Source organism: Euphorbia lathyris, chromosome 5, assembly GCF_963576675.1.
Source record: "Euphorbia lathyris chromosome 5, ddEupLath1.1, whole genome shotgun sequence".
NCBI classification, from domain to species: domain Eukaryota; kingdom Viridiplantae; phylum Streptophyta; class Magnoliopsida; order Malpighiales; family Euphorbiaceae; genus Euphorbia; species Euphorbia lathyris.
Window position 1 is genome coordinate 25388777 of NC_088914.1, and position 54893 is coordinate 25443669.

At 38.5% G+C, this 54893-nt stretch overlaps 3 protein-coding genes, 1 long non-coding RNA gene and 2 other non-coding genes across 6 annotated transcripts; 2 read left to right on the forward strand and 4 right to left on the reverse strand.

Annotated features, from left to right (window-relative positions):
• The first annotated feature begins 21318 nt into the window (after nt 1–21318).
• On the forward strand, nt 21319–23901 carry LOC136228742 (putative receptor protein kinase ZmPK1). The gene has a single exon (XM_066017206.1). The coding sequence runs from the start codon at nt 21360–21362 to the stop codon at nt 23811–23813; it is 2454 nt and encodes an 817-aa protein (XP_065873278.1). The 5' UTR covers nt 21319–21359; the 3' UTR covers nt 23814–23901.
• A 357-nt stretch (nt 23902–24258) lies between these two features.
• LOC136230402 (uncharacterized) lies at nt 24259–25137 on the reverse strand. Its single transcript, XR_010689371.1, has 2 exons — nt 24897–25137; nt 24259–24639 (listed from the first exon to the last, which is right to left on the reverse strand). It is a non-coding gene; the product is annotated as an uncharacterized lncRNA (long non-coding RNA).
• Nucleotides 24789–24905, reverse strand: LOC136231747 (U5 spliceosomal RNA). The gene has a single exon (XR_010690112.1). It is a non-coding gene; the product is annotated as a U5 spliceosomal RNA (small nuclear RNA).
• Nucleotides 25138–29122: 3985 nt separating the features above from the next.
• Nucleotides 29123–29746, forward strand: LOC136230058 (mitochondrial import receptor subunit TOM9-2). Its single transcript, XM_066018993.1, has one exon. It carries the CDS (start codon nt 29180–29182, stop codon nt 29498–29500), a length of 321 nt encoding a protein of 106 aa, XP_065875065.1. The 5' UTR covers nt 29123–29179; the 3' UTR covers nt 29501–29746.
• A 4445-nt stretch (nt 29747–34191) lies between these two features.
• LOC136231325 (plasmodesmata-located protein 1) lies at nt 34192–36879 on the reverse strand. The gene is made up of 2 exons (XM_066020669.1): nt 35647–36879; nt 34192–34560 (listed from the first exon to the last, which is right to left on the reverse strand). The coding sequence occupies exons 1-2, from the start codon at nt 36374–36376 to the stop codon at nt 34415–34417; spliced, it is 876 nt and encodes a 291-aa protein (XP_065876741.1). The 5' UTR covers nt 36377–36879; the 3' UTR covers nt 34192–34414.
• Nucleotides 36880–46152: 9273 nt separating this feature from the next.
• Nucleotides 46153–46259, reverse strand: LOC136231659 (small nucleolar RNA R71). The gene has a single exon (XR_010690029.1). It is a non-coding gene; the product is annotated as a small nucleolar RNA R71 (small nucleolar RNA).
• Between the last annotated feature and the right edge of the window lie 8634 nt (nt 46260–54893).

Consider the following 54893-nt stretch of genomic DNA (forward strand, 5'->3'; position numbering starts at 1 on the left):
AGGTAGTGGTGGTGGTACCAGAGGGCTTAATTACCGAAGAGCGTCCCCTGGCCTCGATTTACGAGGAAATGCGCCAGAGGGTATGGACTCGTGCCGCGGGGGTCACTAATATTGATGGTCGGCGATTTGAGGGAGTGGAGCGGCCAAAAAGGCCGGAATCTTTTTCGGTCGAGGATGCGCATAGTATTATTGTTGCCGGGGATTTGGCCGCTATTTCTATGGTGTATCGATTGGGGAAGCCCTACGAGTTAGTCGCGCTGGGGGAAGATATCCGTGCTCATCATGCGGGTGGCGCGAACGAGCTTATCGTTTATGAGGAGCAGCTTGAATCAGGGATGCGTTTGCCCCTACTTCCCTTTTTCGTGGAGGTTCTAAAGGAATATGACTTGTGCCCTGGTCAGATCCATCCGAACGGGTGGAGGATGATGATGGCCTTCTACTCGCTATGTCGGTCGGCTGGATATCGGGCAACTGGGTTGGTATTCCGCGAGTTCTTTCGGCTGAATAAGGGGCCCCGATCTCAACACGTTACCTTCTCGCACCAAAAGTTCAAGGTGATTGGCGGGTTGAAGGATAAAGTTCACGAGTATAGGCACCGTTTCTTTTTGGTGCGAAAGTTGGACGACGATTTTCCTTTTCGAGTAGTGTGGAACGAGGAGCCCATGGATCCCAGCCGTTGGCTAAAGACTCGAGAAAAGTTGACTTTTGAGGAGCAGCTTATGTCATACTTAAAGGGGCTTCCGACAGATAAAGATCGTAAGCAAGACGTCGACGAGCTTGTGCGTCACTTTCTAGCCGCCGGGTACTATATTTGGAACCAATGGCGAATGGCTCAGATATCCGGATGGACAGCAACGAATTTTGAGAAGTGGAAACGTGGGTACAATTTCAAAGCCGGAGATTTGGCAGAACTAGAAGCGATTTCCGTGAACATCGCTGTTGTAGGTGAGGGGTCGGGTTTGTAGGTTTTGTTCGTTTCTTTCAGTGTGTTGTTACTATGTGATCTATGTGGTCTAAATGTTCCGTTCTTTCTTGTCGTGCAGGTCCAGGAGATCCCCGTGTCAACATGGACTTTGATCCAAACGAATTTGGTGTTGGCCTCGACACTGCGGAGGAAGCTTTTGCTGTTGCTTCCGGATCCCTGGCGTCGTTTTCTTCGCTCGAAGATGCGAACCAGGTGGTTCAGAGCATGGGGGGCGTGCTCTCGATGCATGAGGACCTCGAGGTTTCTGGAGACATTTCGCAAGGGATGCCCGTGGAGGAGCAGGAGGCCGAGCAAACTGCTGAGGTGATGGTTGTGGAAGAGGAGCAGGTTGAGAAACAACTTCAAAGGCCCCTTACCCGGAAACGTAAGAAAGACAAGGGTAAGGTCGTTGCTGGGATGGAGAGCGACCAAGTTCGTGCTGGAGATGATATTGGTGGAGAAACCGATAGCTCTAAGCGAGCGTGCACCGAGGGTGGTTCCGATCTCGGAACAGGGATGATGGATCGCGTAGGCGATCATCCGGAAATGATGAAGAGAATGGATGTCAAGATTTCCAAGTTCCGCGAGTACGTTATGGGCTTGTCGGTCCATTCGAATATGGCGACATCTGAACTAGCTCGGGCGATGGCTCGCGTAGCTAAGGTCCTCGGGGAAGTTGTCCAAATGGACGGTGTGTCCAAAATGAACCTTGGCGTGGAGACCCTATCAGCGCTTGGAGTGGTAAGCTCTCTTAATTTGCTCGCCTAAATTTGTTTCTAAACACTGTGCACTGAGTTATGCTATTTTAATGCAGGCTATTCAAAATGCTAACACTGTCTTTGACATGTGTGTTAATGATGAGAACCTGTTTCGGGACATGGAGCAAAGCCTGCAGAACGCGGTGAAGGATCTAGAAACGGCGAATGGGAAAGTGGCCATCGCCGGGGAGCTGTTGGAGCGTCGAGAGGGCGAGATTGCCGTGCTGACCGAGAAGCTAAAGGTTGAGACAGGAGGCAGGGTGGAGCTGGCGAAAAAATTGAAACTTGATGTGGAGAAAAGTCGTTCTTATAAATTTATGCTCAAGTTCGCCACCCTATGGACTCGCCGAATGAAGGAGAAAAGTGACGAGAGAGCTAAGCAAGCCACCGCGCTGGCCGAGGAGAACAAGAATCTGAGGCGAGAGCTTGAAGCTGCTCGGAAGGAGGCTAGCGAGCTACGTGCTCTTGCGGGTCAGCGCAAGGAGAAGCTGATCAAAATGGATAGGATGATGCTGATCGGGGCTGCTCATTCCGCCGGGTATGATGTGCCTCCGGAGGTTATATTTTCTCTGAATGTGTACGATAAGGCGGCCCAGGCGAAAGCCGTAGAGTTCTGCAGTCGATTCAAGAAGAAGTGATTGAGACTATTATCCAATGTTTTTGTTTTTCAAAAGTGTAATAATTTCTGTACGGTTGGTATCTTTGTGGATCTTTTTGCAGTTTAACGTGATCATCATTCTGCATTCTGATTTGATTTGAGCTTGCATGATGTGTTTTTCAAGTCTTGTCCTGTTTTGCTATAAATAGGAGTCGATTTTTGCTTGTGGCTTTCGTGCATGTGGTGCTCCTACTTCAAGCACTCAAATTTCTAGTTGCCCCCCCCCTTTTTTTTTACTTCTAGCTTCGTTGTGATGTCACTCCGGGATGTCGTAGATTCTGCTAAGGTGCTCAAAGTTCAGAAGGCTATATCGGCGATGCCTCATCCGTATGTGTATTGTCCCCCGAGGGATGATCATGAGCTGGACAAGAAAGTGCAATATGCCTCTCATGTATGGATAAACCGGAGTCTTTCGCGGAGAAGTCGAAACGGGGAGAGTGAGAGTTCCGCACCCTATACCGGATCCGCGACAGACTCATGCGAAGTTGTTATCAGCGCCTTTTCTTCAACTGAGAAGAAAGTTTAGTCGCAGGATGGGATCAGGTTCCTGAACCCCGATGAATCAGTGGTGCCTATGACAAATCCACATCCTGCCTGGGTTAGGCGGCTGTTGGCCGATGAACTAGACAGGGTTATGAACCTTCCTCTTGTGCTGGAGAACCATCATCCTGGGCATCATGCTTCGCCGAGCCGTCCCCATGGGGCGACGTTCGTCGATCCGTTGAAACCTTGCATCGTAGTTTTTCTTGAATTCTCGAGACAGGGATTTCTGGGGCTTATACCGGCCGATCCGAAATACCGAGTGACTCATGTGGGGAAAGCGTGCTTATACCATAGGCAGAACGAGCACAACACCGACGAATGCATTGATTGGCGAGCAGTGCATCAAGCCCTTATGGATGCGGAGGCTATCCCGAACCCTGACAGTGTCCGTGCTATTCTCGAGTGATTGTGATGTATTTGATCTGTAGTTTTCTGTGTTTTGGCTGTGGTTGGGGCCTTTCTTCTGTTATGAACTTGTGGAATGCTTCGCTTGTTATAAAATATAAGTCTATGCAGTTTTGCTTGTTGGTGTATACCCTGAAATTTCTTCTTTAGTGAACGTTTAAAAAGTTTCTGGTGCTGCTTAACGGAGCACGAATCGAAGTACTTATTCATGATAATGTGATTATAATACGACATTGTTTTGGTGGCCGAGAGACCACCAGAGGTGCTCGACTATCCTTGCGGATAGCATTTTGATGTACTTATAGCGGGGAACGCAATGCGGTGTCGGCTTTTGAGCCATCGATAATAATATGGGATTGTTGGTCGATTACAAAGGCGATCGAGATGCTCGATAAGCCCATTGGATAGCATATAGATGCTCCTGTAGCGGAAAGCGCAATGTTATGCTCGCTTTTGAGCAATCGAAAACAATATGGGATTGTTGGTTGATTACGAAGGCGATCGAGAGGCTCGATAAGTCCTCGGGTAGCATTTTGATGCTCCTGTAGCGGAAAGCGCAACGTTGTGCCCGCTTTTGAGCAATCGAAAACAATATGGGATTGTTGGTCGATTACGAAGGCGATCAAGATGCTCGATAAGTCCTTCGGATAGCATATAGATGCTCTTTGTAGCGGAAAACGCATTGTTGTGCCCGCTTTTGAGCAATCGAAAACAATATGAGATTGTTGGTTGATTACGAAGGCGATCGAGAGGCTCGATAAGTCCTTCGGGTAGCATTTTGATGCTCCTGTAGTGGAAAGCGCAACGTTGTGCCCGCTTTTGAGCAATAAAAAACAATATGGGATTGTTGGTCGATTATGAAGGCGATCGAGATGCTCGATAAGTCCTTCGGATAGCATATAGATGCTCTTTGTAGCGGAAAATGCATTGTTGTGCCCGCTTTTGAGCAATCGAAAACAATATGGGATTGTTGGGCGATTGCAAAGGCGATCGAGATGTTCGATAAGCCTTCAGATAGCAAATTGATGCTTTAGTGCTGCGAGGGCCGAAACAGGGAGTTCGCTTTCGATTCTCGTCCAGGTGAGGTTTTTTCAACAAAACACAAAGAAAAGAACGAGAAACTTTTATTGATGATTTTCCTTACAAACTATTGATAAAACTTCTTCAATGTCTGGATATTCCAGCTATTGTCGTACACCAAACCGTCTAAAGAGGCGATCTTGTAAGCTCCATTGTGGAGAACGGTGTCGATCTTGTATGGTCCTTCCCATGATTGGTCGAGCTTGCCCTGAGCCAATGGGGACTGTGCAACTGCGGCGTCTCTGAGCAAAAGGTCCCCGACTTGAAAAGTGCGGGGATGAACTCTCCTATCGTGATAACGCGCTATGTTCTGTTTATGGGCCGTGATGTGCAATAGAGCATTAAGGCGCTCCTCCTCTAGTCGGTCACTAGCTTCCGCGAGCTCCGCGCTATTGTCGGCCTCTTCGAAACTAGTGCCATTGCTTCTGCTCCGTAAGCGAGGAAAAAAGGAGTGCGTCCTGTTCCCGAGTGAGGGGTAGTGTGGTATGACAATAATATTGCCGCAATATGGTCGGGCCATGCCCTGCCTTGGTCGAAGAGGCGCGTTTTGATTCCTCGTAGGAGCGTCCGGTTGCTTACCTCAGTGAGGCTGTTGCTCTGAGGGTGCGTGACCAAGGTGTATCGCCCTTTGATGCCCCATTCCGCGCAGAAATCGCGGAACTGATCGCAGTCGAACTGCCTCCCATTATCCGTGATGAAGGAGTGAGGGACCCCGAATCGGTATATGATTGCTCGTTTGAGGAAACCGATCACGTTATCTGTTGTTATCCTGGCAATTGCTTCAGCCTCGATCCACTTGGTAAAATGATCGACTGCCACTACAACGAAGCACTTTTGAGCCAAAGCCATCGGGAAAGGGCCGAGCAGGTCAACGCCCCACATCGCGAATGGCCAGGGTGTGATAATGCCCTTGAATGGAGCCGCCAGGGCGTGATGAGTGTTGGCGTGTAGCTGACACGCCTGACAACTGCGAACTAGACGTGTCGCATCGGAATCCATGGTCTGCCAGTAGAGCCCCTAGAGCCGGGCCTTCTTCGCAATTGTTCGGACGCCCTGATGTGAGCTACAAATGCCCTGGTGAATTTCTTTTAGATAGTGATCGCCCTCCTCCTCGGATATACAACGCAACCAGGGATGCGTGGCGGATTTCCGTTAAAGTAAGTCATCATGCAATGCATAATGCCAAGAACGTCGGACAACGAGGGATGCCTACGTCCGATCTGCGGGGAGTGTTCCATCCCGAAGATATTTGATAATTGGACTTCTCCATCCCCTTACCGCGGCGTCAGTCGGATCGATCTGTAGCGAGCTTTTTACGCGAATGGTCGGGGCCCCGGCGACCTCGATGAGGGTGCTCGGGTCATTAGTCTGTTCGCCCGCCGTAAGAGCGGCGATAACGTCCGCTTCCTCATTCTCCTCTCGCGGTACCAGTATGAGGTCGAGGCTTATTCCTTTCGTTTTGAGGTCGTTGATCAAGGATGTGGCGAGGGCTAAGTATTGGCACATCATCGGGTCTTTCGCCTTGTAGGTGCCGCTCACGTGGCTAACGACGAGCTTTGAGTCCGAGTATATCGTCAGCTGTCCATTCACTATGGTTTTCGACAATCTAAGAGCTACGATCAATGCCTCATACTCTGCCTGATTATTTGTGGTTAGGAAATTGAGCCGGACGGCGTACCACATGTGGAGATTGTTGGGTCCTTGAATGGCTATGCCAGCGCCTGCCCGTCTTGGAGCGTAGGACCCATCTATGCTCATAGTCCAGACGTCGCTGGTGCGAGCCGTTGTTGTCTTGGGGTTGGTGGTAGATGAGCCGGTGAATTCAATGATGAAGTCGGATAGTACCTGAGCCTTGATCGTCGTGCGGGGCTCAAACCGTACGTCGAACTGGGATAGCCGAATGGACCAGTTGGTGATTCGTCCGGAGACCTCTGGTTTTTGGACGGCCTTCTTCAGCGGATAATTGGTTCTGACCACAACCGTATGTGCTTGGAAGTACGGTCTCAGACGCTCTGACGCTTGAGTTATAGCGAACAGAGCCTTTTCGACTTTGGAGTATCGGACCTCGGCTCCCTTCAACACTTTGCTCAGAAAGTAGATTGGGTAAAGCTCCGTCCCCTCTTCCTGAGTTAAAACGACTCCTACTGTTTCATCGGTGATGGTAAAGTATAGGTGAATATCCCGCTCTGGTACTGGCACCGACAGCAGTGGGGGTGTGGTAAGGAAACTTTTGATGGCATTGAACGCAGCCTGGCAGTCCGCAGACCACTTAAAGGGATGCTCCTTTTTTATTGCCTTATAAAAGGGCAAACACCGCTGTGCCGAGCAAGAGATGAAACGCCCTAAAGCGATGATCCTTCCATTGAGTCTTTGAACCCCCTGCAGGTCACGCGGTGGCTCCATTGCCAAGACTGCCTCGATCTTCGCGGGGTTAGGCTCGATGCCCTTCTCTGACACCACGCAACCCAGGAACTTGCCACTGCGAATTCCGAAGAAACATTTATCCGGGTTTAGCTTAAGGTTATAGGCTTTGAAGATCTTAAACACCTCCGCCAAATCTCGCGGATGGTCGCCTTCTTCGGTGCCGAGGACCACCATGTCATCGATGTACACTTGTACTGTCTTGCCAATGAGATGAGCGAACATATTATCTACCAACTGCTGGTACGTGGCCCCCGCATTCTTTAACCCAAAAGGCATGACATTGTAGCAATATGTGCCTTCATGCGTTATGAAGGAGGTTTTCTCGGCGTCGGCTGGGTCCAGAGGGATCTGCTGGAAACCAGCGATAGCATCGAACTGAGACAAAATCTTGCGACCAGCAGTTTGATCAAGCAGCTGATCTATATTAGGCAGCGGGTAAGAATCCTTGGGGCAAGCTTTATTAACATTCGTAAAATCTACACACATGTGGTACTTCCCGTTGGCTTTCTTTACAAGTACAACGTTAGAAAGCCAGTCCGGATAGTGAACCTCGCGAATAAACTTTACAGCTAGGAGTTTGTCAATCTCTGCCTTTACTGCGACCTGCTTGTCCTTTGCCTGTACTCGCATCTTCTGCTTCAAGGGTTCGACGGAGGGGTCGATGCTCAGTCTGTGCACCGCTTGATCAGGTGAGACCCCCGTAATGTCCTCGGTGCACCAAGCGAACACATCCGAATGTTCCGACAGGACAGCTTTGATTTCGTTGGCCAAAGGGGATGCGAGCCTGGTCCCGATCTTCACAGTCTGGTTATCCCCAAGGACACAGTCATCGACCGGCTCGATGGGCACGGGATTGTAATCTCTCACGTCCATCAGACCTTCCTCCAGGTAGAGCGCTGTCCGGGGCTGAGTTGCCTCCCACTGCAATCTTTTAGCCAAAATGCGATCTCCCTGGATGGTGATCCTTCCGTGCTGAATCGGCAAGGTCAAGCACAATCCGGAGATATCAATCGTGGCTCTCAGGGTAGCCAGCAGGGGCCTTTCGATGATGGTGTTGTAGACCAGTGGGATATCGACCACCACCCATTCTGCAGTCTCCTCGGTTTCCTCGACTCCTTCGGCGAAAATAGTAGGCAATGTGATAATTCCCTTGACCGGGACTTCGATCTCCGACAGGCCGACCAGGGGGAAAGTTTCAGCTCTGAGGGCAGTGTGAGTATTCTTCATCGCGCGGAGTGCCGTCCAGGTGAGCAGGTTCACTGAACTTCCCATGTCCACCAGCACCCGGTGCGTTTTAAATCCGGCGATGTTGATAGTGACAACAAGAGCTTCCGTATGGCTGGTCCGGAGGGGTGGTTGTACCGTCAGGGTCTGCCCGACTGCCTTCCTCTTACGGGAGCTCTCCGGTGGTGCGGAGAGCGCTGGTACCCCCTCCCTTATAACATGTATCTCCCCATGGTACCTCGGCCGTTTTGGCTCCTCTGCTCGACCTGCTTCCCGCTGCTTCGGGCTCTGCTCCCTTTGCCTGATCACCTTAGGTGGCATGCCTTGCTCTGTGATCCGCTCAGTCTCCCTTTGCAGCTGATAGCAGTTCTCCGTGGAATGTCCGGAGGATTTGTGATACTTGCAGTACTCTTTTTCTGCACGGGTCTTGTTCTTGTCTACGGCCGGAATTTTCTGTGTGAATCGACGAGGTTGGCTCTGAGTAGCGTAATGTACCTCCTTGCCCCGGGATCGATCTCCCCTACGCTCCAAGTTTGCCCGCTCGGTCCGAGCCGAAAAAGGCATTGGGGCCTCCTTGCGGGCTCGAGCCTCCTCACGTGCCTCCGGGATCGACCGGCCTTTCTCCTGCTTGTGCGTGTCTCCTCTGGCCTTATCCCTTTCTAACTCCTCGTAACCGGCGGGCTGGTCACAGTCATCGTATCTGACGAATGTCTGTGCCATGGTCATGAGTTCTTCGAAGGATCTTAGCATCTTTCGAAAACATTTCTGCTTTAGAGGCTCGCAAGAGGTCCCTTTTGCCAAGGCGTCATGAGCCACCTCCAGGTTAAGGCCCTTAACTTGTGAGGCCATATGGTGGAACCTTGAGAGGAAGTTGCGCAAAGGCTCAGTCGCTCGCTGCTTGAGCCCGTTGAGGTCCGAACTGATCTTCATAACCTTCGCTGCCGCAGCAAACCGGGAGAGGAAAAGATCTTTTAGGAGATCAAAAGAGTCAATCGATTCCGGGGCAAGTCCTCGATACCACTCTTGCGCGCTCGACGAGAGGGTGGTCGGGAAGACCTTGCACATGATGTCCTCGTCCTTCGAGTATAAATTTATGGTGCTCATGAATGACGCCACATGGTCGTTGGGGTCCTCGGTCCCTGAATATTGGGACAGTCGAGGAGCTTTCCAGTCCCGTGGGAACCTTATCTCGATGATCCTCTGCACCAGTGGTGTTTTGCTGGAGGTGATGCTTCCTCCCATGACGCCCCCGAGGGCCCTCTTGTCAAGAAAACGCTGGATTTTCAGCTCCAACAAATCTTCGCTATTCGCGGCTGCCGTCTCCTCACGCCGCGCTCCGCCCTCTCCGGTCACTATGGCCCCGGCCCCTCTTCCTGCAGTGCCCAACGGCCGTGTGGGCTCCCCTGGAAGCGTCCCTTCTCTTTGCATCTCTGCTGTCTCTTTAAGGTATTGCCAGATTTTGGCATTCTCCTCCTGCAAGCTCCTTTGTTGGTCTATGATCTTCATCTGAGCTGCCGTATGAACCGCCTGAGTTGCCCGAAAACCTTGTATTGCACTAAGGAGTTGGGTAGTGTTATAGGTTTCTTCCTCTTCAGGGCTCACCTCCTCCATCAGTGGCCCTAGGTTTCTGGGGGAAATCGGAACGTTCGGAGTGGAATAATCGGCGTGCGTCATGGAGCTAGTCGCTCCCATCTCGGGAACTGTAGCCGGGGCAGATTCAGTAGGGGTCTGCATTCTGTTTGAAGCTCCGAAGTCACTTGTCTTCCACCTTCACCGTACCAAATAATCTGGGAATACGGAACAGTGATCCGAGGCTCCGTCGGGGAGGTCCTGCTTTCTCGTGGATCGGCCCTGCGCGGGGATCGGACCCTGCGGACACTCCAAAGATTAAGATAGTTAGTTATTCTTAGAGAGTTTTTTAATCTAGTGTGAACGAAGTAGAGAGGTTATGAGTTATCCGATCCGTGCTTCTTCCTTTAATGGCCTATTTATATCGGACAGACTTGGGCCTGGGGGCCCTCTGCCGCCCTGGGCCATCTGCTTCTCGGACGTTGATGGGCCTCTTGGGCCTTAAGGTGATAATCCGAATCAACTTGTAAAAATTGGGATGCTAAGCTCCTATGTCTTTCTATTTTTTAATGGTAAATTACACCCACGGCCACTGAACTTCAATTTTTAACAGTGTGGCAACTGAACTTTACATTTTTTAATATCGGTGGCCACTCAAATCCTCAAAACGACCGTTGATAGCCTCAAACATTGACAGTTAAGAGAAATTTTATCCCTAACGTTGATAAGTTGGATCAGTTTCAGATTTTATTATAAAATATAGATGTTTTGCTATTTATTCTACACCAATTATATATCGGTTACTTCTAAAAAAAGTTTTAACATTTTTTTTTGTGATTTAGTAATGAAATTGGAGATTAATAGTTTTAAATTCGATGAAATATTTAAATTTTTCTGCATTATTTGTACAAAACATAATATAATTTTTTATTTTATTTTTTTCATATCTATTCATGTGTTTGTAATCTGTTATTAATGAGTAATAAAATGACGCAAATGTAAAGTGTATGTCATAAAATTTGTGGCTGATAAGATAGTTTGATGAATTATTTCTTAAATTGACCCAATTTGTCAATGTTAAAGGTAAAAGTATATTTTCTATGATTTAATAATAGAATTTGGGATTAACATTTATAAATTCCGTAAAATATTTTGAATTTTTTTTATCCAACTTGTACAAAAACACTATATTTTTTAAATTGTTTTTACGTCTAATTATATATATTTATGATACGTGACTAATAAGTGATAAAATGGGTCACATGCAAAGTATAAACGACAAGTTTCATGACCAAGAATCTTGTTTGATAAATTATGTCTCAAATTGATCCAACTTGACAACGTTAGGGGTAAAATTATACTTGACTGCCAACATTATGGTTAAAATTGCACCATTTTAGACGTTAAGTTAAACTGAATCTTAATAAAAATATAGGGATAAAGTGCAATAATATCCATAATTTTTACCTTCAGGAGCAATTTTACCCCTAAAGTTGGCATCCAAGTGCAATTTTACCCCTAGCATTGGCAAGCTACTTCGGTTTTAAATATTATTATAAAACACCTATATTTTGTTCTTTATTTTGCACTAATTTCATATTAATTGTTTAAAAAAAATTATATTTTATGTGATTTAACTATGGAATTCGAGATTAATATTTATAAATTCAGTGATTTTTTTTTGAAATTCTTTTGTCAAATTCGTACAATAGACAATATATTTTTTAATTAGATTTTTAAAAAAATTCACGTCTAATCGTATGTTTCGGATCTGTTACTAATTAGTGATAAAAATTACTCACTTGTAAACTATAGATGACAAGATTCATGACCGAGAAAACAGTTTGATGAATTACTTCTCAAATTGACTGAACTTGGTAACATTAGGGGTAAAATTGTTCTTGACGGTCAATGTTAGGGGTAAAATTGCTATTGGGACCAATGTTAGGGGTAAAATTGCTCCTGATTTTAACGTTAAGAGTATTTTTGCACCTTATCCGATAAAAATAGAAACGAAATAAAGATATAGAGCCTCTAATTTTATTATTTCTACTATTTATTTTATTTTTATTTAAAATAGAACCCAACAAATTCCAATCGGATCACTAAAGATATATAAACTCATATAGAAAATCTAGTTGATTCCCGGTTCAAATTGTCGGATCCGACAACATTGCAATTCATTATGCAACTAATTTAGGATAAATTGGGATCAGCTAATTAAATTGCAATAAATGTTTGCACACTACGCTCAACTATCTATCTATCTATCCCTCAACTTGTTCACTTATAATCGAAGTGAACAGAAAAGCTTCTGATCTTTTAACTATTGATGATTTTGTTCTAACTTAGAACACGAAATGAAGTTCTATTTTCTATCAGCTATTACACGAATTACAACAATGAATGTGTATGAGTTGTTGTTTTTTGCTTTTGCACTTGAAGAATCATTCTCTTGATTTCAGCGTTGATGATCAAGTGTCAACAGTAGCTTTTGTTGGGGCTTTTATAGTGAAGCCTGAAGCAGAACTTTTCGAAATTCGAAAAGACCGTTAGAGGGAAAGCGTCCTTCTGTCGCTTTCAACTTTTGTCTTCTGGTATAAAAGCTTTACCATTGTAGACGTTTTTGCTTCTGTCTCTTGGGACAGCGCACGCTTCTGATTTCTACATAGGCAGACTGGATGTTTGTTTATTTATGGCAAACAGTCCAAATTGTTCATGGGAACAAGCTAATTGTAGCTTGTACTTCTTTTCTTATTTAGTAGCGCAATTTCAGACATAGAAGTCAACTTTGTGAATCTTGTCTTCCAGTTGATTTGCTTCTAGGCTCGGATCAACTTCTGGATCCTTCTTACTTCTGGACCGAAATAAGGCTTTAGGCATTTGTTATTCCTTAAGGTCATTTTTTGAATTTCTTTTCTCTTTTCTTTTTAATCAAAACACTTAACATAATCATTAGTTCAAATAGATCAATATTTATTTTTATACTTAAACTATTTTAGAGAATTTAATATCCTATTAAATATTTTTTTTCATAATCAAAAGTCATTATGGAAATCGTATTTCAACAATCCCCCTAGTCATTATCGAAGTAACAATAAATATGTTGAATCTCGGTTAATGCATGCGAGATGTAAGCCATGATCAGATGTGCCATAAATGTAACGAAGGACCTGTTTGACACACTTCTAGTGCTCATCAGTAGGAGGGTGAAGGAATTGGCAGTGTCCAAATCGAGATGTTGATCCGACGTCGTGTTAAGCTTACAAAATAGTATGCAGGTCAGACGGGACCAAAGTCCGGCAAACCCGATCTGATGCCTAAGTTATTTCGTGATTTAGGACCGAATGGAAGGTATGGATTTGTTTAGAGATAGTAGTTAATGTACCGAACCTTGTGTCTATACCTGTATATTTATAGTGTTCGATTAGGTTAACGATTGTCACCTTCTTGGAGAATCCTGACGGAGCTAAAATTCTTGATCCCTTAAGGAGAATAAATCCTAAGAGAAATCCTTTGTCTCGTAAGATTCTAGAAGCTCCTTAGAAACTCTGAGGTTAAAACCTCATAAGCGGGGATGGGTCGTCGCTCATTAAGCTTGGGCCATAGTGATCGTCTTTGATTTGTTGAAACGGGTCTGGAGCCCCCTTGAATGTGTTTGGGCCTTATTATGATTGGGCTTAAACAATAATGAGAATAGTGATGACGTCACGTATGTGACATCATTTAGTCTGATATCAGCATATAATGAACCAACTAACACACATTTAAGCATTTGCTTAGAATTACGGAACAATATCATATTCTTATCCAACATGAACTCCAAATCTGGGCATGGCCATTTCAAATACGCATATGATACAAAATAGAAAAAATTACTAGGCAATCCCTTGAGGTAAATAATTTATTAATCCTTGAGTTTATGTATATTATACTTGACGGTCCCTCTATTTTAAAATTAACTAATTGGTCTCTCTATCTATAAATTTTATATAAATAATAAATTTATCTTCATTTTTTTTATAGAAATTGGGACGAGACAGAACTTGGACGGGGTGAGCACCCATGGCTCAAGAACTGACAAACCCGCAATATATAAATAAAAGAAAAAAGTGAGTGTTTGAACAAGAGAAGATGAAGGAGAACAAACAAAAGAAGGTGGGAGGAGAAAAGATAGGAAAAGTCAAGAAAAACGCAATTGTGAAATAGTACAAATGTCATCATTGATAAACATGTGGCAAAAAGTAGGAGCTGAATGCACCAATTGATTACGGAGGAAAAGACTCCAAACTTTGCCAATACATCAACAATTTTATTTCCTTCCCTAAAGATAAGAGAAAAGACAGTGTTCATTTTAGAGCTAATAAATTTATCTTCATATCATATGAATTAATAGATTTTCTTTAATTAAGTTTTATATAATCTATATATAATATAAAACAGTAACGATGGAGCTGATGTGTCACTTCCTCCTTTTTTATTGATAAATAATATAATATAATATATTAATTTTAATTATATTATTATATTTATCTTTAAAAATATTATTTTATCCGTACTATTTTTATATCATTAATTGTAATTATTAAATTATATTTTTGTTAATATTTATATGTTAAGATGAATCCGTGCATCGCACGGGCCAAAAACTAGTTCTTTATTATATACGTATCTTACCAAAATGGGAAATCAATTTTCGTCCTAGAAAGCTTGTTGCTTGATAATGGCTTGGCAAAAACACTAAGCTTAAATTTCTTTTTAGGTTTTGGAGAAGAAGGTATCTCCAGCCTATAGATGTTTAAAGTGACAACTCTATTATTGTGTTAATTAATATTTTCACTACTTGTAAATGTTATGCAGCAGCCTTTAGACATGGGAGTTAACATGATTATGGGTTTAGATAAACACAAAATTCTATTTAGCAAGACTCATAAAGAAAATCTAAATAAAATGGTATAGATAAGAATCGAATTCAAATTCAAATTAAAGCAAAAATTCAAAAATAGTAACTTACCTAAATGAAATACAATGTGATAATGTTCTTATGAAACAGAGAGCTCCAAATGCGATAATGAAGAAGAGAGAGCTCCAAAATTCCACTCATTCCATTATGACATTGGTTCTGGTTCCATCGATTAGGGCACTGGTTCAAAGTTAAGATGACAGAAAGAAAGAGTTGAGGGGTGTTGTAGCTTTTGAGAGAGAAATGAGATTAAGCGCACAATGTTGAGGGAGAAAGAGGGATTAGTAGGTCGGTCAGTATTTTTCACATGGACCCTGATGACCATGTGAATTTGGTCATTCACCGTTAGATGTAAGCCGATTAAATCTAAGCCTTTGGATGCTTTGAATCTCCATCAAGGAGGGATTTTTCCTTTTCCCGCTCATCCAAAATTATTATTATTATTTTTTAGACGGTGATCATTCCGCTGGTGAATTGCAGCAGATTCAATTCCGCCGGAGAATTTCGCCGGTAATTCAAGATTTTCTATGTGGTATTGTCCTTTTATCTTTGTGATCACACTAGCATTCTTTTAGAGATGTGCCATGTGGACCCATGCCTACAGCTATCAATACCGATTACATTCGAATCACAGACTCCCGGCTGCTAGAGAATTCATGACGGTGTCATATTGAATTATCTAAGACATCCGACCAGGTCTTTCCTAAACTGATCCATATGTTTGTTGAATGTATAGTTTGATATATGGGAAGATTATGGAGATAGAGAGATAAGTAATAACACAATAAATGGTTTGAATCACCTTAGTGATTATGACTCAGAGGCCTTGTATTTATAGTAAGCCAATAGTAGTTTGTATAGGAATACAATACACAAGTATAATCGTATTGAAACTCTACCTAGCTAGGGTTATAGACAAATTGAAACTCTAACTAGATAAGAATCTATTTACAGAGATAATAGGAACATTATCTCTAACACCCCCCCCTCAAGCCGATGGCGGGCACGAACAAAGAGGCGAGAGCATAGCATCGTGAAGCGAGCCGAAGCTAGCGGCTTGGTGAGTATGTCTGCAACCTGATCATCGATTGGAATAAATCTGACACTGAGAAATCCTCTGTGAACTTGTTCACGAACAAAATGATAATCTAGCTCAATGTGCTTCGTACGGGCATGAAAAACTGGATTTGAAGTGAGATAAATTGCTCCAACATTATCACACCATAACTGAACCGGGGTGGGTAAGGGAAATCCCAGATCCGAGAGAAGTGATTTGAACCATAGGAGTTCTGCCGTGGCATTTGCCACTGCCTTGTATTCACTTTCTGTGGAGGATCTGGCTATTGTGGGTTGCTTGCGGGTCTGCCACGATACAATGCTGGATCCAAGATAGACACAGAAGGCACCCGTGGATCGTCGATCATCAGGACACCCTCCTCAATCACTATCTGAGTAACAATGGATGTGCTCTATCGGTTTCATGGACATGACTATCCCAAAGTCTGATGTGCCCTGAATGTAGCGTAAGACCCTCTTAACTCCTTTCCAGTGCTCATCAGTCGGACAGTGCAGAAACTGACATAATTTGTTAACTGCAAATGCAATGTCAGGACGAGTGAATGTTAAGTATTGAAGTGCTCCCACAATGCTTCGATATTCATCTCTAGAGGTTAAGCTGATGCCTAGCTCCTTTGAAAGTGTTGGCGTGGTGTCCATGGGGGTTAGTGTGGGCTTGGAGTCAATCATCTTCACTCTATCTAGGATGTCAGCCACATACTTGGCCTGACACATGTGAATGCCATCCTTCTCATATCTGATCTCAATTCCGAGAAAGTATTCTGCCTTGACAAGATTGCGAATGGGAAACTCATGTTCAATGGTTGCAATAGTGTTGGTGATGTGTGCAGGGTGGTTACCTGTTATGAGTATATCATCAACATAGCACAGAATGTAAGTCTTTTCAGTGTCGGTGCGTCTGATAAACAGAGAATTGTCAGCCTGTGACATCTTGTGCCCAAGGGAGAGGAGGAATGTTCGAAGGCGTGTGAAACATTCTTGCGGTGCTTGCTTTAATCCATAAAGACTCTTTTTGAGAAGACAGACATGATCTGGTCGGTCACTATCCCGAAAACCCTGCGGTTGTTCTATATAGATTGTCTATGATAAGTTTCCATGAAGAAATGCATTAGAGACATCCAGCTGATTGATGAACCAGTTGTTTGCTGCTGCAATGGCAAAGACAGACCTAATGATTGTAGCTTTGATTACTGGACTGAATGTTTCTTTGTAGTCAATCCCAGCTTTCTAAGTGAATCCCCGTGCTACCAAACGGGCTTTGTGTCGATCAATGGTTCCATCAGACTTCTTCTTTGTACGAAAGAGCCACCTAGAGGTGATGACATGCTGATCATGTGGTCTCGGTACAAGTTGTCAAGTGCCATTGTCCAGAAGAGCTTGAATCTCTTCAGACATTGTCGTGCGCCATTCGGGTTGTTTGTTGGCTTTGCTGAAGCATGTGGGATCCACTGTGCCATTTGGATGTGTAGCTAGAAGCCCCCTCAAACCGTCCTCTTGAGTGAAGAGACGACTGTCGAAGCTGCATATAATGTTGACGTGGACCCACCAGCGGTGCATTGCGAGGTATGGGCCTTGCAGTTGGAACAGGAGCAGGTGGTGCAGTTTCAGGAGGAGGAGACTCTGTTTGTGGCATGTCATTCTCTTCATGAGGTACTGCATTCTGTATTTCCGGTGTGCTGATGTTCACAGAGTCAACTGGTGTGATGAGATCATTCTGAGAAACAGGTGTTGATGCAGTTGTGACTACTGGTGACAAACATTGACGTGGAACTGGTGGAGCAGTGTTTGTGGCTTCAGAGTCAGGGGGAATAATTGGGGTACCAGGATGAGGTCCATAGTGGACAGGTGTGATTGGTTGGGAACATGGAACTAAGTTAGAAGGAGATAATATAGGAGTGGGATTAGAAAAATTACCTGGATACGGGCCGAGTAAAGACGGTAGTTGACACGATGTGCTTACCCCCAAGTTGCTAGATGAAGGTGATGATACAGTGACTGCTGATGCAGGAAATACTTCTTCATTGTGCTGCACAAATTTGCAGATGTATATGCGTCCGGTGGCATACTCAAGACAAATATCCCCAGAATGATTTTCTGATGAACCAATGTAGACACATAACTTGGAACGAAAATCAAATTTGTGCTGGTTGTATGGACGAAGAAGAGGATAGATACCACTGCCAAAGATGCGTAATGCCGTATAGGCAGGCTGTTTCTTGTAGAACAAGAAATAGGGTGAATTGTTGTTCAGTATTTTGGTGGGTAAGTAGTTGATTAGCCTAATGTTGTGTATCATGGCATAGTTCCAGAATTTGAGAGGTAAAGATGCATTGGCTAACAAAGTAAGGCAGGTGTCAACGACATGTCTAATTTTTCTCTCAGCTATACCATTTTGTGCATGAGTGTGAGGGCATGCAATTTTGTGTATAATGCCATGTCGTTTGAAAAAGGGTTGTAGTTTTTGGAACTCTCCCCCAAGATCTGAGTAAATATTCTTAACCCTTGCACTATACTGATTAGAGATCATGGCATAAAAATCACAAAAGGTTGAGAAAACATCACTCTTATTCTTTAAACAGAAAACCCATCCAAATCTACTGAATTCATCAATGATTATTAAAAAATAACGGTGACCAAGACAAGAAACAACTGGAGCTGGTTCCCAAACATCCAGATGTAAGTTCTCAAAAATAAATGTGCTAGAGCGACTAATAGAGGGTAAAGGGCTTCTAGCAAGTTTGCCCAATGAACAAAAAGAACAATTGCTAACTGATTTTGAAGAGGATAGATTGTTTCCTTTGAGAACTGTGCTGACTGTCTGATTCTGACAATGTCCAAGCCGTGCATGCCACCTTTCAAAAGACACCTTCTCTCCAACTAGCGCCTCCTTTAGGGTGGGTGTAAGCATATAAAGCCCATCTTTACTCGGGCCCCGTAACAGGATTTCCCCAGTTGTTTGGTCCTTCACAAGAAAATGGTTAGGCCAAAATTCAAAGAAACATGAGTTGTCACGGGTAAATTTTTGAACGGATAGTAAAGATTTGGTAAGCTTAGGAACAAGTAGGGCATCATTAATTTTCAAATTATTGATATTTGAATTTCCAAAGTGAGAAATTTGCAAACCTTGACCATTGCCAAACTGAACCGTATCATATCCTGGATATGGCTGCATTTGATGAAGTTGAGTCGGATTTGCCGTCATGTGATTTGTTGCTCCTGTGTCAGGATACCACGGCTGATTAGGACCCATGAATGGATTTGGTGGTTGTTGTCATGCCATGTGTGCTTGTGGTCCAGGATTGTAGTTTGATCTTGAATTGTTCTTTGGTCTTTTGCACTTATCAGCCCAGTGACTTGGATCACCACAGTTGTAGCACTTGCCACTTCTTCTCTTCTTTGGATTCTGCTTCTTTAATTGATTTGTTTCCATGGTGGACACATTAGCCTCCCGATGTGCTGATATACCATCGGGTTGAAGCAGAGTTGTCTTTCTGGTTGATTGAATCATGCCCTCAACTGTTTTCAAACTGTGCAAGATCTCTTAATAGTTGATGTTTGTACCGCGCTGAGTGACAAGATTCTGGACAGTGGAGCGATACTCTTCTCCCAAACCCTTGCAAAGAACTGACGGTAGTAGATGTCGAGGGTAAGGGTTCCCCGAGGCAGCCAGATCATCAAGGATGGACTTCACTTTTTGCATATACGCAGTGACTGACATTCCCCCTTGCTCAAGCTCATGCAGTTCGACTCCCATCTGAAACTGCTTGCTACCTGTAATAAGCATGTAGGCATCCTCCAAAGCTAGCCAAATATCATGTGAGTATTTGAGATAAGCAATATCAGGAAACACCTCTTCGGTGATGGAATTTAGGAGCAAAGTCCTAACCACATTTTCTACATCATCCCATTGAGAAAAAGATGGATTTATGATTAAATCCGTAGCAGATGTCACAAAACCTGTTCTAGAAATAAATTTGGGTGGGGGAGGTGTTGAACTAAGAATGTGGGAAAGAAGATGATAGGTTTGAAGGGTAGATTCCATGGACATTCTCCATGCTTTGTAGTTGTGAGGGGTTAATTTGATGTTAATGGTGATATTTGTGGGTGGTTGTCTTGGTTGATCGACATGAGTAGAAACAAGTTCTGGATGGACAGGATTGGTTGAAGTAGGAGGGTTGGAGGAGGAAATAAAATTGTGCCTAACATTATTTGAAGGTGCATCAACAGTATTGTGAAACGAATTTGAGAAGAAAGATGGTGAGAGATCACGGGTTAATTGGGTATTGTAACAAAACGGTGAAGTATTAGATTCAGAAATAACCTGATGTTTGTTACCGGAAGTTGCTAGGGCAGCAAGAACAAAACGGTATTGTAACATTATTTGAAGGTGCATCAACAGTATTAGCTTCGGCTGCCTGATAAGCTGCTAGGGCAGCAAGAACTGATGGAGAAAATAGAGTTGGAGATGCGATTGAATAGATGACTGCTGAACCGGAAGTTGTTGATTCCGTGGGGGCGGAACAGCCGCCTGATATGCCGCAATTGCGGCTAAAACCGCAGCGTCAGCGGCGGACGTTGTCGGTGTTGGTAGCATCGCGGTTTGCACAAACCGCTGATCACGAACTGCTGTCGCGGAAAGATCTTGCGCTGGTTGCATAAGGGACGGATCTGCAGCTGCTGCCGCGGTAGGGAGATGCGCGAACTGCGCAGGTGGAGCAGGAGCCGCGGTCGTCGGCAGGAGCGCAGATGGCAATAGAGAGATAAGTAATAACACAATAAATGGTTTGAATCACCTTAGTGATTATGGCTCAGAGGCCTTGTATTTATAGTGAGCCAATAGTAGTTTGTATAGGAATACAATACACAAGTATAATCATATTGAAACTCTACCTAGCTAGGGTTATAGACAAATTGAAACTCTAACTAGATAAGAATCTATTTACAGAGATAATAGGAACATTATCTCTAACAATGTTATCACCTGGTGAGAACCATTATGCTCTCGCAAAGAACCAAAAATGTGCACGGGTGGCTCTAATCCTATTGTTACCATTGTCAAGTGGGTGGAGAGATGCGTCTATCCTATTGTTGTTATATTTGGCAAGTAAACTCGTAAATCAACGAATAGAAAGCATCACAACGATAGAACATAAAGGAAGTTGCTTTAGCAGCCACAAACATCAATTTACACAACCAATAACTTCCAGAGTACAAGCTTTGAGAACTATTGGGCAATAGACATTAATATTTTTAAAGCACAAATATTCTACAAAATATATAAATGTTAAGTCAACAATTTTCATTTTTTATTATTATTTTTCCATTCATCCATCAACTTATCAAGTGAAACTTACAAAAGTCTTTAAATAGTCTTTTTTGACTCACCCTTATCTTACCTAATATACTTTTGGAGTATATGCCTATTTTGTAACTTTTAAAAGTTTAGGGGGGCAATTGAAGTTTTAAGACAACTACAGGTAGCAACAAATTTATTATGCCGTCCACTTTTGAAGTGAAACTTACAAAAGTCTTAAAATAATGTTTTTGACTCACTGTTTTCACATTTATCTTACCTGCTATACTTTTGGAGCATATGCCTATTTTCCAAATCTTCTCCAAAGCTAAATACTATATATATATATACATATATATATATATATATATGTGGCTTGCTAGCAACTTCATCTCTCAACAATGGATACATGTTACTTTTTGCATATTTTGTTTATGATAATATCATTCTCACCTCATTTATCATCATCTCTTTCAGTCTTGAAACAAGGCTTGTCTCTTTCTGTGGAAGATTCAGAAGATGTATTGGTTTCACCAAATGGAGTTTTCTCTGCTGGATTTTATCCAATTGGCACCAATTCTTACTGCTTCGCAGTATGGTTCAGCGTGCCATCATGCACCAGAAGAGATTGCACCACAGTTTGGATGGCGAATCGTGATTTTCCAGTTAATGGCAGAAGATCAAAGATTTCACTTCAAGAAGATGGGAATCTCATCTTAACTGATGCTGGTAAATCGATTGCTTGGTCGACTGATAGCATGTCTCTCTCCTCAACAGAGCTTATACTTTCCAACTTGGGTAATCTTGTGCTGCAAGATGCGGCGGAGAATGTTGTTCTGTGGCAAAGCTTTGATTCGCCAACTGATACTCTTCTTCCTCTCCAGCAGTTTACTAAAGATATGCAGCTTGTCTCATCTAGAAGCAGAACAAATGTTTCTTCTGGTTTTTATCAGTTATTTTTCAATAGTGATAATCTTCTTCGTCTTCTCTATGACGATGATTTGGTTTCGAGCATTTACTGGCCGGATCCATGGCTTGTAAGTTGGGCAACAACTAGATTCTCCTACAATAGTACTAGACTGGCCTTTCTTAATCCTGAAGGGAAGTTTACTTCATCTGATAATCTATCATTTCTAGCAGCAGATTACGGGTCAATACTTCAGCGACGATTGACACTTGATTTCGATGGTAATCTTCGATTATACAGTCGAAAGGAGAACAGTTTAACTTGGCTAGTTTCATGGGTAGCCTTGGCTAAACCGTGTCAGATTCATGGAGCCTGTGGACCGAATAGTCAATGCATTTATGACACAGTTACTAATGGTAGGAAATGCATTTGTCTTCCGGGTTATAAGATGAAGAATACTACAGACTGGTCATATGGTTGCTATCCTGAATTCAATCTGGCTTGTGGAAATGAATCAAATGATTCAGATCAGGTTCATTACATTAAACTTTCTAATACGGAGTATTATGGCTATGATTATGGAGTCTATGCTGGTTACAGCGTAAAGCAATGCGAGAAACTATGTTCTAGTTTATGTAATTGTAAAGGATTCCAGTACAGGTACATTGATGGCAGATACTGGAGTTTGTTCACTGTGATGAATAATATCAGGGAGACTCTTGTTACTACTGTTTGCTATCCCAAGGTTTCACTGCTAAATGGGTACAGAGCGCCAGATTACGATGGTGATTTTTATGTGAAAGTTGCTGAAACTAGTCCGATTTCTGATGATTCAGGATTCGGGTTAAATTGCTCTGCTGAAGTAGTTTTCTCACCAATTACCAGAGCTTATCCAAAAAGCCATCAGAATGAGAAACTAAATTTGATTATATGGTTTGGGTGTATGTTGGGGGTAATTGAAATTACGGTTATCCTTATTGTTTTTTCTTTCTTGAGAAGTTCCCGTCATGGCTCCAATGAACATGCACTTGGCTACCATCATGTTGGAATTACAACACTTCAAAGGTTCACTTATTCTGAACTTAAAGCAGCAACACTAAATTTCAGTGTGGAAATTGGAAGAGGAGCATCAGGAACTGTATACAAAGGCACATTGTTGGACAATCGGATTGCTGCAGTGAAACGACTGAATACAGCTAATCAAGGAGAAGCTGAATTCCTAGCAGAAGTAAGCACAATTGGGAAACTGCATCACATGAACCTGATCGAAATGTGGGGATATTGTGTGGAGAAAAATCATAGGCTTTTGGTGTATCAGTACATGAAGCATGGATCACTAGCCGGAAAACTTTCCTGTCAAAAGCTGGATTGGCGAAGGAGATTCGAAATAGCTTTAGGCACAGCAAGAGGGTTGGCTTATTTACATGAAGAGTGCTTAGAGTGGGTTCTACATTGTGATGTAAAACCAGAAAACATTCTGCTGGATTCTAATTACCAGCCAAAGGTATCAGATTTTGGTCTGTCAAAGCTACTAAACAGAGGTGACGACATTGGAAGTGTCTCTACCTTCTCAAGAATGCGAGGAACAAGAGGCTACATGGCTCCTGAATGGGTTTTGAATCTGCCCATCACATCAAAAGTGGATGTCTATAGCTATGGAATTGTTGTGCTGGAGATGGTGACAGGGAAGAAGTGTAGTTCAGGAAGTGGAAATACAGGAGAGGAGCAAGAGCAACAAGGAATGGTGGAATGGATAAGGGAGAAGAAAAATGGAGGAGAAACATGGATTGAAGAGATTGCAGATCCCATCTTTGAAGGAGAATATGATAAAGATGAGATGGAAATTCTCGTTTCGTTGGCTTTGCAATGTGTGGAAGAAGACAAAGATTCAAGACCCTCAATGAGAAAAGTCACTGAAACTCTTATGCACCCTCAAAACTATCTCTAGAAAATCAAATGTAATTGTTTGAGGTTACCTTTTTCTTTTTCTTAAATATAGTACTTAATGCATTATGAAGGTTTTCTTTTCTTTTGAATTTTGGCTGAGGAAATTTCATAAGTCTTATAACTACACTGCTCTCCAAAATCACCTAATTTTTCTCTTATATGTCAACTACCAATCATCCTCAATCATTCTCAAAGCAAGTTAAAGTAATATGAACATGTAACAGCAAGTCAGAAAACTCCAAACATGGCATAGAAATATCTAAGGAGCTTTCTTATATACATGCAACTGCAGTTAGAATGCAATTTCTCACAGAAACAATTAGATTTTGCTTACAAGATAGGATGCGATTCAAATTTCCAAAAGATAGATGAAAACATATAGACAAGCACAACGTGGATAAAAGATAATGGAATTGCTCTACCATTGTTAACTCCAAAAGTTCAAATGCGAACCAAATCAATGAAATCATATAGAAATTCAAGGTTTCTGGCAGAACATTATTGAACTCCAAATCGTATAAGGCTAAATTCGAATTCTTATCATCCATATAAATTTAACAAAAAATCAACAGAAATTGCAAAATAAATCAGTAAGCGCAGTTAAATAAACACCTGTACAGCTACGTGAGGCCACGAATCCAACTGATTCGAAAGGTAGACGAAAACATATCTATCACTCGACTCGCTCCAGAACAAGGAAGCATCTTTCTCCTCCAAAACCCAAACAGCGTCGTCGAAATCGTCAGTACATTGAATTGAAACACATCTTCCCGTACAAGAGAAACCGATTTGCTCAACTCCTCCGCGATTTCAAATTAACAAGAACACTGCATCCATTATAAAATTAACAAGAACACTGCATCCATTATAAAGCCTTAACAAATTGACATTATTTCAATTGCCATTGAACTGTGATATATATTAGATGATAATTATTGAAAATCAGAAACGAAATATTTAACTAGAATTGATGTGGGCTTCTCCAAAAGGAAAAACCCTCCAAAAATTGGCGTATGCCGCTATTTGCGGCGCCCACACGGTATTCTTTAGTAAAAGGCGAAAGAATAGTTCGCTATGTGCTCACCGCGCGGCTGCGTGATTTTACATCTAGTTCTGCTCGCAATTTATAGAAGACTGGCTTGACACTCTTTGGTTATTTAGTCGATGTGGGATTGAGAGCTCTACACTTCCTTCACGTCCTTATGTTATTATGCCTTTGGTACCAGCTCTTTTTTAACATCTCCTCCTGCCATATCATATCGTATACTCTCTAACTTGAAAGAGAAAATGTAAATGGATATGAAGAGCAATAAAATGCTTTTGTGATCTACATCTTATTTAGAATTACGTTTGGCTCCGCAAGCATCTATATTTTATAGATTTAATGGCCAAAACTCAGCTGCATTAAGACCCTTTTTTTTCAATAATTTGGTAGAGTTAAAAGAGTAAAAATGATTCCTAAAATTGGCTGGTTGAATTTGTTTAGTTAAATTAAAGTTTAAGTATAGTGACAAATTGACCCAAACAAAATTAATTTTAATATCTAAAAGTTTAAGCTCATTTGCTAAATATTAGCAATTTTAGAACTGAATTGATACCTAAACTTCAATTCAGAGAACAAGGAAATGAAAAGTGAACTTTTGAATAGCAATTGTATTCTCACATTCTTAATTATTGTCTAATCTTTTTCAAAACTACATAGTTTTTTTAAAAAAATTCATTTACTGGTATATCAAGTAGTAATCCCACCTAACCACCTAGAAAAATGCTTTACAAAATCATTGTTACAACCTGCCAAATTTATTGAGACTATAACAAGAGGGCAAAGCAAATTACTCGAACTAATAGCATTAGTGTAAGCAAACTTCAAAGAAGATTCAGATGGAAAACCCTTTTAAGCATATCAATAACCATTTTGAAATCATATTCAATAAAAAAAAGCATGGCCTTTAACAAACTTGAGCCCAACTAACACCGGTTGCAACTCTACGTCCTTTACTGAATAACAATGATCGATATAAATTCATGTTAAGACTAACATATTGTCATCACATTCTCAAGTAATTAATCAAACCCTGCACATCCGGTCATTATCTCTTAATTTGTGATTTCCAGAATAGAGTTGGGAGATAATAGAGTTAGGAGATTAGGAGAGTTATTGAGATAGATTAGAATGATATTGATTTCCTTTAATTAGGAAGTATATTGATTAAGGTATAAATACATATATAAACTAGTTACAAGAGAGAGTAACACTCTAGGAGATATGTACAAAGAGTAATTGAGCTAATCTGTAATACTAAAAGGATATAAACACAATATATATACTGAAAGATATTTAGAGATAATAATAAATAATATTAAAATTATCCATATTATCTCTAACAACCCCCCCCCCCCTCTTCAAGCCGTTGGCGAAAGTGGACCGTGAGACGAGAATGAAGGAGCTCAAAACATGCACTCGCTAGAGGTTTGGTAGGACCATCAGCAATTTGATCGTATGTGGGAATGAATCGAACAACCAAAAAACTAGTAGCGACTTGTTCCCGAATAAAATGATAGTAAAATTCAATGTTCTTTGTCCGAGCATGAAAAATTGGGTTACTAGTGAGATAAATGGCTCCATCATTATCACATCATAGTTTTACTAGACTGGGAGCAGGACAGCCAATATCATTGAGTAAAGAGTGAAGCCAAAACAATTTCGTATTGGCATTAGCAACTGCTTTATACTCACTTTCCATGGATGATTGAGCTATAGTCAGTTGTTTTTATATATGCCACGAAACTAGGCTATTGCCAAGATAAACACAAAAAGACACCAGTGGAGCTTTATCACCAGGACACCCTCCCTAGTCATTGTTGGAGTAACAATGAATATGTTGAATCTTGGCCGAGGAGAGAAGTAAGCCATGATCAGATGCGCCCTGGATGTAACGAATGACCCGTTTGACACACTTCCGGTGCTCATCAATAGGTGAGTGAAGGAATTGGCAAAGTCTGTTTACATTAAAAGCAATATTAGGACGGGTCAGTATAAGATACTGGAGAGCACCGACTACACTTCTATATTCGTCACCAGACACAATACGCTTGCCAAGTTCCTTACATAACGTCGGGGTGGTGGCCATATGAGTAAATCAACCATTTTGTTCTGATCAAGAATATCACTGACATATTTTGCCTGACACAAATAGATGTTTTTCTACATGTATCGAATTTTTATGTCTAATAAGTATTCAGCACGTCCTAAATTACGGATTGAAAATGCTTGTTCAAGGTGTGTAATTGTAGCAAGAATAAGATCATGCGAGGTTCCAGTCACTAGAATATCATCAACATAGCAGAGAATAAACAATTTATCTATACCTTGTTGTTTAACATATAGAGAGTGATCCGTATGAGACATTTTAAAACAGAGATGGATCAGAAAGTTTCTAAGTTTGGTGAACCATTCACGGGGGGGGGGGGGGGGGGGGGGGGGGGCTATTTGAGTCTCTAGAGACTTTTTTTAAGCAAGCACACATGATTCAGATTGTCATCATCAATAACGCCTTAGGGTTGCTCCATAAAGATCTATTCAAACAGATTGCCATGCAAAAAAGCATTAGAGACATCTAGTTAACTAATGAACCAACTGTGAGAAGCAGCAAGCGCTAGAATCGTGCGAATTGTGGTAGCTTTAACCAAAGGGTTGAAAGTTTTTTTGTAATCAATGCTCGACTATTGTGTGAATCCATTGATTACTAGTCGTACTTTTTAATGTTTAATAGAGCCATCAGATTTCCATTTGACACAAAATAGCCAACAAGGTGTAATAATATTACGATTCAGCGGCAGGAACAAGTATCCACGTGTCATTGTCCATCAAAGCCTTGATTTCACTTGACATCGCCCCACGCCATTCAGAAATTTTATTAGCCTTGCTAAAATAAGTAGGGTCGATTCTACCATTGGGGTTGGAGGCCAAAAATGCCTCAAATCTACCTCTGAGTGAAGAGTTGAAAACCGTAATTGCATCGAAAGAACACATGCACTTGGATTGCTTCAAACGGTGTTACTGCCATTGGAGCCTACACCAGTAGAGATAGAACAAGAACAAACAAGCCTGTTCTTGGAGGTTTCTTGGAGTGTGCAACAAGACTGCTTTGCAAGATGGATGAGGTTGGTAAAGAGTTTACCAAGGACGAAAACGTTGGGCGTTGCGTCAGCACATTAGACAAGATCACTACCTTTAAAGTGTATGACGCTACAACATTATCTACAGCCTCTGAAGTGCATGACATTGCAACATTATCCTTAGTCGAGGAAGTTGATGTGGTCGACGTCATAGTAGGAAGGCCCAAAGTGCATCTCACATGTCTCAAAGTACCATCAGTAGCAGAAGATGAAGCAAGAGACGGAAATACAACATTGTTTTTTAATGACAGTGCTAAAGTAGACCGTGGGAGAGAGAATGGAAAACTGTTGTTGGGTGGGACGAGTGGCACTAGAGGGGGGGTGTTGTGCAATCATAGGAGGAACAACATGTAAGCAATTGGGTGTAGAAGATCCGGGTTGAAAAATGGGCAAAGGACGAATAGGAGAGCGAGAATTGTGAATTAAAGGAGAACTACAAACAATACCTGGTGGCAGACCAATAATAGATGGTAATTGGTGAGAAGTGCTTCATGAAGAACCAACTTTAGTGGCTAGCCTCTTATACCGGAATTGTATTACCCAAATTTGATACATAATCTATTAAATAAAACTTTAAACTGTTATTAATTAAGGCTGTTTGAATGGTTAAGAGTGTTAAATTGCTTAAACTACAAATCTCGAGTTCGAATCATAGTGTCGATAAAAAAATCTTAATTAGGAGATAATCCACTTAAAAGATATCTGACGAACCTTGAACCGAGTAATGTGATAAATAAAAAAAACTGTTAATTTATGTTGGATTCGTGTCATATTTGTAAATCAAGTTACAGATTAATATTCATTTCACTTTCGAGTTAACAGATTAATATTAACCCGATCTAAAAATTATATATCTTCGTCATGGCAATTATAAATTATAATCTGATCCAAAACCTATATTTAATCTAATAATTCATATTTTCTGTGTTGGGTTCGTGCATTTGTGCATCTCCAATATTATTCAGCTGGATAAATTTCCCAAATTTCTCTATATTAGATTTATTCATATTCAGCTTAGATCTGGGTTCATTTTTGGGCTCGAATATTTGAGCCCATTAACGAACCCAAGCCCTGTAAAGAAACGACATCGTTTGGCTGTTCGACTAAACCCTCGTTGTCACTCATCAGTCTTCGCTGCAACATAAAATCGCCGAAGAAGCAAGCTTTAGCCCATTCCGTTCAGCACCCATGGCTTCCCAGTCCCGGAAAGGCGGAGTGTCGCTGCCGGCTAGGCGAGGCTCGAAGGCGCAATCGGAGCCTAGTTTCCTTTCAAAGCTCTCCAACTCCGAGATCGTCTCTAAAGGCAAGGAAGCAGTCAGCGACGCTACTTTCGTCACCAAGAAGCTCCTTCGCAGCACCGGCAAAGCTGCGTGGATTGCTGGGACCACCTTTTTAATCCTCGTGGTGCCTCTCATTATCGAGATGGACCGCGAGCAGCAGTTCACTGAGCTCGAGATTCAGCAGCAAAGTCTCCTCGGAGCTCCGCCTGTTGGTCTGCCCCAAAAGTAATGTAAGATGGGTCTGTGTGTCAGGTTAGGGATACTCTGTTGTGGATTATAAATCAATCTTCATGTCATTTTTGCTAATGTTCGTTAAAGATTGGGATTTTTGAGCTACAATAAGTGATAGTTGTTTGTTAATCCCTAATTATTTCTAGGCGTTGCTTGCAATGATTAAGTGGATTCCATTTATTCACTGCATATTGTTGTCTGATTTATTGTTATACATCTATGGGAATGTTTAGTTTCTTGTCAATGTTTGTGGTTTTTTGCTTGTCAATTTAGATGCTTATTTAGGAAGCTTTTTCTTTGAAACTTTGATTAAATTTGGTTTGTTCTATGATTGATTAAATTTGAAACTTCGAATCATTAGGAAAACATGACTGGAGTTAATGTATATGCCAACAGATCGTGGGAAACTGGTGATCTCACTCACTTGAAAACTGATTACTTTTTCTTTCTTAGAATTTGAAATGTTGGTATTACCAGATGTTTAGGTTAGCAGAGAAACTTTAACATTGATGCATTGCTATATACATGCCTCTTATAACTACGGCAAGGTGCACAAAGGCGCACCTTGCCATCGCTTTGGCGACAGCACACCCCTTTGGGGGTGCTAAGGTGTGCCCTAGTGCCTTGTGCTCGTGGAGCTTAGGTGTGCCTTTAACAGCTATGCTGCTGGAATTTTCAGTTAATAAAAACTTAATAATAAAAAAGATGGAATAAGCTCATTTTCTTCGGGGTTAACCGCCTTTGTTCTGAAAGTTCATCAACTTAAGAATGCAGCTATAAATAAATTTGTGGTACTATGAAGTAAGTGTTTATGCATTATGTTGAAGTATTGAACTATTATTGTGTATTACATTTTGATAGGTGAGCAATTATGAAAGAAGTAGTAGAGATCACTAAATTTATTCATTGTCTGTAATATTCTAATTAGTTAGGTAGATTTATAGGACAGAGACTGAATTTAAAACTTAGACTTTAATTTACTTGGGATTTGAAACAGCCTTCAATAAGGTGCAACCTAAAGTGAAAACTAAGTCTGACCATATCTTCTGATATTCTTGTTATTGATCGAACTCTTATGGTATAATATTTGTATTAAAGACTTTCAATAATTATCAGATATTAAATATTCGAAGACAATGTGAAGATTTAGTTGTTCCACAATTTGTTTATTGAGGAATAAGTTAATAGCATCTCTAAGGAGTTATTGATCAACTTCTTGATTTATTCTTGTGACTTGTGTCATTTAGAATGGATGCTGATATGATGAAATTTGAAGGGATTATCCCCTACTGATGGAAGTATGATGAATTATATTGATAAGGCTGAATATTAAACATCATGATGAGTATTAAGGATAATTTGGCTATTACAGATATACAAAACTTAGATTACAGGAAACTTATACTTGGGATAAGTTAACTGGCCTGAATTAATGTTTTATTAAAACATTATATATATATATATATATAGAGAGAGAGAGAGAGAGAGAGAAAACCCGAACTAGTTAGTTATCTTGTATCTTTACTTGCCACTTCTTTTGTTTTCAACTGAAAAGTTATGTCAGAATTGAAATTTATGAAATCTTTATTTCAGAAATTGAAATGATAAGTTTGTTATGTCATCCTATCGAATTAGTGTGTTTTTTCTATATATATTAGAGAGAGAAGACCTGAATTAGTTAGTTATCTTGTATCTTTACTTGTCATTTATTTTGTTTTCAACTGAAAAGTTATGTCAAAATTGAAATTGTGAAATCTGTATTTCACAAGGTGAACTGATAAGTTTGTTATGTCATCATATCACTGAATGAATTAATTGAAGTAGAAGGATTAAAAACTATCACCTGATATGGCTTTTCTTTCTCAAGTTATGATTATAGAATTTTTTTTATTTTTATATTACTTACTGATAGAGGGCGAGCCTTGGCGCAACGGTAAAACGTTGTTGTCGTGTGACCAGAGGTCACGGGTTCGAGTCTTAGGGGCGGCCTCTTGCCAATTAAATTGGCAAGGGAAGGCTTGCCCCCAATACACCCTTGTGGTGGGACCCCTCCCCGGACCCTCGCTCAGCGGGGACGCGTAATGCGACCGGGCCGCCCTTTTTTTTTTTATATTACTTACTTACTGATAGTTGAAAACTCTCATCTCCTTTTGTATTTATTGATAAAATGCTATTCATTTCTCATCTAAACATGTATATTTGCTTAACAAGTAAAGCTTTTTGCTGTTTTTCAAATTCTTGTAACGTACAAGTAGTTTTATGTAAACTAGTAGCATGAATTTCTTCATTCTACAGCAGGAGGATCAGTTAATTCAATTAAAAATATCTGATGAGTTTTCCCTTGCTGATTTCATTTCATTTGCTGTTGCTGATTCCTTTTGTTATACCAAAACTGCAAGTTTTAGTAAACAGGTAGAGTGAATGTTTGCTGCATATTTAACTTTATTTGAAAGTTGCTTCTCTTCATTGATTGTATAGAAGTCCTTGCATATTATTGGTAAATTCTTGTTCTGGATGAGGTTCAAAATAAGCCGTGAGAAATCCTATGAATATGGGAGCTGCAATGAATAATTGTTTTTGTAGTTCCTTTTTGCTTTTGTATTCTAAAGAGTAGAATATGAGTGTTCGGCTAGAATTGAGAAACAACTGTTGATAGCTATTTTAGAAGGAAAGTCTGCTAACATCAACAACAAACAATAAGATAGGGAGGGCCGAGCTAAAAAAAACATGTCAAATCGGAAAATTGGGCATTTATATACTAACTTGGGTTATAATATGTTCAAAATTTAGATGTTTTATGCATGGAACATCTTTAGAAATGCTTTATATTATGATGATGAAGATGAGTTGTTTGTTTTTTATTTAACATGAGGATAGAGAAGACTGTGTTCTAAAATTATCTCCATAATTGAGTTGTGTCCTTTTGAAGTTAAGCTGGCATTGTACAGAAAATCCAGCAACTTTTAGGTAATGCTTTTTATAAAAGAAAAGAAAATTATAGGCTGCTTCCTTAACTACTAAGGATATAATATGATAATGGAATGATGATAAGGTGGTATGGATCTTTGAAGAGTTCAATAGTAGCAAGCATTAAGAATGACTGTTTAATACTTTTAATTAAAATAATATTGATGTTTTTTTTGGTACCTTCTATGGTTACTTTGTTTTTTATAACATACCATTACTTGGTATGTTTTCATCATCGGTATGTTTTCACCATTGGGTGATGGATTAGAAAATTAATCCAATGGTGAAAACACACAAAGTAAGGCTTACTTTGTTAAAAACAAAGTAAGTATAGCCTTTACTTTTTTTCTTTTTATCTTCATGAGTGATGATGAGATGTGATTATTTCGGAAGCATGAGTGTTAAATTTCAGGTCTCGGAAATATTAAAATTCTTGATTATCTACAAATATTAAAGGTTTGTATGATTCAATTTCTTTAATTGGTATTGAATGCATAAAATCTGAAATTCGTTTGAAATAAAACTAATTTTATGTTTTGTTTAAAATGGAATTTATTTTATCTGTTATAAAAAAATAACTTTCATATTTAATAATATCATTTAGTATTTCAAAAAAAAAAATGGATACAAAGTGATCCTAACTGAACTAACATTTACAGTCAGGAGCAATTTTACATCTAAAATGGTGTAATTTTATCCCTAACATTGATAGTGAAAGAATAATTTTATCTTGGCAAGTTGAATCAATTCCCGACATTATTATAAAATATTGATGTTTTGTTTCTTATTCCGCATCAATTGCAGTCTGTTGATTCTAAAAAACAATTCATATTTTTAATTATTTAATAATAGAATTAAAGATTAATATTTTTAAATTCGGTGAAATATTTGAATTTTTTTTGTTCAACTCGTACAAAATACAGTATATTTTTTTTAAAAAATTCCGCATTTAATCGTATGTTTATGATCTGTTACTAATAAGTGATAAAATAACGCATTCATGATCGAGAAGACAACTTGTTAATGTCTGGATGTCAACGTTAGAAATAAAATTGCATTATTTTAGATGTAGGGATCTAATTTCTCCTGGCTATAATGTTAGGGGTATTTTTACATCTTAACCCAAAAGAAAAAGAAAGGTGGGGAAAAGAAAAGAAAAAACTGAAAGATAGAATAGGTAAAACGAGAAAGAACTAAAGAAAACTATGAATTGAAAAAATATGATTAAAACAAACAAAAAGAATAATAAGAAGAAAATAATAGTTATTTTATTAAAAAAATAATAATTCTGAATTTGTTTCCGTGTTCCATCAATTTGAGTAGAATTTGGTTTAGTTTTAAGTAATTTCATGAAATTGAAAGATAAAAATTTAAAATGAATTTTCATGTCAAACAAACAGAAAAAATGAAAATGATAAGGTTATGGATCCTCAAAATTCCAGAATTTTGTTAGATACCAAAAATAAAAGGGGGAAGTGACAGTTGAATATTTATGGACCCAAAAAATCTGGATGATAAGCAATATGTTTTACAAGAAATTCACTAAAGATAAAAGCAAGCATTTGCTTTTTGTTTAAAAAAAAAGCAACTTGATAATGAATAGTACTTTCCACTGCATTCCCTAATATATTTTCTTTTTTGGAACAAAAATAAAATAAAAATAAAAATAAAATAGTAATAATAATAATAAAACATAAATCCAATGGGTCTTGGGCAACAATATTGACAAAAGGTGTGTGAAATATCAAAATATTAGTCTAACTTTGTGACTATGCACATCTATAGAATCTAAGAATATTGAAAACAACTCTCCAATTCTTCCTATAAAAATTCTTTTTCTAGAAGACCCACCCAACCTACAACATTGGGATCATCAAAACTTAATATATAAATATTTGGACATGTGTTTTAGTTTCCTAGTACAAAGTTGTAATAAAGGACTTAATTAATTCCAGGTTTCATACTTGTTCTTAGGCTTCTTCAGTACAGACTTGAGAAACATCAAACAAGCAACTAAGAATCCAAAAGCAGCTACTCCTCCAACTGCAATTGCTATTGTCTTTTCTGTATGATGCTTTGTCCCTACTACTTCTGCAAACAACAAACATAAATTCTATTTACATATTTCACCTAACAACTTCTACACACCTACCAAACTTACCATTTAATCATGGGCTTATTTACAATTTTACTCCAAACGTGTTCCGAAAAACGGATATATACCCTAACGTAAGGAATGGTAAAATTTTAAATCCTCAAAATTTCCAGGGTTGAGCAATTTTAGACTCAAGTAGCGTCATAATCAACCTTTGCGGATTCTGCTAAATTATTATTATTTTGCCCTTCATCTGATGTGAGGGGTGAGTAGGGCAGAACCATCCCTTAACCACGGGGTGGTTCCCAACACCTGGAGTTGCAATGACGTTTAATGGTCTGTTATTTGAATACAAAATTGCTCTACTTACCATTATTTGGACTCAAAATTGTTCTAAGTGGAAATGTTAATGATTTTATCTTTTATTACGTTATGAGTTTATATGCACTTTTTCAAAACATAAGATGTAATTTTGTATTTTATTCCTATAATCATCTTTGAATTAAGGGTCAAAATAATACTGCCCAATCTAAAGTTTTGGTATGACTCAACCCTCAAGTTAGCAAATTTTGACAAATTAATTCAAATTTTATAAAGAAAGTTATATTAAAGATGATTATAGCTAGATCAATTTGTCAAAATTTGTTTGAACTTCAATTTGGATTAAATTAATTACTGTGAAGGCTAAGTTGATTAGCTAAACTTCAATTTCAACTAAATTAATCCTAGAGTTCCAATTTTAAAGACAATTTTTTTTACCTTAATCCAATCATGTTTATTGCAAAATACACTACATATCAATGTCAAAGCCTTAAAACAATAAGGTCTAACTTGTATTGATAGCTACCCATGAATATTAGTGTTAAATTGCTTTTTCTTTAATCTCTTGTGATAAAGGTACCAACTTTAACCTGCCCATCTCTATTATATGAAAAATCTTCTAATCAAGTAATAAACAAAGGGAAGAAAACAAAGACACTAATACTCAAAATTGTACCTAGAATCTGATAACATACAATATGACAAAAAAAAAAAAAATAAGAGATGGAAATAATTAATTAATTATTGAACGAAAACTTTACCTGATGCAGAACCAATAGTGGGAACTCCATTTGGGTAATAATTGTAGCTAATAAAGCATTTTTGAAGATAAACTTGCCCAGAGATTGAATCTCCACACTCATTTTTAACACTATCCACACCACTTTTCAAGCAAGTATTACAATCCCCACTTGTTAAATCACTCTCACATTGCCCTAAAATGAATAAAGTTTGATACTTTCCTGTGTAAAAACCATTTTTAACACCACCCAACATTGCATCAAACCCAGATGTTCTCATCTCCTCAAACCCAGACCCACTTGCCTTAACTGAACCACAGACCTTGTAAAGCAACTCTGTTTCAGAAACCTCTTTAAACCCAGCAACTTCATAGCTAAGATAGCATCCACTTAGCTGAATTCTCACTGCAATTACTTCCCCACACAGCCTGTTCACCAAATTTGGGATCTTGCTAACACATGTGTAACATTGAGGGTTAGTGAGATCTCCTCTGCATTGAAATAGCCCTGAAATTGCAGTTTGGCCATCTCCAGAAGAAGTTGCTGAGTAGGCCTTTGTTGATGATTGTGAAACTAAGGATTGGAATAGGTTTTTTAAATTCTGATTATAGATCCCAGATGGGTCTTGGAATTTCTGCTTTGCACATCCTTTGAACACTAAATTTGAATAATCTGCAGCTCTGATGGGCAACACAGACACAAAGAGCACATAAATTGTGATGAAGAGGAGGAAGAAAACAGAGAGACCCATTTGAGGATAGGGTTCAATCCATAAAAAGGGGTTATTTTTTTATGGTTTTAAGAAATGGGTTTTGTGTGAAATGAAGAAAAGAGGACTGGGTTTTGTTATATAGGTGTAAGATTTTGTCCTTAAAGAGCAAGTAGCTGGCTTTTTAGGGTTCTTTCTTTTTGTTTGCTTTTGATTAATTGATTTTGCACTAACTCAATAATTAGGGGGAAGAGGCACCAATCAAATAATTGATTGGGATTAATGAAAAAGACCTAATTTTGATCTGGATAAATAGTAGTAAAAGTTGGTTTCTTGATGGAGGAAAGTGAAAAAGAGAATATGTCAGATCTGATTCTGGGTGCGGAGTTTAGAGTACTATGTTGGGATTTTGACCAATTTTTTGTTTTGACTGCAAAAGAAAGGAATCAAAACTGTTTCCGCTCTGATCCCATAAACGATTAAGTTGAGGATGCTGTGAAAAATTGACCAATTTTATGGGATTCTTCTTTGGCTTCATCTGCCATGGTTGTCTAAACTAAGAAGCAAGAACTCGTCTAGTTTCACATAGTTTATGAGACTGCCCACTGATTTATGTATTGAGTTTGTCCTCTTACATTTTAATTTGCCCCGCGTTTACGTGTAGAACTGTGAGACCGTTGATCCATCCAGCCCGTCCAAACATGTCTTTTATGTAAGGGTGAGTATCGGTTCGGTTCGGTTACTAACCAAACCAAATTTTCGGTTAATCGAACTTTGTGTCAGCTGAACAGAACCGAATTTTATTTAACCGAACATTTTCGATTCGGTTCGGTTACCGACCGAATAACCGAAAACTCATAATATTTAATTTTTGTTTAATTGGTTTTTAAATAATGCTTTGTATAAAAGTTACAAGTGAAAAAATTAAAAACTAATGAACGAAAATTTATATATATATAAAGATAAAAGTATATTTTTAGAGTTTGGATTTTATATTTTATAAGTTATTTATATATGGAAAAATAAAATTATATTTTTTTATTTATATAATAAGTTCGGTTCGGTTATCGGTTATACCGATATATTTTTCAATAACCGAACCGATAACCGATTACCAAACTAAGATAAAATTAAAACCGAACCGAATCGAATCAGAATGTTAAAATAACCGAACCAAACTAAAATTTCAGTTCGATTATCGGTTTGGTAATCAGTTACCGGTTATTTTGCTCACCCTTATTTTTATGGGTTGAATTTGAACATACATATTTAGCATTTAGCCTAGCCCGGACCGAACCCGCAAAAGTCCGAACCTAAAGTAGATTGGGTTTTAGATTTATCTCAAAACTCAAATCTAACCCACCCTGAGCTATAAAATAATTCTATATGATTTAATTATATTTAGGATTTTACTTACATTTACCATGTTAGTTTAATTAGTCCATTATTATAGTCGGTCACACTATAACATTTTTATTAACTACTTTATATTGCAGCAGATTGATTCCCCGGCTCTATATTTCTTGTTCCTTGCAAGCTCTTATTTATTAAATTATAGTTTATACATATATGATGCTACATTTTTCTTATTTATAATCATACTTTAATATGTTAATTTTTATTATTTATAATGATAATTTAATTTTAAATTATATTAAAAAAATTAATATAAGTATATTAGGTGGATGGGTTGGGCCGAGCTGGGCTTGGAATTAGTTTTTGAGTCAAATACATGAATATCATAATTAAATATAAAATTACAACTAAATCATATCATCAAACTTAATTTAATATGTCATTATTCTCTATATATTATGATTTTACATCATAATTTAAAAAATTTAGACTCCAATTCATAAATCATAAATCCTAAAAAATATATTCTAAACTTCTTTTTTTTTTGAATCACATATATTCTAGACTTCTAATTTATAAATTCTAATCCTTAAAATATATTAAAAGTACTGATTTTACTAGTTTGATATAATATAAAATTATGACTTGACATAATTGTAAATAGTTTTTAAAAGATGAATTTCTATGTAATTTTCCCTTAGTTTTTTTAGTCAAGCCCAGTCCGGCTCGAGCCCGGTGTAAATATAGTCCGGGCTGGACAAGACTTGGACACAGTAATTAAATATAAAACCCGGTTAAACCTGGTCCGAGCCCGGTCCGACCCAACCCAGCTCATGAACTGGTCTACTTACATGTACTCTTATCCATAAGAATCATCATATAAAATAAACAAATTACAATTTAATAAATCAATTCTAAATTCAAACATTCTTAGTCTCTTAAACTATCAACAAATTAAAGGCAAAAGGTATATTTAAATCCATGAAATTTGGTTGTTTTAAGAATTAAGCCTCTGAGCCAAATCCATAATAAAATCAAAGATCTAAGGCTCAATGTGGAAAAATAATTGATGAGGGGCTTAATCCTTAAAACATGTAAAGTTCATAGGCTTAATTATACTTTTTGCCTAAATTAAAACATACTAACAATAAAAATAAATCGTTCATTTTGATATAATGATAATCTTCATTTTTTCCAATATTTTTAAAATTTGGTCGGAAGTCGAACCGGATTAACAGTGGGGTCAAGAAATAATCATAAGAGCATCTCCAATAGAGGGTGCTCTAAAAATTATCAAAACTTAACGCATCATACTAAAATATAATATTTTATTTTTTCGCTCATCTACATCACCTTTTGTTAAAAAATATCAAATAATAAGCAACTTCAAAAATTGACATTGTGACTCCATAAATCATTACTTTATATAATTTGTTTTAGGATTAATTTCAAATAAAACCATGTGGTTTCATAATTTATAGATCGGTACTTGTGGTTTTTTTTGTTACAAACCAAACCATGTGGTTTAAGCCATTAACAAGATCAAGATAAATGCCTTAGAAGTGCCTCAGCATCAACGCAGTCTCCATGTTTTCTGTCAATTTTTCTTCCATCCGAAATTGATTCTTCCTTTTGATTACAATTTCTTCCCATTATGATTTTATGGTTGTCGTTATTGCTGATATTTCTTTTTCTTCCAATTTTGTGATTGTTCATTCTTTGTTTTATTCTAACGCGGTAATCATTCATCACGATAATAAATTCTAATTTTCGATTATCGTCTTTGTCTTTCTCTTTCAATTCCGATTACCGATTTCTTTCTCTTCAAATTCCGATCATTATGACAAATCCTCGAAGGCTAAATCTAGAATCCATATATAAGGTTGAAGCAGAAAAAAATCAAATTTACGTGTGATAGAGACTGCTCTTTATGGAAGGTGGAACTTACATGTTATTAAATTCAAGTAGTGACGCACTATCAATAGAGGCAATTTAAGATAACATTTAATTTAATTATATATTCATAAGGAATTCCTTCATACATTAACCATAATGCAGTGAAAACTCATAGTTTTGTTCGTCTTGTAGACATTATTGCATCTCTCAGCACAACTTTTGAGAATTTATGAATGTCATCGAACTATATTTTTCAAAAAATTATTTCTCGACTGTTTTGGCTTCAGTGTGTCAACATGAAATTGAAATCAGATTACTGCGTGTCTTCATATTTGATATTTCCATTTTCTGTTGCTTTGAAGTTCATTCATAGCTTCATTCACTACAAAAAAATGGGTCTATTACGACGTTAAAATTTATGGTTTAACGATGCTTTTCGGCGTCCCTAAACACTTACCCACGTTTTTCAAAGCGTCGTCACATGCGTCATTAAATCGCGTGTCGTTAATTTTAACGACGCATAAAACCTTGTGTAGGTAAATTCAACACGACGACATATTGCATACAAGCATCGTCATGCTACCCCACGCTTACTCTTTTTTGTCGTAATTTTTTTCATATTATTTATTTTTAATTTTTGAAATTTCCATTACGTTTTAATAAAATGTCGCAAAGGAAAAGACATATTAATCGAAAAACGTCGCCACATTAAAGACATCTAATTATAAAAATGTCTCCAAATTTATGACATTTAATATAAAAACGTCTACATTTTACTACATTTAAAATATGATACGCAATAACCTGGATAATAAATTTTATTGACATTAAATTTATTATTACTCTTAATATTTATGGACTCTACAATAAAATTAATTAAACTAAAAAATATATATTTATAAATAATCATTCGGGTTAAATTGAACAAAAAAACCAAATGTTACCAATACCACTGTATTACATATGAGAAATTTTACATTTATGCTTTTTTTTTTAAAAGAACGAAAGAATTATCATTGAAGATCAGCAATTAAAGTGTTACACAGAAACAGACCACCACGTCCCTTATTCAGGCGTAGAAATAGCCGCTCTAGCTAAAGCATGAGCTGATTGATTCGCTGAACGTTTCACAAAAACTACGCTACTGCGCGTTATATCTCGTAAAAGAGATTTGCAATCAGAAATAATATGACCTGTCATTGAAGCATTTGTTGCATCCACAAGAATCTCTCGGACTAGAAGCATGCAATCTGTTTCGATTATTACATCCGACCAGGTCATACTTTTAACCCAACTTAAGGCCTCCCGCATAGCAAGTGCTTCCGCCATGAAGCCATCACTTGGACCACTCATCGGGTCGCACCTTCCTGCAATAAAGCTTCCCTGATCATCTCGAACCACAAGACCAAAGCCCAATCGTTGCGGAATCAGGGACGTCGCAACGTCGACATTAACCTTGAGGGAACCATCTTTGGGCGGGATCCAACAAATAGGAGGCGTGATATTTGCGTTTTGAGGATGGCAGGCAATTACCTGAGCTTGCTTCCAACCCGTATGAAGTACTGTGGCTTCGTGGATACGATTGACAGCAGGTATCTCCACCCTGTTCCAGACCCAATCATTTCTGCTTATCCAGACGGACCAACACGTCATTGCAGCCACCTCAAGGTCCCATTGGTTTACCGAGTCTTGAAGATTAGACCAGAATAATCGGAAGCTAGTAAAACCACCACTGCGATCTCCCAGAAGTGAATGGTGCCAAAGTTCTTTCGCTTTTACACAACCAACCAGCGCATGAAAGGTATCCTCCACAAGGATTGAGCAACGCGGGTAGCCACTATCAATCTCAACACCCCTGCTTCGCAAAGCAACCATCGTTGGTAAACAATCTGCTAATGCCCTCCACACTAGGTTCTTGACTTTAGGTGGGATATATAAGTTCCAAAGCTGATTCCAAATTGCATCATCAAGTAATGGGGCATTCGGGGGCCGTCTACGTATTAGCTGATAATATCCTGTTTTAACACTATACTGCCCAGATGTTTCAAGTTTCCAATACCACGAATCCGATTGGACTGATACCGGGACTGGGATTTGCATAATTAAGCTGGCATCTCGATCCTCAAAAATGTCATGCACCACACCAGGGTCCCACTGACCCGTATCGCCAAATTTTAGGCTAGAAACAGTAGACAATCGCAATTCATCTCTGTAACCACTTATGATATACGGGTTCTCATCAGGTAACCAAGGAATATTCCAGATTCGAGTTTGCTCTCCAGAACCAATAGCCCGTCGAATACCAAACAGCAGCAAAGGCCGCGCAGTGAGGATGCTTCGCCAAACATAGCTTGGATTATTGCCCATTTGGGCATCAAAGAAATCATTTTTTGGAAAGTACCTGACTTTGTAGACTTTAGCCACCAGTGAGTCAGGCCTTTGAATAAGATGCCAGCATTGTTTAGCTAGGAGAGCCAGGTTGAATTGATGCAACTTACGGAAACCCATTCCACCATGTTTCTTCGGCACACATAACCTATCCCACGACTGCCAGTGTACCCCTTGACGGCTTGAACCATTAGTTCCCCACCAAAAAGAGTTCATCATCTTCTCAAGATCAGAGCATAAGAGTTGGGGAAGCAAAAAAATACCCATAACATATGTAGGCAAGGCTTGTAGGACTAACTTCAGCAACACTTCTTTCCCAGCTCTAGATAGGAATCTTGCTTTCCAGCCATGCAACCTTTTGGAGAAAATTTCTTCCAAATAGGAGAAGACTTGGGTTTTGTTGCGGCCAATGATAGAAGGGAGCCCCAAATATTTATCAGGAATACATATCATATTGATTCCAAGTATAGCAGATAACGTTGTACACCTCTCTGTCGAGCAATTTCTACTAAAGGAGATAGATGATTTTTCAAAATTTATCTTTTGTCCTGATGATTTTTCGTATTTCATTAAACCCTCCTTGATTGCTTCACACTCAGCGGTAGAGGCTCTGAAAAATAAGTAGCTGTCATCTGCAAAAAATAGATGAGATATAGACGGAGCTTGCCTAGCAATTTTGCAACCATGAATAAGTCCCCTGCTTTCAAGTGATGTCAGATATGCAGATAGGCCTTCCGCACACAAGAGAAAGAGATATGGAGAAATAGGGTCACCCTGTCTCAGGCCCCTTTGTGGCTGAATCGGACCGATCTGATGATCCCCCTGTACTATGTGGTAGCGAACTTCAGTTACACATTTCATTACCAACTCGATCCATTGCTCAGCGAAGCCAAGCTTTTTCATCATACCTCTAAGGAAAGACCACTCCACTCTATCATAAGCTTTAGACATATCAAGCTTAAGAGAAGTAAATCCCACCGCTCCTTGAGTCTTCCTGTGCATCCAGTGATTAACCTCGAAAGCCAACATGATATTATCAGTGATGAGTCGCCCAAGTACAAAGGCACTTTGGTTAGGCGAGATAATCAAATGTAGGGCATTCTTCATTCTGTTAGCAATCATTTTCGCCATAATTTTATAGATAACGTTGCATAATGTAATAGGCCGTAAATCAGAAACCCGTGTCGGCTTTGTTTTCTTCGGTATCAACACTATAGACGTATCATGAATTTCAGAAGGGAAATTCCCAGAGTTTAGCCAATCAAGACAAGCCGATGTAACCTCCTGTCCAACTACATCCCAATAAGTCTGATAAAAACACGGGTTAAATCCGTCAGGCCTCGGGCTTTTGTCAGGATGCATACTAAATACAGCCGTACGTACCTCATCTTCGCAAAAGGGAGTGAGCAGCTCAGTGTTCATGTCAGCAGTAATCTTTGAGGAGACACAATCAAGAATACTGTCGGCGTCAGTTGGGCTAGCCTTAAAAATTTCAGTGAAATAATTAAGTAACAGTGAGTCTAGGCCCGAATCCCATTCTCTCCAAACCCCAGAATCATCCATGAGGCGCTATATAGTGTTTTTCCTTCTTCGGTTAGAGGCCGATGCATGAAAATACCTAGAATTAGTATCACCTGCTGCAAGCCACTGTTGCCGGGAGCGTTGTTTCCAATGCAGCTCACACTGTAGGAGTAGTGATTCAAGTCGTAATCTGGCAGCTAGAAACTCTTCATGTGCCTGTTGGGTATGTCTACCTTTTAATCTCCTGATATCTGCCTGACATCCTTTAACTTTTTGTTGGAACTCCTGTCATAATTTATCACCCCAAACTCGCAGTTTCTGACCACACGTCTGAAGTTTTGGTAGTAGCATATCGGGTGATGCTTCGGTCCATGACCGTCCCACAAGTTCTCGGAATCCCTCTTCTTTTAACCACGGCGTCTCAAAGCGAAACTGGCTATGACGAGTGTTAAGCCCAAAATATACCTAAAATATCATATATAAATACGTTAAATTTACATTGAAATCGTGCTAATTATATTCATTTTGAATACTTTTACGTCTTTATTTACTTCTTTGATGCAAGGTACCTAAATATTTGGTAAAATCCAAATAGGAGCAAAAACGGAGCTAAAATGGACGAAAAACCTTAAAAACGTACCGAGAATGCATATCAGTCAAAAGAACGCTCGAGGAGGATGAAAAGCAGTCGAGAGACAGGGAGAACATCTCTCTGTCGCGACTGAGATTCTCATAATCTCAGTCGCGACTTGCGGAGGCCAGATCGGGGGAAAATGAAGTTTTCAAGCTCGCCCCTATATCCCCTATCGCGATTGAGATTTTCAGAATCTCAGTCGCGACAGCGAACCTCCCTGCACACAAAACACATGTTTAAATTCGGAAAAACGCGTCTGTTCGTTCGGATAAAGGCGACCCTTCACCAGCAGACACGACCCGTCATTTACAACCCTTCAACAACTATAAATAAGTGATCCATTTCAGAAATCAAGGTTGGTTAAGTTGGAAAAGTTAGAGAAATTAGAGAAGAAAGTTGTTATGTTGAGTTTCTGATTCAGAAAAGAATCAGAAAGTTAGATTTCATTTCTGTAAACAATCGTGTTGTACACGAATTGTATTTAGATTAGTTATAAACACAGTATTAGTTTAGTTTTCATTCTGATAGTGGATGAGACCAGTCTCTATTCCGAAGATCCAGCGAGAAGAATCGACTGCTGAAGCGCATGAGGTTTGACGAACCTACGGAGTTTGAGAGAAAGATTGACGACCCGGATCTCAAAGTTTTCGTTGCAATGCTATCCAAGTTTCTACTTCTCTGTTAACTTGTGAAAATTCACATTTCATTAATGATATACTTATTTATTCAATACATTCTTACTGTTGTTATTTTGATATTGTTCTGACAAAATGATTTTCAAAATGATAAATTGGTGTTTTTATTAAAACGTTCTATTCCATCTTATTCATATAAGAACTTTGTTGAACACTTAACGAATTTAGTTTTTATGGATGACATGATCGCTGATCGCGGCTTATCAGAAATAAAACACTAGTTTGATTAAGGTAGGAATCATCTCAACGCCAGGGGGATTTCTATAGTTCGAAGCCATTCAATTGAGTAAATCGCTATATTGTTACATGTCCATAATCTCACAAAGTTAAAGTTGTTTACTTTGCTTTATGAAAATAAGATCTATTTTATTCCAATTACGGAAATATCTGTTTTGTAATCAAAATTCCAAAACGGAATTATTCTCTAAACTCGATATAATACTTCTATCCAATCCTAATTTACCAAAACCTATTCATCAATTAAAAACGTATTTCTTTTATTAAACCTAAACACGTGATTAAACCGAATTAAATAAAGTTTTAGTTAAAAAGCGTTCCCTGTGGGTTCGATGTTTTTTATTACTACAAGCGTATACCGTGCACTTGCGGAAATCGCTCAACAAGTTTTTGGCGCCGTTGCCGGGGAACGCCAAAATTTTTGACAAAATTTAAAAATTTTCGTGTTTTATTTCGAATCTAGGTTTAAACATACTTATTTTAACTTTTATAATTTAAAAGTTTTCATATACTAATTTATTTATTTTTCAAAAATTCTGTTTTGTAGGTAGTTTCGGTTCGTGCAAGATTTCAGGTTCATGCGCAGTTCTCGAAGTTCAGGCATTTTACCAGACCCTATAGACCCAGAAATTGAGAAAACCATTAGGAAGAACAAGAAAAATAAGAAAAACAAAAATAAGACCCCAGTAAAAACATATACCAAGCCAGAAAAAATGGCAGACCCACCAACACTTATGGAATACGCTAGGCCAGGTGTGGCCGGTGTAACCAATAGTATCGTTAGACCCAGAATCACCGCAAATCAATTTGAAATTAAGCCAGCTTTGCTTAATATGTTGCAAAATAATGTAACATTTTACGGGTTACCTAACGAAAATCCTAACACCCATTTAACAAATTTCCTAGAAATTTGTGACACTTTTAAAATCCTAGATGTGACTGCAGAAACAATCAAACTTCGCCTCTTTCCTTTCACTTTGAAGGATAGAGCCAAAGAATGGTTAACTTCTATGTCAGCCGCAACTTTTGCCACTTGGGAACAATTAGCCCAAGCGTTTTTATCGAAATATTTTCCTTTAGCAAAAACCGCAAGAGTCATAAAGGAGTTAACATCTTTTTCTCAAAATGACATTGAGACTCTTTATGAAACTTGGGAACATTTTAAATAACTTCAACGTTTATGCCCACACCACCAATTACCCGCTGAACTTTTAATGCAAACATTTTACAATGGACTAAATCCTACAACTAGGGGTTCATTAGATGCTATGTCGGGAGGGCTATTTATGAAGAAAACATCAGCCCAAGCGAGAGAACTTTTGGAGGAAATGGCAATCAACAGCAGTATGTGGCCCGCGGAACGTGGACATATGCCGATGGCGAAACCATCATCCTCAGCCTCACCATCAGTTAAAGGTATAGTTGAACTTGATCCAGTCGCGATGCTACAAGCCTAATTTTATGCTTTATCGCACAAAATTGACCAATTTATGGCACCGCGAGATACCAATGGCAATCCAATCCAAACGGATGTGGATTACGAAAATATGAGTGAGATCGAACAGGTAAATTTTGTCCAAGGGCAAAACCAAACTAATAATCCTTATTCTAATACTTATAATTCTGGATGGAGGAATCATCCTAACTTTAACTGGAAAGATAACAGTAACAATAATATCAGTGCTAATCAAAATCGTACCACTAATTATCAAAATCAGTCAAGAGATACGATTAGCACTTTATCTTCTAAAATCGACAAGTTTATAGATGCTATCAGTGGAAAAATAAGTAATCACGATGATGGTTTTAAACGGATCGAAAATAAATTCGATCAGCTTATTAAAAACCACTCATCTAGCATCCATAATTTGGAGATTCAAATTGGTCAACTTGCTAAATCAATTCCATCCCGAAAAGAGGGAAGTCTTCCTAGCCATACGGAAGAAAATCCGAAAGAGCAGGTGAAGGCTATTACTCTTCGTTCAGGGAAAAATTATCAAGGGCCTGAAATGCCCAAAGATGCAACATTATCAGGAAATGATTTACCAAAGTCCAAAGAGGATATCTTAAACACAAATATTTCACCATCTGACGCAGGTACCAAAACTTTTGTACCCAAGCCACCTTTTCCACACAAAGTCCGAAATAAGGACTATGATAAACAACTTCTAACGTTTTTGGATAAACTTAAAAATTTGCATATCAATTTGACATTTATGGATGCAATCACACAAATTCCTAACTACGGTAAGTTTTTAAAAGATTTGATTTCAAAGAAAATCAGTTGGGAAGGAATTTCATCCATTTCGTTAACTGAAGACTGTAGTTCAATAGTATCAAGTAATTTGCCCACTAAACTCAAGGATCCCGGATGTTTTACTATTCCGTGTAAGTTGGGAGATATTGAATTCCCAAGTTGTCTTTGTGATTTAAGAGCAAGTATAAACTTAATGTCATTGTCTATTTTTAACAAGTTAGGTTTAGAAGAAGATATCAAACGTACCAATATGGTTTTGCAATTAGCGGATCAAACCACTAAGAGGCTATATGGTATAATTGAAGATGTTTTAGTCAAAGTCAATAAATTTATTTTTCCTACCGATTTTGTTATATTAGACTTTGCATATGATGTAAATTGCCCTTTAATTTTCGGTAGACCGTTTATGAACACGGGGCGCGCTCTAGTAGATATGTCGGAAGGGAAGGTAGTTTTAAGGATAGGAGAAGATAAGGTCGAGTTTAACATGAACAAAGCGATGAAATACCCTATGGAGGAATTCGCTTGTATGAAACTTGATTTAGCCGAGGAATGTGTCAATGATATAATTCAAAGTGAAGAAATAATTGAACCTATAATAGATGAGGAACTAGATGATAAGGACCCAGAGCCTTTGATTCGAGAAGATGGACCAGTTCCGCCTTCAATTGTAACACCCCCTAAATTAGAACTTAAAGAGTTACCCAGTCATTTGAGGTACGCTTTCTTAGGCGAAGGCGATTCTCTACCTATAATTATTTCTAACAAATTAACAAGCGATCAAGAAGAAAAATTGAAAGATGTTGTTAGAAATAGGATATGAAGTATGGGTTGGCAAATTTCAGACTTAAAAGGAATTAATCCTAGTATAGTAATGCATAGAATTCATTTAGAAGAAGATAAGCCACCTAAAGCGGATAGGCAAAGACGCTTAAATCCGAACATGAAAGAAGTAGTCAAAAATGAGATTACTAAACTTTTAGACAATGGAATCATTTATCCGATCTCGGATAGTGAATGGGTTAGTCCAATCCATTGTGTACCTAAAAAGGGAGGCATAACTGTTGTAAGAAATGATGAAGGTGAACCGATACCTACACGAACCACCACCGGTTGGAGGGTTTGTATAGACTATAGGAACCTAAATAAAGCTACTAGGAAAGATCATTTTCCTCTACCTTTCATTGATCAAATGATCGAAAGGATAGCCGGTCATGCATTTTACTGTTTCCTAGACGGTTATTCCGGATTCTTTCAAATTTACATTTACCCGGATGACCAAGATAAAACAACCTTCACATGTCCTTACAGAACTTTTGCATATAGGAGAATGCCTTTTGGTCTATGTAATGCACCCGCAACTTTTCAACGATGTATGACAGCAATATTTAATGACTTCATTGAAGACATAATGGAAGTTTTCATGGATGACTTTTCAGTTTATGGAGATTCTTTCGATGCATGTTTACAGAACTTAGATAAAGTATTGTCTAGATGTGAGGAAACGAATTTAGTTTTAAATTGGGAAAAATGTCATTTCATGGTAGACGAAGGAATTGTTTTAGGTCATAAGATTTCTGAAAAAGGTTTAGAAGTGGATAGAGCAAAGACTTCAGTTATAGAAAAATTACCCCCACCAACCACTGTTAAGGGAGTAAGATCATTTTTAGGTCATGCAGGTTTTTACAGACGGTTTATAAAGAACTTTTCTGTAATCTCCAAACCACTTACTAATTTGCTTATGAAGGATTCAACTTTTGATTTTAATAAAGATTGTTTACAAGCTTTCAATACTTTGAAAATGGCTTTAGTCAGTACACCTATAATATCGAAACCCGATTGGAATCTACCTTTCGAAATTATGTGTGATGCGAGTGACTTAGCTGTAGGATGTGTATTAGGTCAAAGGAAGGATAAGAAACTTCATGTTATATATTATGCGAGTCACACTTTGTCCGGTGCACAGCTAAATTACACCACAACTGAAAAAGAAATGTTAGCAGTAGTTTTTGCATGCGATAAGTTCCGATCTTATTTGTTAGGATCTAAAGTTATCATTTATACTGATCATGCAGCTTTACGATATTTATTTGCTAAGAAAGATGCAAAACCACGTCTTATTAGATGGGTTTTACTATTGCAAGAATTTGACATTGAGATTAAAGACAAAAAGGGAGTTGAAAACCTGGTCGCCGATCATCTATCAAGACTTGAGGATGAAAACGGTCCCATCGGTGAAACATCAGGCATTCGAGATGATTTCCCCGATGAACATCTCATGCAATTACAAAGTGTCATAGCTCCATGGTATGCGGATATAGCCAATTACTTAGCTGCACATGTTGTGCCAGATGGATTGACTTCTCAGCAAAAGAAGAAATTCTTTTCAGAAGCTAAGAAATATTTTTAGGAAGATCCATTCTTGTTCAAAACATGCGGCGATGGAATACTTAGGAGATGTGTTAGTGAGTTTGAACATGACTCTATAATGTTAGAATGTCATGCTAGCGCTTACGGAAGTCATAATAGCGTAAGTAAAACAGCAGCTAGAATACTTGAATGCGGATTCTTTTGGCCTACTCTGTTTAAAGATGTCCGTTCATTTATTATCCGCTGTGATAAGTGTCAAAGAACGGGGAATATAGGAAGGAAAGATGAAATGCCTCTTAAGAACATATTGGAAGTTGAAATCTTCGACGTATGGGGAATTGATTTCATGGGTCCTTTTCCTCTTTCTTTTGGCAAAAATTATATTTTAGTAGCCGTGGATTATGTTTCAAAGTGGGTTGAAGCAATTGCAACCCCGACAAATGATTCTAAAGTAGTTGTTAAGTTTTTAAATTCAATATTCTGTCGATTTGGAGTTCCTAGAGTTATGGTAAGCGACGGTGGTACTCATTTCGTAAATAGAGCTTTTGAGTTACTTATGAAAAAATACGGAGTACACCATCGTATCTCTATACCGTACCATCCTCAAACGAATGGTCAAGCAGAAATTTCAAATAGAGAACTCAAATGGATACTTGAGAAAACAGTTTCGTCTTCTAGAAGAGACTGGGCACATAAACTTGACGATGCACTATGGGCATACCGTACTGCATTTAAAACACCTATCGGGATGACACCTTATAGATTAGTTTATGGTAAAGCTTGTCATTTGCCGGTTGAATTAGAACATAAAGCATATTGGGCTATTAAAACCCTTAATTATGATTTGCAAAGCACAGGGAAAAAGCGTTTGTTTGACTTAAACGAGTTGTATGAATTACGCTATTTGTCCTACGAAAATGCGAGCATTTATAAGGAGAAAATTAAAAAGTGGCATGATGTCAAAGTCAAAATTAAAAACTTTAATGTTGGAGATAAGGTCTTACTTTTTAATTCTAGATTAAAGTTATTTCCAGGTAAACTAAAATCTAGATGGGCTGGACCATTTTTTGTTGTTCAAACATTTGATTACGGAACATTGGAGCTAGAAAAGTCTAATGGCGACCGATTTAAGGTCAATGGTAATCGTTGCAAAATTTATTTCGACGGAGCTCCTATTCAAGCAATTGAATCCGTGGATAAATTTTATAAAAATTAATTTCTTTGGTTTTCATGTTTTTAATTTATAGTTTTTTTTATTATTTATTATTTATTTTATATTTATAATTATTATTCTTCTTCTTTTTAATTTATTCTTTTCTTTTTAATTTATTTGTTTTTTTTTATTAATTTAATTTATTTACTTTAGTTTTTATTTTTATATATTTATCATTAAGTACAAATGAGTTTTATTCACATTAAAATTTTAATTTAGTCATGTTTTGAAAATTTTCATTAAGTGTTAAGTGTTGTTGAGAAATTATACATGCAGAAATCTCAGTTGAGATTTTCTATGTTCCAGGATTTGGAAATCTCAGTTGAGATTCCGAAAATCTCAGTTGAGATTTTCCGTCTTTTTACATTTGAAATAGCTGTAAGGGATTACAGTCTTCCTTCTTTAAATTTTCTGTCAGTTAAATCGAACAGGTATCACTTTGACACCTTTTTCTTTCTAACAGACACAACTTTTCACTTATAGTTCTTATATATTCCTGTAGGATCAGACTTCTTCCATTTTCACTTCATCTTTCTAACTTTCTTTCTCAAATTCTCAAATTCTACAGACTTCATTTTTCTTTTCTATCACAGACATGACTAAGTCTCTGAAAAATGTTCAAAAACACAATTCTTCTCAAAAAGAGAGAGTTGATATCTCCGATAGATATGGTGCATGGTTTCCCATTTATAACCATGATGAGGGGAAACGCTTTCTGCAATTCAGATATGCTCAATTCTTTGGCATGATGTATCTGGACGAGTTTCTGAACGAGGAACTCGGGATAAGCGAAGACATTGATCGCTATCTGACTAATTTGGATTGGACCAAATTTATTTCTATGAAATTTCCTATAATTGGAGATTGGGTTCTGGAATTTTTCTCCACCGTTAGGTTCGTCAACAAGAGACGTGTTCGTCTCAGTTTTCGTTGTGATGGGGAGGTATTCACTTTTGGGTATCTAGAACTTCACAATTGGTTTGGATTTCCACCCCGAGACACAACTCAACACCATCCTGGAAGGGATATGACTTCTAGAGACATATGGAGGATGCTAATAGGATTTTGGCAATTCAATCCACGTCTTGCCTTCAACAAATCCATTAATTCTAATTCCATGCTGTATCTGCATAAATTCCTCTGTCACATCCTTTTTGGTCGAGTCAGTAGCAATATTGTGAAAGATACTGATCTTTATGTGTTGGGCGACATTTTTCAAGGCAACTCTGTGAACTCCTCGAAGATTCTAATGGAGGGGTTAGTTGCTGCTTCCCGTTCGAAGAAACGGAAGATTGGGTTCGCCAACATCATATGTGGAATAATTTTAGGAGCCAAGGGAACTATTTCTGTTCCTTGGACTGATACAGAACCATTCCCGATTTTAGACTACGAGTTCTTGGGGAACGAGGGACTTGTCAAACGAGTTTTCCGTTCTGGTCCAACATTCCTTTCTGCACCAGAGAGGCAAGTCTTCGTTCAAACGAAGATTAACAGGGCCAATGCACGTCGTCTGTCATCTAGTTAGGGATATATATATTTTATGTGTTTCTGTTTGTTGTTTTTAATATATATATGAGTGATTGTTTGTAAATTATGTTTTTATAATGTTTCTATATAAATGTATATCATGGTATTGTTTATAATAGTGAATAAAAGTGCATTAATTCATTAGTTTATTTCTTTTATTTAAGGAACAACCTTTGGTTTTCCTTCAATTTAATTTTTCAGTTTTGTTTATCTCAGTTTCAGGGATTAATATTTACATTAATGTCACTTACTTCACGGAGGAATTGGTTTTGAAGTGTTAAAATCATCAAAAACAGTCCTAATTTTACCCAGATTTTTCAGAATCTCAGTTGAGATTTCGAATTCTCAGTTGAGACAGCGGAGGAAATTTTTTTTTAGGCAAAATTTCGCCCCTTCCCTACTTGCTGTCGCGACTGAGATTTTGAAAATCTCAGTCGCGACTTGCGACCTGCAGGTGCGGGATTGGGCGAAATTTCACCCTCTTTTCCTATTTCCACTCTATTTACTACCTATTCAACTATCCTAATCAATACCTATACTTACACCTATTTATATCACCTATTTTTACACCAATCAATCATCTTTTCTCTTCCCAATAACAAGATTCACTCATCTTCCCCATAAATCTTTACCCTATTCATCTTCTTCCCCAATTCACCACCCTTATCTTTTATTCAAACTTTCATCTATTTCACACAAACTTCATCTATTTTTACCCAAATTTCATCTATTTCACCCAAATTTCACAAACAAAACTAATATGCCTCGACAAAAGACCGTTGCAAACAAAGCCAAGGCCACCGAAATCAATCGATTACGGGTTCAATATGACGCACCGTTCGATATTACGTCGGAAGCCGAAGGACGCAAATATCGCCGATTGTCTAATGTCCAAATAGATTTCGTCGACATGCTTTTTCTTGACACCGACACGGTAAATACTCTTTCTTTTACCGAGCGTATTGATGAATTTCTTACCGTTCTTGGTTGGAAACGATTTTCTAGTATGCGTTTTCCTAGTCTTAAATCGCATATTATTGAGTTTTTGGTTACTCTAACCTATGACAAGAAGAAAGGAGTTATCTCTTTTCGGAGTGATGGAGTTCGTTATGATGTTGGATATGCGGCCATGAACCGTTGGTTTAGTTTTCCTACTCGAAATTTTTACTCAAAGCCAAAGCCTTTTGATTCACACACGGTTTGGAATACTTTAACCGGTTTAGATGTTTTTAGTCCAAAGAATACATCTAGTAAACTAATTAAGGATGATTGTGTATTCTTCTTTCACAAGTTTTTATCATTCTCCTTATTTGGTCGGGTTGAAAGTTCAAAAGTGCAAGTTCGTGATTTGGTTGTGTTTGATGCTATTTTTAAAGGTTTGACAATTGATAGTATTGAGATGATATTTACTAATTTAGTTCGAGCTTCTAAGTCCCGCAATAAGCAAGTACCTATGGGTAATTTGATTACCGGCATTGTTTTGGGCGCTCGGGGTGAATTAGCAGATTATCAAAATATGTCTCATGTTGGTTTACCTTCATTGGATCTCACGGCACTTCAAAGGGCCAATTTATTGAAGAAAATGGGACCACCCGCTTTTATATCTTATGCGGATCGCACAAGACGTGTTTTTGCTACCATGAGTAGTGAAGCCTCGGGTTCTCAAGGTTTAGGTGCCCAAGATGATGATGAGGAAGATGAAGAGGAATTTGATGAAGATGAAGAGGAGGAGGAGAATGTTGATGTTAATGCCAACGAGCAAGTAAATATGGAACCAAATGAAGAAGAACAAGTTGGATGGCAATGTGTTTTGACACAAATGAATGAGCATAACCGTCACATGAATTTGCGGTTAGATGAAGTCGTTGCCAACAATGCCGAAATGAGTTCAAGGATCACTACGTTGAGTCGTGAGCACAAGTCTACTCGTCGCCGGTTGCTCTCTTTCTTCCGACGCCAAGGAGTTGAGACTACGCCTTCTCCACCACCATCACCTTGATAGGTTTTATCGTTTCTCTCTTTAACTCATTTTCGTTATTATTATTATGTTTTATTCGGTTTGGTACAATATTTTTACTTATGTTTTGTGCAATTCTCTTTATTATTAATGTTTGAATGTTATGGTACTATATTTTTCATTTCTAATTCGAATGATTTATTTCGTACTATTTTTCGTGTTTTATCGCTTTTTGCACCAATGAGGACATGGTCCAAATTAAGTGTGGGAGGAGATATTTCATATATCATTTTATTTTTAAGTACGAATGAATGCCACGAATGAGAATGAATGCTATTTATTTAAAGTATAAATGCATATTGTTACTCAAGTTTAAGTAAAATATAAAATGCAACATTTTCAAACAACAAATGCAACATTTTCATATAATGTGCAACACTTTTCAAAAATAATAGCTATTTTTCATAAACATATATTTTTGATTTCATATGTTTTAAACATTTTAACT

Excerpts from the sequence above, each read along its gene's own strand:
- LOC136228742 (XM_066017206.1), top strand. The coding sequence starts at position 21,360 with ATGGATACATGTTACTTTTTGCATATTTTGTTTATGATAATATCATTC.
- LOC136230058 (XM_066018993.1), top strand. The coding sequence starts at position 29,180 with ATGGCTTCCCAGTCCCGGAAAGGCGGAGTGTCGCTGCCGGCTAGGCGA.
- LOC136231325 (XM_066020669.1), bottom strand. The coding sequence starts at position 36,376 with ATGGGTCTCTCTGTTTTCTTCCTCCTCTTCATCACAATTTATGTGCTC. Across the intron at positions 34,561-35,646 it reads CACTATTGGTTCTGCATCAG|AAGTAGTAGGGACAAAGCAT; the intron begins GTAAAGTTTTCG and ends TGTTGTTTGCAG.